The sequence below is a fragment of the Lolium perenne genome, chromosome 7 (genome assembly GCF_019359855.2).
Source record: "Lolium perenne isolate Kyuss_39 chromosome 7, Kyuss_2.0, whole genome shotgun sequence".
Taxonomy (NCBI): domain Eukaryota; kingdom Viridiplantae; phylum Streptophyta; class Magnoliopsida; order Poales; family Poaceae; genus Lolium; species Lolium perenne.
Window position 1 is genome coordinate 30745933 of NC_067250.2, and position 72089 is coordinate 30818021.

The 72089-nt window shown below is 43.4% G+C and overlaps 3 protein-coding genes across 4 annotated transcripts; 2 read left to right on the forward strand and 1 right to left on the reverse strand.

Annotated features, from left to right (window-relative positions):
* Window positions 1-31705: 31705 nt before the first annotated feature.
* On the forward strand, window positions 31706-36890 carry LOC127317942 (two-component response regulator ORR22). 2 transcript variants are annotated; one of them, XM_051348544.2, is made up of 7 exons: window positions 31706-32589; window positions 33031-33183; window positions 33302-33730; window positions 33838-33914; window positions 35277-35848; window positions 35969-36347; window positions 36552-36890. In XM_051348544.2, the coding sequence occupies exons 1-7, from the start codon at window positions 32430-32432 to the stop codon at window positions 36621-36623; spliced, it is 1842 nt and encodes a 613-aa protein (XP_051204504.1). In that variant the 5' UTR covers window positions 31706-32429; the 3' UTR covers window positions 36624-36890. The 2 variants fall into 2 exon arrangements, with proteins under 2 accessions (XP_051204504.1, XP_051204503.1); XM_051348543.2 differs by having other exon boundaries at window positions 31707-32589; window positions 35277-36347.
* Window positions 36891-52151: 15261 nt separating this feature from the next.
* LOC127317941 (exocyst complex component EXO70B2) lies at window positions 52152-53865 on the forward strand. The gene has a single exon (XM_051348541.1). The coding sequence runs from the start codon at window positions 52213-52215 to the stop codon at window positions 53695-53697; it is 1485 nt and encodes a 494-aa protein (XP_051204501.1). The 5' UTR covers window positions 52152-52212; the 3' UTR covers window positions 53698-53865.
* An 829-nt stretch (window positions 53866-54694) lies between these two features.
* On the reverse strand, window positions 54695-57396 carry LOC127317940 (uncharacterized). Its single transcript, XM_051348540.2, has 8 exons — window positions 57092-57396; window positions 56299-56379; window positions 56178-56212; window positions 55951-56059; window positions 55484-55572; window positions 55297-55405; window positions 55061-55198; window positions 54695-54952 (listed from the first exon to the last, which is right to left on the reverse strand). The coding sequence occupies exons 1-8, from the start codon at window positions 57329-57331 to the stop codon at window positions 54896-54898; spliced, it is 858 nt and encodes a 285-aa protein (XP_051204500.1). The 5' UTR covers window positions 57332-57396; the 3' UTR covers window positions 54695-54895.
* Between the last annotated feature and the right edge of the window lie 14693 nt (window positions 57397-72089).

The following is a 72089-nucleotide window of genomic DNA, read 5'->3' on the forward strand; positions in this document are numbered from 1 at the left end:
AAAAACAAAGGGGTTTAGGTTCAATATTTCATGTGACACACGCACTATCACTAACAGTAACAAATATACATGAACAGAGATTAACAGTAATTAATCTAGATAGCCAGTAAAACAAGACTAACACGATAGTATTTTCTCAAAAATACTAATTCTACAATTTTAGGAATTAGCTAGAGTCTGCAGTACACATATAAGAAGTTTAATATGTCAAAAATTGTACGAAAATCCAAAAAATACAAGACCAGTGGCATCTGAAAGATAATTTAAAACTGGTTCTAAAGCAATTTGATTCATTCAAAACGGATGTACCAATCAAAAGTTATTCTCAAAAAGGCTCACAGATACAAATCAAATTTTAAAAGAGAATTCAAAATTTCAAACGATTTAATTTGGGCGGGAAGGATTTTGGGCTGTGCCTAATACGCAGAGATGGGCCGGCCTAGGGGAATTTTCCAGTTGGCGCGGGAGAAAAAGAAAAAGAAAAGAAGAAAAGGGGGCGGACCCGTGGTGGGCCAGGCCATGCATGGCCAGCGTGGCCTTCATGGGCCATGCGGCCGTTGGATGGAGATCTGGCGGCCTGTGGCCGCCGTCAACTCCACGTCTGTGTCACGCTCGCCGGCAGAGAGAAGCAGTGAGGGGCACCACGGCTTACCGGCGGCTGGCGGGAGCTTGGCGGCGTGTGGCCGAGGTGGCGGAGTGGCGGCGATGTGCAGAGAGGGCTTGGCGGCGTCCAGGCACTGCTCCTCCTCCTCGCTCGGCGTCGCCTTTTCCACGGACGTCCCCGGCGTGGCGGTGGCGTCGGTGTTCCTCGGTGTTCCTTGGTGAGGGAGGGAGAGAGAGGGGCAGGTCAGAGGCTGTAGAGGCAGGTGAGGCAATGGGAAAGGAAGGGAGAGGCAGCGACGTCGTGACGAGCTCTACCTGCTCGTCACCAGCACGGTGACCATGGAGTGGCGAAGGTGGCGTGCAGCAGCAGCTCGAGCAACGGCTCGAGCAGCCCTGCGACAGTGTCTAGAGAGGTGGAGTGTGTGGGGGGGTGTTGAAAGGGGGAGGCAATGGTGCTGGAGGAGTTTTTATAGGCGGGGAAGAGAGATAGCCGAATCGGCCGTGGCCAATGGCGACGCGAGCGGTGACCACGTGTGGCAGACAAGGCGGTGGCGTGGGCGATGAAGCATTGAGGGAGGCGTCCGAGGCGCTGGTGCGTGAAGACGAGGTGGTGGCATGGTGACCAAGGCATCCACGCGTGTTAGGTCGCGTGGGAGCGTGCCAGGCGTGCGCGCGTGCGATGCCCTGACTAGGGTTTTGGAGGGAGGGGACGGCATGGTGGCGTTGGGCCGTGGGAGAGGGAGAGGGTAGGGGTGTTGGGGTTGGGCCGGGGTGGTGGAGAGAAGAAAGGTGGTTTGGCTCGGCCCAAACCAGAGAGAAAAGAGAGGGAGATAAGAAAGAAGAAAAAGAGAGAGGGAAGTGTCCCCTCTCATGGTTCTCACTGTGGAAAAAGAGAGAAAAAGAAAGAGAGGGAAAAAGAGAGGCAGAGATTAAAGAGAGAGGGCAAATGTAAAAGGGTTCCATGTGCCAAAAATTTGGAAAAAGTGCAAGGCACAAGAGTTAGAGGGAAAGAGAGGGAAAGATGGTGTGATGGTGGTGGTGATGGTGTCACACTTGGTGGTGGTGTCTCCACCAGAAATAAGAGAGGGGAGTGTTCCCCCTCATCTTGGAGAATTTTGGCAACTGGGGTTAGGGTTCACTAGGGTTTGCTTCATGTGTTGAAGAATTTTTGGAAGAGGGAAAATATCAAAAAAGAGGGAGACATTAGGGTTCAAGAAGGTCCCAAAATTTTGGTACTTAGGGTTTAAGATGGAAAACTACACACAAGGTGAATTCTACACACTACCATAAGCAAGAATCTACCCTATGCACACTCGTAGTAACAAGAACAAAAAGTTATTGTTGGCTCCAATTTTTCAAGAATAGAAAATATGCATGTTATGAAAAGTGGGTTGTGACATTGCGGCCCAAAGGGGCGACACAGCGGAAACCCGTAGCTCGATCGACGCTCGGAGACGGTCGATGAGTGATGGTGACGGGCGAGGCGAATCTGCGCGGACGACGTTGAAGTGGATCATCAGCCTGCTGGTGTAGAGAAGAACAACCAACTGAACGATGCACCTAGCACATACGTGCATGAAGGCATCAAGCAGGGAGGCGGGCGGACGAGCTCATTTTCCCCTTCCCCTCTCTCAGGGCATCTCCAATTGGGCGACACATTTTGGATGCCTAAATTGTTCGTTTGCGTCGCCTGGCAGACGCGAAAATGACCGCGAGGCGCAAATTGTCCGTTTGCTTCGGGGGTACCCTAGCGGTCCGACGCATTTTGGACACCCCAATGTTTTGTTTTTCTTCTTCTTCTTTTCCTTCTTTCAAGAACCCTCTAATTTCTACACCGGAAGAGCATGGAGAACAAACGCGAAAACAATTTGTACTGATCATGCCATGCTTTCTCGAATCGAACAAGTTCAAACATATTTAACATACAAACTAGAGAACAAATGTGAAAACAAACAAATTATAAACTAATTCTTGGCCTTCTTGTTAGAAGGCCCCGCCTCGTCGTCCTCATGGACGCGCATCCTGCTTGTCACCTCCTCCTCCGAAGAGGTACTGTCGGACGATGCGTCTGACGAGCTTAAGTTCAAGTCGGACGACTGGTCAGTGGAGTCTTCTTAGTAGTCGGTGAACGGTCGACGATGCTCCGCCTGCGCCCGCACCCTCGCCCGGGCCCTTGCATCCTTCCTTGCCGCCGCCGTGTCGTCCGCCGCCTCCAACGCCTCCAGTCGTGCCCACTTGGCGTGGGAGTCCTCCTCCTCCTGGCCGTCGAGGCCAACAATGCCTCCCTCCTCCTCGACCTCCCTCGGCGGGGAGCTAGGGTTGCTGGGCGTCGCAGCTCTATCCTACCAACACCGCCATCCCGACGGCTTCCCCTTACTGTCCATGTCCAACGGCAATGACAAGCTGCTCATGGTGGCTAGCCGGTGTTGGAGAATATGAAGAAGAATGGCAGCCGGTTGGACGTGTCCCCAACACACCCAATACACTCAAGGAGGTAGGGGTCAAAGATATCCCTCTCAAGCAATCCTGCAATTAAGATACAAGAAGTCTCTTGTGTCCCCAACACACCCAATACACTTGTCAGATATATAGGTGCAATAGTTCACCGAAGAGATAGTAAAATGCATGTGATATGGATGAATATGAGTGGTAATAATAATCTAAAATAAATATGGCAGCAAGTAAACATACAGTAAAACAGTAAATAAACAGTGATTCGATGTTTGAAAACAAGGCCTAGGGATCATACTTTCACTAGTGGACACTCTCAACAATGTTATCATAAAGAAATATAAATAGAAGCACTTCACTATGCTATTCTGAACTACTCTCCGGTTGGATAACGAACACTAATTTACCGCTTAGGGCTGCAAAGGCAAACCTTAAAGATGTATACCCAAGTACTAATTAACACCCCACGCTGTCACTTTGAGCATTCATAGGAGGTACTAACACACCACAATTTCATAGAGACATCCAACTCAAATCATAATTCAGTGAACAACTATTTTGTGAAATATAGCCTAAGAGACCCACACGGTGCACACACTGTCACCTTTACACACGTGGGACAAGGAGTCTCCGGAGATCACATAAGTAAAATCCACTTGAATAGCATAACGACATCTAGATTACAAAGCTCATGATCACATAAAGATCACACCATGGGAGAGAGAGATAAACTACATAGCTACCGGTAGAGCCCTCAGCCCCGGGGGAGAACTACTCCCTCCTCATCATGGGAGTCAGCAACGACCATGGAAATGGCGGTGGAGTCCATGGAGATGGCTCCGGTGGCAATTCCACATCCCGGCAGGGTATTGGAACAGAGACTTCTGTCCCCCGGATCTTGTCTGCGACGGTGCCGGAGCTACAGAACTTTTCGTGGATGGAGACTGATTGATTTAGGGTTTTTGCGATGGGAGATTTATATCGGCGGAAGGGCGAGGTTGGTGGAGGCCTGGTGGCCCCAGACCACCCCTAGGCGTTGGCCAAGGCCAGGCTGCACCTAGGGATGGTCTGGCCACCCTGTGGCCCTCCTCCGTCTCTTCTCTGGACTCCGTCTTCGCTCCGGGAAAAATAGGAACTTTGGCTTTTGTTTCATCCAATTCCGACAATATTTCCTGTACAACTTTTCTGAAATACAAAACAACAGAAAACAGGGAATTGGCACTGTGGCATCTTGTCAATAGATTAGTTCCGGAAAATGCATAAAAGTGCCACGAAGGTAAACAAAACATGTAGCAATTGGTGTAAAACAAGCATGGAGCATCAAAAATTATAGATACGTTTGTGACGTATCAAGCATCCCCAAGCTTAACTCTTGCTCGTCCTCGAGTAGGTAAGTGATAACAAAAATAATTTTTGAGGTGACATGTAGCCAACACAATCTTGATCAAGTTATTGTAAAAGCATTGTAAGCTGGGATCAAAGTACTATAAACATAGGTATGATAGATATAATTCTAACAATAGAACTTAGCAACTATGTTATAACATGAGAAGTAACTCAAACAAAGAATCATGAATAATTATGAATTGGAAGTAACTGTTTGTTTATGAGCATAGATAAAACATAGAAAAGTGGTATTCAGCTTGTCCTTTATGGAATATCAAAACATAAATGCTAGGACACCTTCAAAATTCAGAGGGTGATTAGATACAAATAATTTGAGAACAAGAAATATCATAATCATGAATCAATCAATAATAAATTTTAGGACTATGCACATTATACTCAGAATGACAACTATTCTCTCTTAATTGGTCATTAAGTAAGAAGATGAAGAATCAAAATACAAGTAAAAGAAAGGCCCTGCACAGAGGGAAGCAAGATTACTCATGTGCTAGAGCTTTTTATTTTGAGTGCAATAGCAGTGTTGAAAATATATATTTTGAGAGGTATGCATGCCTATGTCAATGAATGACATCAAACAATATATCATCCTTTCATATAGTGACCTCAAGAACGGCTCCTATGTAGTTCTCCATTGCACACTATTATTTAGGATCTCTCCAGTACATATTGTGGAACATTATTTGTTTATGTTATATTTTATTTGCGATGGGCACCCAGTTGCCTTGCTATTTTTGCAATATTAAAGACTTAGCACATTATTCATTCTTAGTCAAGGTATGAAGTCATGAAAAGACAATAAACCATTCAATACTTTCTCTTGAGCTAAAACAAAACACAAAACATGTAGTAGTTCAAAGGTTTAAAGGTAGCATACAAGCAATTCACTTTGGAGTGGTGGTGAAATACCATATATAGGTAGGTATGGTGGACACAATTGAAAACTTTGATTTTTGGTAGTTGGATGCACGAGTAGATCTCATACTCAGTATAAGCGAAGGCTAGCAAAACACTAGGAGCGACCAACTAAGAGAGCAATGGCCATAATCATGCATAGCGACAAAACATTATTAATCAAAGCATAAAGTGATATTACTAAATGATCATAGAGGCTTTAGGTGACTGGTTTATAGTGATAACATGGTGTAAGCATTGCCAAGTCGACCCAATAATGGCATTAAAGGAGAATACCACAATAATTATGCTTTTTACGATGGAAACAACACATGATTCTTTCAATGACACATTATGCACTCTCAGCTATTTGAGACAAGTCATGCTACAACAATAAATACCAAGCATATACTAAGAATAACATCTAACATTACATGCCAAAGTCTATGCCACAGTCTAAACACGCTTTCTTTTGCATCACTATAATCATGAAACTTTTTACTCATCTCCAACACCAATCAACTTATTTGAAATAGCTCTCAGAGATGAAAACAATATGTACCAGAGAGCTAATCATACATACATAAATAAAACTAACAAGCTCCGAACAAAATAATAATAGAAAACCAAGAGCTAAACGCAGTACTAGCAAAAGAGAACACTCGCAAAACAATAAGAGTGAAAACTAGAGTGTTCTATGCAATGAAAATGGAGCGTGCCTCTCTCCCACACAAGAATGCTAGGATCCTACCATATTCTACAGCAAACAAAACTAAAATAAACTAAAAACAAAAAATAAAGACGCTCCAAGAACAACACATAGCATACGAAGCAATAAAAATATAGCCTATTGAAAGATGACCTGATGCTTTGTTGATGAAGAAGGGGATGCCTTGGGCATCCCCAAGCTTTGACGCTTGTACCTCTTGGATATTTCTTGGGGTGCAGGGGCATCTTCAAGCTTGAGCTTTTATGCATCTTCATCTCATCACATCATTATTCTCTCCCTACACTTGAAAACTTCCTTCATACAAAACTTCACACAATTTTTTATTAGCAACATTAGTACTATCAAAATAAAAAAATCCACTTGGGTTCAGTTTTAACATATATCAAACATCTATTAAAGAATTAGCTACTGTAGCAACTCTTCAGAAAGCTCTTTGATCAAAATAACTCAAAAAGAAAGAGATTTAAGAAGCAAATGTAAATAGTGCAGGAATCTATCAAAAAAAGAACAGCAGGTAAAGCTCGATTTTTTCGAAACTCTTATGTTGCTCATATAGAAAAGTGGTCAACTAACGAAAGTTAGATAATAACCTGGGGCATGTTCATTAAAAATGACAGCTCAAAATTCCTCTTTGGCTATGTTTACGAATTTTTATGGTAACAGGACCGAATCTGTTTCTGGACAGCAACTTCCCCAAATATTACTTTCTCTCTATTAGAGGATATTCTTTGCACAGAAACGAAATAATAATGATAAGGAAAGGTTATTACAGAGGTAATAACTTCCAAGACTCAACATAAAAAAATTACAGAAATAAAACTATGGGTTGTCTCCCATAAGCGCTTCTCTTTAACGCCTTTCAGCTGTGTTCAGTAGTTTGAGAAGATGCTCACATAAGAAATATAAATTGAAGTAAAATAGATCATCAAGAATCAACTATAAAACAAATTTAAGTCTAACCCACTTCCTATGCATAGGAATCTTGTAAGAAAATAAATTAAAGAAGCACATAGTAACAAGCACAGGGAAGCAAAACAAGTGCAACTTCAAAATTATCAGCATATAGAGAGGTGTTTTAGTAACATGAAATCTTCTACAACCATAGTTTCCTCTCTCATAATAACTTTAGTAGCATCATGAATAAACTCAGCAATATAATATAATTATCACATAAAACATTATTATCATGAGCCACATGCATAAAATTATTACTTCCCACATAAGCATAGTCATTCTTATTAATTGTAGTGGGAGCAAATTCAACAAATAGCTATCATTATTATTCTCATCACCATAATCATCAAATATAGGAGGCATATTGTAACCATAATTAACTTTCTCCTCAATAGTAGGTGGACTGAAAATACATAATCATAATTGTAATAATCATATATTGGAGGCATAGTATCATCATAGCAAATTTACTCATCTGTGCTTGGGGGACTAAAAATATCATGCTCATCAAAACCAGCTTCCCCAAACTTAGAATTTTCCATAGCATTAGCAGTAATGGTGTAAAAAATCAAAGAATTCATACTAATAACATTGCCATTAGCATGCAAGTAAAGTTCCATAGGTTTTTTAATTTTTCTTCCAACACCTCATGTCCTAGCTCAAGATAAATACTATAAAGCTCTCTAATTTTATTGTTGTTTTCCATGAAACCTAACTAGTGAAAATAAAAACAAGAACAAAAAGATATAATTGCAGAATCTAAAGGAAATAACTTTGAGCACTCACCAGCAACTAAAAAACTTAATAGCCAAAGGATGTGAGTACCTTTTACCTTACCTCCCCGACAACGGCGCCAGAAAAGAGCTTGATGTCTATGCACGCTTCTATTCTTGTAGATAGTGTTGGGCCTCCAAGTGCACAGGTTTTGTAGAACAACAACAAGTTTCCCTTAAGTGGATCACCCAAGGTTTATCGAGCTCAGGGAGGTAGAGGTCAAAGATATCCCTCTCAAGCAATCCTGCAATTAAGATACAATAAGTCTTTTGTGTCCCCAACACACCCAATACACTTGTCAGATGTATAGGTGCACTAGTTCGGTGAAGAGATAGTAAAATGCAAGTGATATGGATGAATATGAGTGGTAATAACAATCTGAAATAAATATGGCAGCAAGTAAACATGCAGTAAAACAGTAAATAAACGGTGATTTGATGTTTGGAAACAAGGCCCAGGGATCATACTTTCACTAGTCGACACTCTCAACAATGTTATCATAAAGGAATATTAATATAAGCACTTCAGTATGCTATTCTGAACTACTCTCTGGTTGGATAACGAACACTAATTCACCGCGTAGGGCTACAAAAACAAACCTTAAAGGTGTATTTTCAAAGTACTAATGAACACCCCACGCTGTCACTTTGAGCATTCATAGGAGGTACTAACACACCACAATTTCATAGAGACATCCAACTCAAATCATCATTCAGTGAACAAGTATTCTGTGAAATATAGCCTAAAAGACCCACACTGTGCACACACTGTCACATTTACACACGTGGGACAAGGAGTCTCCACAGATCACATAAGTAAAATCCACTTGAGTAGCATAACGAAATCTAGATTACAAAGCTCATGATCACATAAAGATCACACCATTGGAGAGAGAGATAAACCACATAGTTACCGGTAGAGCCCTCAACCTCGGGGGAGAACTACTCCCTCCTCATCATGGGAGTGAGAAACAGCGATGGAGATGGCTCCGGGGGCAATTTCCCGTCCCGGCAGGGTGCCGGAAGGGATACTTCTATCCCCCGGATATTGTCTACGATGGCGGTGGAGCTACGGAACTTTTCGTGGATGGAGGCTGATTGATTTAGGGTTTTTGCGATGGGAGCTTTATATAGGCGGAAGGGCGAGGTGGCTCCAGACCACCCCTAGGAGCGTGTCAGGGCTAGGCCGCACCTAGGCATGGTCTGGCCACCATATGGCCCTCCTTCGTTTCTTCTCTGGACTCCGTCTTCGCTCAGGAAAAAATAGGAACTTCGGATTTTGTTTCGTCCACTTCCGAGAATATTTCTTGTACAACTTTTCTGAAATACAAAATATCAGAAAATAGGGAACTTGCAGTGTGGCATCTTGTCAATAGGTTAGTTCTGGAAAATGCATACAAGTGCCACGAAGGTAAACAAAATATATAGCAATTGGTGTAAAACAAGCATGTCGTTTCCTCGCCACAGCCTCGCCGGGCGGGCGATGATGGAGATGGCGACGCGGCCCCGGATTCTGGCGATGATGGGGGCGGCGTGGTCCTCTCCTCCTTCCTCGCCTCAGCATCGCCGGGCGGGTGGGGATGGGGGCGGATCTCATTCTCCCCTCCTCAAGGTATGGGACCACGACACCAAGGGCGGCGGCCCTGGATGGTGATGGAGGTGATGGCGTCGACCTGGTGGTAGGTGGCGGGCGTCAGGTGCCGCTGACCGTGGCACCGCGGTGGTGGTTTTCTCTCTCGCCGGGGGATATTGGCTAGTTGTGTAGCTAGCAGTGGCGGATCTTGCGATCCGTCGCCTAGCTCCCGATGGCGAGGCGCAGCTGCCGGTGAAAGCCGGCCCAGACTTCGGTCATGGCGGATGATGGCGACGCGTTTTGTCGTTACCTTGTTGAAGGCATTGTCTATGCAATCTGCGTTCTTCGCCTGGGCTGCTCCAGGGGAAACCCTAGACCCGGGTCTCCCGGATCGGACGATGGTGGCGCGCAAGACCGTTCTCCCTGTTGGGGGTATCGTTTTTTTGGAGCAGACAACGGATGGCGGTGGTGTTGAGGTGGAGCGGTGTGCTTTTGCTGTGTCGGCGTCGTCGAGTCGCCGCGGCATGGTGCAGTGGCGTCCCGGGACGGATGCAGTGTGATGGACACCCGCAGGATGGTGGAGTCGTCTAGCGCCGTGGCGGCATCGATGGCAGGCCTGGCATGGTCAATGCGATGATCTATTTCGAAGATGGAGTCGAGGAAGACGGCGGTAGCAACTTCTATGACGTGTGCCTTGGCGTATGCTGAGAGTCTGCTTGACTGGATGTGCTTCTCATCTGCTATTGGGTGGCCTGGGAAGGCATTTTGTTTCTGGATGATATGAGTTGGTGAATTGTCACCCCCTTCATCCCGCTGTAGGTTTAGCGAGGTGGCTTCGAGTTTGATCTTTTGTATTGCTCTTATAAGGTTGTGAATAATCTAATAGAAAAATCCGTGTGCATCCTTTGGATGCAGAAGCTGAGGCGATATTTCCTCCATTTCGAAAAAAAGCATGGAGCATCAAAAATTATAGATACGTTTACGACGTATCACCAGGCGGGCCCGTGGGGGAAGCGAGCGGATGCTCGGCGCGACCGTGCAACGTCCGCGGAGACGCAAACGTGCCGCATATTTGCGTCGCGTTTATGTCGCTGCGGACGCCCCGGACACGATGCATCGCCCCGCTGGAGCAGCGTGCAGGCACATTTCCGGTCCACGCGGACGCAAATGGTCGCACAACATCCATTTGCGTCTTTGGAGATGCCCTCACCTCTCTATAATACATGAGCGGGTTCTCCGCCGTTTCTGGCCGGGCCAAGGCCCTCTGGCTGAGGCTTCATGCCGACCACTGTAGGATGTATACTCATAGGTTTGGGCTTTATGCCAGTGTACGGAGTAGTGCATAGAGACCAGATCTTGTGCAACCTGTGGTGGCTTCTCTCCGACGATCTCCGATGGGCAGAGCTGCTGGTTTGCGTCACGGTCGCAGTCATATCTGTCAATAAGGTCAAGAGTCGCTACATAGCGATCTCAGCCGATGTCTTTCTGTGTCTTCTCCTTCTGGCCGACCATGGAGGCAAGGAGAAGGAGAGAGGCAGTGACGACTCTGGTCGATCTGCTAGGCGGTGGGGGTCTTCGGCTGCTCTGGCGCATCTCCGCGGTGTAGAACAGTCACCTGCAGAGCTCCCTGATACGCGTACAGCACGCGACCGTTGGGAACCCCAAGAGGAAGGTGTGATGCGTACAGCGGCAAGTTTTCCCTCAGTATGAAACCAAGGTTTATTGAACCAGTAGGAGCCAAGAAGCACGTTGAAGGTTGATGGCGGCGAGATGTAGTGCGGCGCAACACCAGGGATTCCGGCGCCAACGTGGAACCTGCACAACACAACCAAAGTACTTTGCCCCAACGAAACAGCGAGGTTGTCAATCTCACCGGCTTGCTGTAACAAAGGATTAGATGTATAGTGTGGATGATGATTGTTTGCAGAGAACAGTAGAACAATTGCAGTAGATTGTATTTCAGATGTAAAGAATAGGACCGGGGTCCACAGTTCACTAGAGGTGTCTCTCCCATAAGATAAATAGCATGTTGGGTGAACAAATTACAGTTGGGCAATTGACAAATAGAGAGGGCATGACCATGCACATACATGATATGATAAGTATAGTGAGATTTAATTGGGCATTGCGACAAAGTACATAGACCGCTATCCAGCATGCATCTATGCCTAAAAAGTCCACCTTCAGGTTATCATCCGAACCCCTTCCAGTATTAAGTTGCTAACAACAGACAATTGCATTAAGTATGGTGCGTAATGTAATCAATAACTACATCCTTGGACATAGCATCAATGTTTTATCCCTAGTGGCAACAACACATCCATAATCTTAGAGGTTTCTCTCACTCCCCCAGATTCACGGAGACATGAACCCACTATCGAGCATAAATACTCCCTCTTGGAGTTACTAGCATCAACTTGACCAGAGCCTCTACTAATAACGGAGAGCATGCAAGATCATAAACAACACATAGATATAAATTGATAATCAACATAACATAGTATTCTCTATTCATCGGATCCCAACAAACACAACATATAGCATTACAGATAGATGATCTTGATCATGTTCGGCAGCTCACAAGATCCGACAATGAAGCACATAAGGAGAGGACAACCATCTAGCTACTGTTATGGACCCATAGTCCAGGGGTAGACTACTCACTCATCACTCCGGAGGCGACCATGGCGGCGTAGAGTCCTCCGGGAGATGAATCCCCTCTCCGGCAGGGTGCCGGAGGCGATCTCCTGAATCCCCCGAGATGGGATTGGCGGCGGCGGCGTCTCTGGAAGGTTTTCCGTATCGTGGCTCTCGGTACTGGGGGTTTCGCGATGAAGGATATTTGTAGGCGGAAGGGCAGGTCAGGGGGCCACACGAGGGGCCCAGATGACAGGGCCGCGCGGCCAAGACCTGGGCCGCGCCGCCCTGTGGTCTGGCCACCTCGTGGCCCCACTTCGTTAGCTCTCCGGTCTTCTGGAAGCTTCGTGTGAAAATAGGCCCCTGGGCGTTGATTTCGTCCAATTCCGAGAATATTTCCTTACTAGGATTTCTGAAACCAAAAACAGCAGAAAACAAAGAATCGGCTCTTCGGCATCTCGTTAATAGGTTAGTTCCAGAAAATGCATAAATATGACATAAAGTATGCATAAAACATGTAGATATCATCAATAATGTGGCATGGAACATAAGAAATTATCGATACGTCGGAGACGTATCACTCCCCGACAAGCTTCCATGGAGGAAGGAGCCAGTGTTTCCTCTAATGGTGAGCCCATGTTTCAATAGCCCAGCCACCTTCTTCGTGGTGCTGCTGCTCCTCCCCTCCTCTTGGCCGGCCTTGGTGGTGACGAAGAGGGTGCGTGTAACATCCAAAGTTTTCAAACTAAATGAAGAAAAAGATTTCAGTTGCTCAAAATTGAGAACCAACAAAAACTTTTATTAAATCTTGTGCTATGCATAGTGCTCATACTCAATTCTTGTGCAATTTCCATGATGATTGTGGTATGCTTATCAAATGTGCTAAAACCCTAACCATGATCCTTTGAGATCAAAAAGGGAAGAAAATAAGAAAATACGAAATTGCAAAAACCCTCACATATGTGGGAATATGGCCAATTGCAAATTTGAGCCTAAGCCCTACTCCTTTGTTTGAAATGATGAAACCCAATCCTAAACTCAAATAATACATAAGAGCACAATAGCACACCTTTTGGGTTCAAAGAAAGTCAAAGAAAAAGAAATAGAGAAAATACAAATAATCACACACATGTGCTTATGGCCATTTTGCCAAACCTTAACCTAGGCCAATTTGGCTTGTGCCATTGGTGGGAGAATGTTAATAAATATTTAAGAAACACTTTGGAATCAAAGAAACTCAAATCAAATTCAAATACAAAAACTACTCACATGAGATAATGGTCAAATCTGCCACTTATCTCATGATGCCCACTTTGAGCTCCTGGATTAAGAGTTTGCTAAACTAAAACCTCCCAACTCTTTGCACCTCATCCAAGACCTCATCAAGGGTGAACAAATTTGGTAAAAAACACCCCTGCAAATTCTTTCCCAATTTCAAATTATCATCAAGCCAAGTGGCAACATTGAAACAAAAACTAGATCATACACATTTTGAAATTTCACAAACCAACTCAACTTTGCACACCACCACCACCATTATGCTCCAAACATTATTCAAATCAACTCCACCAAAATTCATTGCAAAATTTGAAATTTCATCTCTTGCGGCCATTTGGTCGAACACCTGGTGTGCACCATTTCTGCCAACTCCCAACACCCCTTTAACCAACAAATTTTTGCCTAAACCATCCATATTAGGTACCCTTGCTGCATGAAAAGCACCAGAGACAAAGGGTGGTACACAAAATCATCACCATTTGAACCATGCCGAGCATGACATGGCACACACCATGCCATTCCCCTCTCTAATCAATTCCACCGTGCACCACCTTGTCAAACACTTCCCTCTCACTCTCCTGGACACACCAGTACTCGCAATTGACAAAGAGGAGCATCACGCGCGCCAGCACGAGGACGCCCAGTGACGTCCACGACGCGCCAGACTGCGCCGCGACATACACTGGACGCGTCAGAGCGTCATCGCTGCACGTCACACCCGTCCTCCATCTGCTCCCTCCTCTCGCCCATGCACTCGCCGTTGACCCAGCTACGCGCTAGACACGCCCATTGGCCCGCGGGAACCCTGTAGATGACGACACCCTCGCCGACGTCCGCCGCGGTACCGAGAGCTCCAGTCACGCTCCCGCCCTTGTCACGGCCTCGTTTTCACCGCAATCAAGCATGGCATGATCGCACTGACCTCGCCTACCCGCCCGCGTCATCGCCCAGCTCGCCGCGCCCCTGTAGACGCGTCGCCATGATCGGCCCTCTCCACAGAGCCGCGGCACCTCCAACCGCTATAAAAGGAGGCCCTCCCCCTCAATTCATTCATACCGCCAGCATCCCCTCCTCTCACTCGAGCTCCTCGACCACTCTCCACTCCGCATTAGCCACCGTAGCCATCCAATTTCGCCGCCGGAGCCCGTGAAGCCGCCACAGACGGAGAAGAAGATTGGCGCCATCCCCGGAGCTGCCGCTTGTACCTGGAGCTTCGCCTCGACCACAACGTCGCCGCACACCTCTCTGACGACCGCCGGAGCACCGGTGAGCTCCCCGACCCTCCACCTGCGCCGCCAGTACGCTCGCCTCTCGCCGTCGACGACGATGGCTGTGAGCCGTGGGATCATGATCTAATCGTGCGTCCCTCGTTAGCCCATACCGATTCGGTCGTTATGACCCATTGACGTGTGGGACCCATAGTCAGATAGCCCGCTGCGTGCGAGACGCGCTAGCTTGGCCGGCCCAACCCGTTTAACCCCTCCTGGCCCATTTTCTTTCCCCGCGTGGCCTGTTAATTCAAATTTGGTTTAATTCATTTAATTCAAATTCAATACTGATGCCTTATTCAAAATTTAATAGAATAAAATATACTAAACCAAATTTCATGGATTTTATATATTTAGAAAGCTTATGAAATTCTCTAAATAATTACACTAGTCCCAACTCTAGATGCAATGTAGAATTAATGTAATAAAAATAAGAAGGCAGGGCCTTTTCAAACTTCAAACAATTATTAAAAATCAACCATAAATGATTTTGAGTTGATTCCAACTGTCAAAAATCACAATTCATATTGTCTATCTGAATATGTAAAAAATATGACATAGTTACTTCATATGATCATGGTCTAGAATATGTAATGGCTATATGGCTATTTCTAGTCCATTTAAATTGTCAAAACTATTTACTAAATCATATGAGAGGTATTCCCTCATTTAAATCTTTGTCTCAAGTAACTCAACATGAGGTAGTGACCTTGGTCTATATAATCTCATATTGAAGTATTTGGTGATATTAAATTATAACTATAGTAGTATTAAATTGTATGAGGTGTGATACCTCATTTAAATCATTTTCCCAAATGATAATTATGAATTGTTGACCTTGGTAAACATGGGTTCATACATTATTTATTTGAGGAGATTAAATCTTAACAAGATTCAGTGAGAGGAAATTATTTCTCCAAAGAACTAAATGGAAACCCTAATCAATATTTGTAATGAGAGGAAATTATTTTTATTAAAAAGAAAACAAAGTCAACCAACATGTTAATAATGTGGTGATGCTAGAATAGCTTGTGTGAACCATTTATGTTCTTAGATTAGCCCTTAAGAATTGTTTGGTGATTGTATACCTCGTATCCGTGTATAGACGCTAGTACCGAGGAATACCAGGAGGAGGAGGTCTACTTCCAGGAAGAAGAAGACCACTTTGATCAATACACCACTCAAGGCAAGCTAATATTCTTGCAAGCCACCCTAAGGCAAAGCTCTACAAGAGCAAGGCCCCATTACATATTACTTTATGCTTAATGATCCTATCCCAAGTTTTTACCTTACAAGTTTTTGACTTTGGTTTATCAAAGATTATTTTTGAGTCATGATTCACTTGGTCTAGCTATGGAGTAGTACAAGAGCATCACACTTAGCTTAGAAAGCTATGAGCTAGTTAGCACCCCTCATGACTAGTTGCTAGTGCTAAAACTAAAAGTGACTACTCTAGATGGGAACATGTGAAAACCAATGACTTTGAAAACCTTGGAATTATGAGTCATTCTATTGAAAGATTTTGAAGGTGAATGTGACTTATGAATGACATGGTGAACTTTACAAAAACTGATGGTTGGGTTCGGATGCGATACCATTCCAATTACTTAGTACCCCCACAATACCTGATTATGGGTAGGGCTTAACTGGAAGTTTATGTGTCTTAGTATGGGTTCCCTCTAAACAAGCGTCATAGGGGTTATGCTGAGGCTGCCTCCGTTGAAAGTGAAATGATGTGAAATGACGTGAAATGAGGTGAATGTCCGGCCTAAGCCCTGTGCAGTTCCCGGGCTGACGGTTTGTCTTCACTGGGAGGCCAAGCTCATGGGGAGAGGAGCCTATACTAAGATATGTAAGTGAAAGGTTATGGTTGATAATCCGCATACTGAGTATGATTATTCAGGGCTATCCCTGACGGATGTAATCAAAAGTTGTGGCACAAGTGTACAACCTCTGCAGAGTGTAGAACTATTTGAATAGCCGTGTCCACGGTTATGGACGGTTGGAAAGGTCATACTATTCCGTCATCAGAACTTTTCAAAAATGTTACATGTGACTGGTGACTTGTGACTTGAACTTGAAAGGTGAATTTGAATTGATCACAACAGAGTTGTGGGAATGACACTAATGTTCCCACTTGAGTAAGTTAGGCAAATGAAGAGTCTTTTATTACTAAAGTGCTTATGAAATAAAACTGGCTTTATGCAAATGAACCTAGAGCTTAGCACCCCCTTACCATAGTTGATAGTACTTACATTAGTATTAGTTTGCGAGTACTTTAAAGTACTCATGGCTTTGTCCCTGGCTATTCAAATGGCCAGACAATGAAGAGGAGTACCAGAACCAAGAAGATGGACAGCATGATGTCTATGATAACTAGGACTACTCCTGACGTCAACAGCTGCCTGTGGAATAGATGGAACGCAACCGCTACTTCGCTTCCGCTATGTGTTTTGTAATTGGATCTCTAGATCCACTATGTTGTACTAAGACTGGATCATGTGATCCTTTGATGTAAGACAATTAGGTATTGTAATGAATGATATTCTGTGATATCAATCTATTATGTCTCGCAAAAACAATATTCCTGGGATTGCGATGTATGGCATAATAGGCATCTGGACTTAAAAATCCGGGTGTTGACAGTGCGGATGGCTGCGTCGTTACCAGCGTCTGCAGGTGGTGGTCCAGTGGATTTTTGGAGTCTGTGATCCTGGCAGAAGTTCCCAAGCAGCGGCGTTCTTCAGCCGCCGCTATCTTCGGCCACAAGGGTGGCCCTGTTGCACTCGGCCAACAGTGCACGAGCTTCTTCTTCCTCCTTTGGGTGAGGATCTTCATCGACCTCGGTGTGGCGTCCATCGCTGCGGCTTCCCCAAGTGGTCTTGTCCCCGGCGGAGGCAACGGCGACCGCACTGGAGTGTCAAGCTTCATCGGCGTCGTCTAAGGACTCGATCGCATTTTCGAGTTTTGTTGTGGGGTATTTGTTGTAAAACTTAAGGATTGTAATTTCCTTTTTCTTTTTTGTCCTTCCTAAATTTGTAACCCCCCCTCCCCCGCCGCCGCCGATATATTACAGACTCTAGGGCCTTCTAGGCCTTTCTGTTCAAAAAACAAATAGGGAGGCGGATGGGCCATCTAGCAAGTCCATTTGGGCGCGCAGCCGACGTGAACGCCAAGCATGCCCATCGTGATGTCAGTGAAGCCGTGGAGAGCGGAACAAGTCGGTCAATGTTGCGGTCGACAGCGGTAGGGCGACAAAAAATCAATCTATGATCAGCCAAAAAGTAAGAGAAAAATCAATCTACGAATGGATAAAAAAATCGAAAATCAACTTTGCGCTACAGATGCGCGGTCCCCGGTGGAGAGCATAGAGATCGGTCTCCCCGGGGGCAGCGCGGAGAAGCGTGTTTAGAGACTAGGTTGAGGAACGAAACCCTCTGATACCACGTAGAACGATAGATAGGAGGAGAAAATAGCGGAATATGGTGGTTGTATTATTGAGCCTCATGGGGCGAGTATATATAGTGATATAACACTTGGAGGCAAAGAAGATTCTCCTAGAGATAAGGTAGGAGACGGATTGTAAATCCTAAACTACAAAATACATGCACACAGAATATTCTCTAACACAACCCTTTTTTATTTCTGGGATCCTAGTGAAGAAATAATCGGTGTGCGCGAGCCGTGGTAACATGCCAAAATCCTATCACTACTTATGTAGATACATAAAAAAAATGATGCAAAATGCACTCATCAACAACCCCAAGCTTAGACTCTTGCTCATCCCTACTCATATAGCAACTTCAAAGAACAGAGTCATCTTGTTCATGAAGTGTGTGTTGATAAAATAAACGAGGAAACTGTATTCTATAATGACTTTAAAAGATATAGAACTATCATTTCGTTCTATAGTGCACAAATCAAATGATCTAGGAGCCTTCACACTTGAAAAAGTATTTATTGTGCAAATAATAATCAAGAACATAATATTTTTTTTCGATAAAGGGAATATATTAAAGTTTAACTGAATGAGCGTGATAAGGCGATCTCAAACATTTTTTGAAATTCACACATCTATTTTGAATTCAGAACCCTGGATGTCTCTATTAGTCTTTCTCGCAGCTGCGGGCATGTCTACTTGGTCACGACACAATTATTTTGACTCTTATTTTTCTATCTTCTTAAGAGCTATGCAAGGAACTATACATGCTTGGATTTATTGTATGAGAAGACATAAAAGAGATCTATGACGAATGTACGGCTTCAAAGATGAGTATGAAGCAATTCACTGTGTGTGATTTGAGTATCTACCTCAAATTCTTACTCATTCTAATTGTTTTGATTCGACTTGTACTTATTTTTCGTTTGATTCATGTTCTTTCTTTCATTTTATTTGTTTGATAATCAAGCTCAGAGTCTATCCCATGACATTAATCATACTACACATGTCCAAATAAACTTAATGGTGAGGAAGAACCTAAAATCATCATCAAAGTACAAGTGAAGTAGTACTCAACCTAGTTCAAACATCTAATCAAACAATCAGAAATTGTGTTCTTCATATATAATAATGGCTTGTAGCCGAAAGGATAAGAATCATCCGCTCTCAAAGAGATAATGATGGTGCAATTTCATCATGCAATACTCGAAAGTAAACATGCTAAAGCATTAAAATTACAAGGTCTTAGTAATCTTCCAAACTTGGAATCAAGCTAGTTAGGATCAGATAATTCCCCGTGAGTACCTAGTTTTCCTTAGGCAGATGTGAACTTCCTTCTTCTTCATTTTCCTTCCACATGCATTCTTGAGCAATACATGCAAAATGAGAAGAAAGCCCGATTGTTGTGGCTTACTACTTCTGCACAATATTCAATTTTTCCTTATTTTCTGCTGCCATCTCAATAACAAATTCGGGGAGGGTTTTCCATCATATTGATGTCATCGACCTTGTTCTCAAGGTCTTTGCTCATCATCCAATATGCATCTAACCCTTCTCCAAATAGTATTAACAAAAGCATTAGAAAAATTCTCGAGTTTGGTGATCTTTTCCTTAATCTCATTTGGTTTCACCTTCTTATGTTCGGGTGGAGATGGTGCCGGAAGATGTTTTGGAGAAGATCATTTGAGATCATATCTATATGTGTTTCGAGAATAACCCTTCTTATCTTCAATATTAATGTGCCTCAAACATCTCAAGGCTGTGGGAACATGTCTTCCGAGTTTGGTAATGGAGTCACCTTGATTGGTTTCGGGCTTCACTGTTCCTCCTCCTTGATCTTCAAAGGTTTGATCTCCCTTCCTATCTCGGTGGTTTTCTTCATCTAGATCTGCTTGACGTAGAAAGGTTGCACCATCATGGTGATTGGATCTAGTGGAGAACTAAGACCCCTTGTAAAAGCTGGGTTAGGATACCATCCCCAATTCTCGGGAGGATCAGGTGAAAGAGGAAAATGAGATTAGAAAAAGCGATTAAAGAATCATGTTTTGAAAAGGGCGATTTGGGTCTTTAAAGACCATCGGTATGGGTGGTGGTGCCCGTACCACGCGTCTGTACTGTGGTGTTACCGACCAATTTTTTTTAGAAACAACGAATATAAGCAAGATTGAAAGAAAACTTAACGATCTGTGGTACGGGTAAGTGCCATCATACCGATCACTCGTACCAAAATTAAAATGGCAAAGTCGAACCATCTGTATGTTTAACCAGAAGTGGTACGGTCAAGGTCAACCGTACGACACGACCGTAGTGTTTGCTCAAATGAAAAGTGAAAAAGGGCGAAATGTAATAGAGTTTTTAATGAGCAGTGGTACGGTCAAGGTCCAACGATACAGCCTGACCGTAACAACTACTTGATCGAAAAGTAAAGAAATTGAAAAGCAACACATGTTTTAATGGGTGGTGGTACCGTCATGGCAATTGTACAGTGCGCCCGTACCAACAAAAAACATGTGCCAAATTTGAGAGAAAATATAGGGGGGAAACGAAATGACAGAGAAACCACGTGTTAAGGCGAATAAATGTGATGCGAAGAAACCAAGTAAAACCAAGTGACTAGTGAAACCAATACCTTAGCTCAATCACTTCTTCAGCCGAGATGGTTAGGATTATCTCAACAAAGTTTAGTTCGTCGGCCAGATAGTGCTTCACACATTATCCATTTACAATCCATGATGCACATTTCTTTCCTCTCAACTTCACATATCTAGAGCTGTAGGATTCTTCCACTGCATATGGTCCTTCCCATTTCGACTTTAGTTTCCCTGCAAACCATCTAAACAAGAGTTGCACAATAAAACTTGATCACCTTCTTTAAATTCCTTTTTTGAATTCTTCTATCATTCCACATTTTAACATGTTCTTTAGAAATGCTAGCACTTTTAGAAGATTCATTCGTAAGGTCCCCTAAGATCATCTAAAGCATATAGTGTGCTGAGAGAGAAATCCTTGACCAGAGGTTAAAAGAAGAACATGATGAGAGTCAAAGATTGCTGGAAGCAGAGCGAACTTCAAAAAGACATGATGGAAAATTTTACAAAATTGAGCCGACAGCTGGCAAACCAACAGGCGAATGTAGTCATATTATGGATAACTTGTAAGATTTATGTTCCTTACTTGAACTGCTGAAAGTGCACTTGTATTTGCAGTCTCCTAAAAGGAGTCGTGACAAATAAAATATTACTCCGGACTTGCAAAATATTGTTGTATTGACCCCTAGTCCTAGTACAGGTGCGAAGTAAATATGATTTCTTCAAATGTGCTTGTGAACGCTGCAAAGAATAATCACCAGTTTCGAGCACTGGTAAGTCGGATCATTGCTTTGTCTTCATGTTGACCTTGATTTCATACTTCCATGGATTTCATAATGTGCATATATATTCCTAGTTGCTTGCACTACTGTATGTTGACAATGAAAATTACAATTGGGCTGGAATAATTTAACGGCGTATGTTTTGTTTAACTAGAGACAATGAGGATTGTTTTGATTTCTTCATTGTAGGAACAAAAAAAATGTACTGCACTCTAGACCACGGTTAAATGGACTGCACTCTAGAACACAAAAAATTTAGTCTTAGTACTTAATTAGGATGGCACATTTATGTTGAATGATTGCTAAATTATATTTGAGTTTCATTTGATGGAAAATTTGCTATTCGAATTATGATTTGATTTTATGAATCTACAGATTATACGCATGGTTTGAATCATGTAAGTCAATGGAGGTATTTTTTTTATTTGCAGAAAAGGGTAGTGCCACGCTAAAGCAATGTGTGCGTCGATTCGATGTCGCCACGCCTACCTATTTAGTTGCAATAGGTTCTTACAACCTGCATTAAGGCCGCTGTGATAGGTAATTTGCGCGACAAATAAAGGGCTTGTTGCAACAGAGATTTGCCACCAAAAGTTTACCCGTGGAGATACCTATTTGTTGCTATAAAATATATTTTTGGTTGAAACAACCCGTTGCAATGAAATGTGATCTTTTTCGTAACAAGTTGTCTCTATAAAAATGTTGCCCGTGGAGGTATCTACTTGGCGCAACAATACAAGTTTAGTTGGGATAGGCAGTTGTGACGAGACGTGAATTTTTTTGCAACCGCTTTTACCCACGCAAATTTCACTCATGGAGATACTTAGTTGGGGCCAAAAAAACAATATTTTGTTGAGATAGAGCCCACTGAAATTACTATCTACCACCACGAATAATATTTGGTTGAGGTAGGCTATGGCGACACAAAATGCATGTTGTGGAAAAAGCATCTAGCAACAAGCATATTGCCCATTGCGATTACCGTTTGTCCCCACGAAAAGGAGAATGTTGCAAAACAACTATTGCAACAAAGGCGAAGTGAGTGTCTATGCGACAAACAACGAATGGCAACAACTTTGAGGTTGCTGCAATAGCCCAAATTTATTGCAATATCGTAGGTCATTGCAACAAGCATGCGTGTTACTATGAAACCATTTTTTTTTTGGCGATAGCCTAATACCACGCCAGCTAGCGCAACAACTTGCAATGAAACCGGTTTTGTGGCGAATGACACCTATTCCCACAATTCCATTTGTATTACGACAATTTTTATTGTTGCAAAAGTTCAAAAACTTTGTAGTAACCCCCGAGCCCCAAATTGAGTGCAACCTATCAAACGCGCCCGAGATGGCTCGAGGTGATCTATTCTCTTTCATAGTGCCTAGCGGGAAAACGACCCCCCTGTTGCTCTCGCCAGGGCGGCATTCTCGCGGCTCCCTCTGGTCCTAGGCAGCGGATCGGGGCTGGGTCTGGCGTGGGGCGCTGCGACTCGACGAGTGGTGGTGGGCTCCTCCGGCAACGTACCAGGCCGGTGGCGGCGGGTTGGGGCGGGCTGGATGGGGGAACCCTAGGTCCTCTCCTCCGTGTCTTCTCCGCAGTGTCGGTGGCCGGCGGTGGAGGGCTGGCTGTTGGGCTATGGCGTTGCCCAGGCGTGTGCAGTGTCTTCGGACTTCGATCTGCTCTTGGTGTCTCGGGCCGGCAACCTTGACCAACCTGGGATGGTCGGCGTCGTGGGGGGCCAACCTGAATAAAAGTGGCAGATCTAGGGTTTCTCTTGTACGAAGATGAAGACCTTTCTGAGGCATGCTTTTCTTGATCTGGCCGGAGTGTTGAGTTCCGAAAGGCGCCGGCGGCAAATATAACGGTGCTTCTATTGCCTGGACTTTGCTGGATCGGGTAGTATTCGGTCGTGCGCACCCCATGTTTTTATTCCGACCGTTTGGTTCTGGAGGGAGCAGCGCGAAACTCTGTTCTGTGTTGACATCAAATGACATTTTGGTCCATGGTGAAGTCAGAAAAAGAGAATATCATGAAGGCCAGATTGGAGGACTAGCTAGGGAGGGGGGGGGGGGGGGGGTTCAAGTCTTTGTCCTGTTGAGGGGCTTGCTTGGTGTTCTGGGCTTCGCAACTGTGGTATGAAAGTGGAGGCGGAAGCACATGTGAATTTCAGAGTTTTACCTTTCAGGGTGAAAACCTAAGATCTGGCCTTAATTGGTTGTGCATGGATATGACCTTGTTGAATATATTGCTTTGAGAGCGGAGACTATCTTCAGGGTGAAAACCTAAGATCTTTGATAGAGCGACGATGACGCTGGTGCACCCTTTCCTTCTTGGAGGCGTCGCTTTTGGAGTGTCTATATTTCAGGTGTTGTCTTGGTGGTGGATGTGTCGTTGTTGCTAGGGCTGGGATAGACTTTTATTTTTTAGTTTTTTTACTTGTGTGCATCCGTACTTCTATTAGGGTATTGCGTTGTTGCAGAGACCGTGTGTAATTGATATCTTTTGATATTAGTATATTTCTTTTATCGAAAAAAAAACATGTTGAACAGTACGCAGTCATTGTCGAGATCCGACATATGGTTGGATGGTTAGGACTTCGGAGAGTAGTTTTACCCTTAATTCACTGTGGATCAGGACCCTGAGTTTGATACTATATGTATCTCGTTAAATTCGGATATTCCTACAGAGGGAGAGATGACATTCCCGTCAATACAAGGCATCAGCAGTGAGGTTCTCAACCTTCATCCTAAACTTCAGTCTTTGGTAGATGTTGTGTGACTGTGTGCAAGTAGAGGTAGTGGGCGTCTTCGGTCATATAATTGGTGTTTCTCAATACAAAAATGTTGGAACAAAGACAAATTTATGATAAACCAATTTAGAATGGCACTTCATACTATAATTTAGGAAGAACTAAGAAAAATGGTGGTATGATTCGAAAGGTACACAAGCTGAGCCATCGTTTGAAAGTCTCTCATAAAAATGTGTGACGGCTCAACACATGAGTGATACGGATGGTATTATACTGAACGTTTCGAAATGGTCATTGACATTTGACAGATATACAAAACACTTGGAAATGTTCACACGCACACCATAGCAAGATCGTCCGGTGTGTGTACACATAACAAAAATCTACAAACACTTGATCGATTAGTATCTCACTGTAGTACTGTACCATCGGTTACAGCAATTGCCTGGTAGTAGTAACTAAAACACTAATGAACACCTGCCCCTGGTCAGCGTCGTAGAGCTAGGATAGCGTTGCAGGCGCGCGCGCACGTACGAACTGTGGAGTTTAAACAGTAGACCGTGGCATATGCATTAGCAAATTAGCATCTATACGAATAGTTTAGTTAGGGCCATTAAGTTCGGCAGGAAGTATAGGGTTACCAATTAAGTTCTGGACTAGCTCGTGCACCCGGCGCGTACCACACGGTACTCTGCAGCATATACCGAGCTTAATTATGGTTCCCTAGGTAGCTGCAACTAGATTTCCGTCTTAATTAGCCAGATCAATAGAGATCCGAGCGAGAGGTATAGTACTCCCTCCGTCTTAGTTTGTAAGTCATAATTTTTGAAATATCTTGGTCCAAGGTACTATCTGATTGGGTCTCATTTTCTCTCTCTCATTGGTGCATGCAGCCCCTTTCTATCTCTCATTGGTGCATGCATTCTCTTTCTCTCCCTCATTGGTGCATGCAACCTCTTTCTCTCACTCATTAAATAAAATTATGCCTTAGAGGTGGAGGTTATGGGACAAATAGTTTTTGGGAATATGACTTACACTCTAGGATGGAGGGAGTACATTGATCCGATCTCATCTCCGCATTGAGCAGGGCGTTAATAAAGCTGTGAGGGGATCAGTCTTTATGTATCTGGCGCTGATCAGGCTTTATCTCTGATCAAAATTGATCATCTGCAATTATCCTCGGCTCCGTGTTCCTTGACAACTAGGTCGAATGTGTTATCCGATCAAGTCAAACAGCTGTGTCGTTTGCAAAGGACGACGAACGGTTCAAAAATGAACTCGCCTGATCAGCGCCAGATACATAAAAGCCTGATCCCATCCCAGCTTCAGTAACTCCCTGCTCACTGCGGAGAGATCGGATCGACGTACCTCCCGCTAGGATCTCCCCGTAGGCTGGCCTTGCGTGCCCCTAGAGGCCTAGACATCGATCGATCGATCTGCGTAATTAAGAAGAAAATCTCGTTGCAGCTAGCCAGGGAACCACAATGAAGCTCGGTACATGCTGCATTTGGTTGTTGGTACATGTTTCTATTCTCGTCAGGTTGGTGAACACCGGAGCAGCGGCTCTGAGTGGATGATAGTTGTGTGTCGAGGCTACAGCCTCAGAAACCATGGTGTGCAACAGTTTGTTGGACAGAGCAGTTAGTGGCCATGGCTTGGACGGCAATTTTGCATCGCTATCGCAGCGAAGTTTTTTTGTCGGCTCGGTGGACACGTCTCAGAGGGGGCGAACTGCATATGTTGAGGCGATGGCCTCGGGCGTGATGTGAAGGTCGTGGTCTATGGGTAGTTGCCATGTGCAGCTTGGGCTGCGGATAGCTAGGTCGTGTGGCGTTGCAACTCGAGATGGAATTCGGAGCAGTGGTGTAACATCCCAAATTTTAAAACAAAGAGAAAATGAATTTTCCTATTTTCCAAAATTTGGAACCAACAAAAACTTTAATTGAATTATAGGTTGTGCATAGTACCCATGCTTATATGTTGTGATATTTCCATGATGCTTATATGAAGTACATTGAAATATTTCTAAACCCTAAACCTTGCTCTTTTTCACCATCCAAGATAAAACAAAGAAAAGAAATTAAAAATAAATAAAAGGAAGAGCTCATATGAGCTTATGGCTATTCTTGCAAATAATCAACTATGCCATGCTCTACCTTGTTAATATGGTTTGAAAAAACTCAACAAACCCAACCTATCACTTACCAACTAAATCAAAGGTGAAACAAAAAGAAAATAAAAATATACATAGAGGCATATGTGGCATATAGCAATAATGGCAAATCTTGATCTATGCCCTCGTACTTTACCCAAATGGTTTGAAACCATTACTAAATCCAATCTAACCCTAAATGGACCCTAAACCATGCCCAAGTGAATCAAGTGAAACAAAATAGAAGAAAAAGAAAATAAGAATATCACCTCCTATGTGCTTATGGCCATTTTTGTAAATCTTTAATCTAGGCCATTTCGAATAGTGCCAATGGTTGGGAAACATCAATGAACCAATAACAAACACTTGTGAATCAAAGAAATCCAAATCAAATCAAATGAAAAATCAAAATCAAGTGACATATGATAATGGTCAAAACTGCCATTTATATCATGACATCAACTTTGAGCCTCTGTATTAAGAGATTCTTAAACCAAACAATCCCAACTCTTTGCACCTCATCCAAGACCTCATCAAGTTAAACAACTTTGGGACAGAACACCCTTGCAAATTCTTTCTAGATTTCAAAATACCATCAAGCAAAGTAGCAACATTCAAACACATATAAGATTATGCCACATTTGGATTTTTGCAAATCAATTCAATTTTGCACACCACCACCACCATTGTGTGTCAAACATTATTTGAACCATCTCCACCAAAGATCTTTGCAAAATTCAAAACTTTCTCTCTAGCGGCCAATTCATCAAACACATGGCATGCACCAAATCTGCCAACTACACACACCCTTTTATCCAGCATGTCTTTGCCTAAACCCTCCAGCTTTGGTCATCATTAGTACTCTCCTGCACCCCTTGCATCATGCCAAGCACCAGAGACAAGGTTCTGAGCATGACCTCATGCATGGCAAGACCATGTCGTGGGCATGCCACCCCTCATCATGCCACTTCCCTCTCCCATCCACTCCAGCTCACCTCACCATGTCAGCCACCTCTCGCTCTCCCTCCTGAACACGATGGTACTAGCCCTGGGCAGAGACGAGCACGACACCGATCAGAACGGGATGTGCCCCGACATGCCAGGACATGCCAGAGCGCGCACCGGCACGTCTCTGGACACGACGGTGCACGCCATCGCCTGGACACCGCTGACCTCCTCGCATCATCTCCTCTCGCCCACGCGTGCCCCTCTGACCCAGCTACCTCCCAGACATAGCCATTGGTCCGCGCATGCGCTGTCGCCGTCGCCATGATCGCCGTCCTCCATTGTAGTACCGCCAGTACACGACGTTGCCCGAGCTACTCCGTCCACCCCCGTCCTCGCCATGACGCGCAAAAGGACTGCCAGGCCACGCTGAACCGTCCTGCGCCCTCGCCCACTCACCTCAGCCCCTGTAGCGCCATCACCAGCATCGCCGTGCCCGTGCGCCTCGGCCACCCCTCGCCACTATAAAAGGAGCCTCCCCCGAGCTATCTGAGCACACCAGTCACCTCCGCTCTCCCTTCTGAGCCTCATCGACCCCTTCGTCCTTAACATTAGCCACCACACCGCCCCAATTTCACCACTGGAGGCCGCCGGAGACGCTGAAGACCGATCCGTCGAGTTTGTCCACCTCAGGAGCCGCCGCGACCCTCCCTCGACTCGCCGTCGTCGCCTCGGTCGTTTGCCCGCCTCGCTGACCCCGCTAGACCGTGGTAAGGCCTCTCCCTGGACCCCCATGGCCGCCGGTAGGGTTCAGACCGCGCCGGAGCTCGTCGCCGACGAGGACGAACCACGGCCGTCCGATCTTCTTTAAATCCACGGCCCCCATTCACGCGTACCGCTTCAGCGTTATAACGCACTGACGTGCGGGTCCCTCGCTGTCAGTTGGCCTGCTATGCACTGGAGCACATTTGGGCCGGCCCAAGTTCGTTTCCCGCGCAGGCCCAGCGATTCAAATTTGAATAATTCGATTTAATTCCAATTCCTTAGAGATGCTATGTTCAAAATTAAATAGAATCAACTCTACTGAACCAAATTTGATGAATTTTATATGGTTGGAAAGCTTAGGAAATTCTCTAAACAACTACACTGGTCTCAAGTCTCAACCCTAGATTCATTGTAGAACTTGTGTAGTAAAAATAACAAGGCAGGGCCTTTTCAAACTTCCAACATTTATTAAAAATTAACCATAAATGATTTTGAGTTGATTCCCACTCTCAAAAATCACATTTCCTATTGTCTATCTGAATATGTAAAAATATGACATGGTTGCTTCATGTGATCATGGGCTAGAATAAATAATGGCTATGTGGCTATTTTTAGTACATTTAAATTATCCAAAATTATTTATTAAATAGTATGAGAGGTATCCTCTCATTTAAATCTTTGTCTCAAGTAATTCAACATGAGGTAATGACCTTGGTCTATATAATCTCATATGGTATTATTTGGTGATATTAAATTATTACTAAGGTAGTGTTAAATTACATGAGGTGTAATACCTCATTTAAATCATTTTCACAAATGATAAATATGAAATGTTGACCTTGGTCAAAATGTGCTCATACTTTATTATTTGAGGAGATTAACTCTTAATAAGATTCAATAAGAGGAAATTACTTCTCAAAGAAAATAAATAGAAACCCTAAGAAGTATTTCAATGAGAAGAAATTACTTTTCTTAAAAAGAAAACAAAGTCAACCACCATGTTAATAAGAATGTGATGCTAGAATAGCTTGTGTGAACCACTTGTGTGTTTAGTCTAGCCCTTAAGATTTGTTTTGTGATTGTATACCTCGTATTCGTTTATAGACGCTAGTATCGAGGAATACCAGGAGGAGGAGGTCTACTTTGAAGAAGAAGAAGAAGAGAACTTTGACCACTGTACCACTCAAGACAAGCTATACTCTTGCAAGTTACCCAAATGCAAAGATCTACTAGAGCAAGGCACCATTACTTATTACTTTGTGTTTAATGATCCCAACCTAAGTTTTTACCTTACAAGTTTTTGACTTTGGTTTATCAAAGTTTATTTTTGATTCATGATTCACTTGGTCTAGATATGGAGTACTACAAGAGTATCACACTTAGCCTAGAAAGCTACAAGTGAATTAGTACCCCTCATGACTAGTGGCTAGTGCTAAAACTAAAAGTGACTACTCTAGATGGGAACATGTGAAAACCAATGAATTTGAAAACCTTGGAATGATGAGTCATTCTATTGAAAGATTTTGAAGGTGAATATGACTTGTGAATGACATGGTGAACTTTACAAGAACTGATGGTTGGGTTCGGATGCGATACCATTCCAATTTTAGAGTACCCCCATAATACCTGATTATGGGTAGGGCTTAACTGGAAGTTTATGTATTTTAGTATGGGTTCCCTCTAAACAAGCGTCATAGGGGTTATGCCGAGGCTGCCTCCGTTGAAAGTGAAATTATGTGAAATGACGTGAAATGAGGTGAATGTCCAGCCCAAGCCCTGTGCAGTTCCCAGGTTGACAGTTTGTCTTCACTGGGAGGCCAAGCTCATAGGGAGAGGTGCCTATGCTAGGATATGTAAGTGAAAGGTTATGGTTGATGATCCGCATACTGAGTATGATTATTCAGGGCTATCCCTGACGGATGTAATCCAAAGTTGTGTCACAAGTGTACAACCTCTGCAGAGTGTAAACCTATTCAAATAGCCGTGTCCACGATTCCGGACGATTGGAAGGGTCATACTGTTCCGTCATCAGACCAATTTCAAAAATGTGACATGTGAAGGGTGACTTGTGATTTGAACTTGAAAGGTGAATTTGAATTGATCACAACAGAGTTGTGGGAATGACACTAATGTTCCCACTTGAGTAAGTTAGTCAAATGAAGAGTCTTTTATTACTGAAGTGCTTATGAAATAAAACTGGCTTTATGCAAATGAACCTAGAGCTTAGCACCCCCTTACCATAGTTGATAGTACTTACATTAGTATTAGTTTGCGAGTACTTTAAAGTACTCATGACTTTGTCCCTGGCTATTCAAATGGCCATACTATGAAGAGGAGTACCAGAACCAAGATGATGGACAGCAGGACGTCTATGTTAACTAGGACTACTCATGACGTCAACAGTTGCCTGTGGAACAGATGGACCACGACCGCTACTTCGCTTCCGCTATGTGTTTTGTATTGGATCCTTAGATCCACTTTGTTGTATTAAGATTGGATCATGTGATTCTTTGATGTAAGACAATTATGAGTTGTAATGAATGATGTTCTGTGATATCAATCTATTATATCTCGCAAAAACAATATTCTTGGGATTGCGATGTATGACATAATAGGCATCTGGACTTAAAAATCCGGGTGTTGACAAGTGGCCCCAAGAATAGTGTAACATAAGTGTTTGACCTTGTGTTGTGTGGACGACAAGGTTACTCTCGATGTTGATCGTCGGTGTGTCTCCTTTTGGCGCGTGTAGTCTTGTGGAGCCTGGAGCACCGGCGTCTTCATCTCTGTCAAGCGCAGTTTTTGGATCTTGAGTGGGTTTGGCCCCATGGTATTATTGGTGTTCTTTTAGCCCATACCCTTGTATGGTTTTAGAGGTTTTCACTAATAAATTTGACACCTTCCTGGATAAGGGCAAACCTTTTTTTACAGGAGATAGAGAATCGCCTCTCTCCCAAGCTCGGCCATCCACGAGGTCCTACCCACAGACGATGATGCTCGACGTGTCGCCTACACCCGCGATGCAGCTCTGCCAGTAGGAAGAAGGGGAGAACAAAAACAAAACAAAACAAAAAGAGAAAAGAAAACTCATTGACATGTGAGTCCTATGTGTCAATTAAACCGCAGAGAAAACGGAGGCAACATAAGTGAAATTGGGGTCAAATTCTAAAAGTTGTTTAGCGGCCCATTTTAAGGGCTACTGCTGGAGATGCTCCCACATTTTAGACCACAGTTTAAATTTATGTAGCAAAATTTATGTTGTTAGTTAAACAAAATGTAGTGTGTAAGTACAAAAGTATTTCCCAATGTAGGGATGTAGAAAATAATAGAGCCAAGCAGATGACACCTTATTTATGCATCAATGTTAATAATATACAAATATGGAGAAAAAATGGTACAACATTTCTGTCCAACACCAATAGTAACATATATTCTTCATCTCTTGCAGCACCCTTTTAGATTTTAGCGTTCAGTTTTTCACCCGATAGTAAATGTAAAAACAGCGTGGTGTAAATCAGAAGGGAAATTTTTTTTTTTTTTAAGGGAATGATAAAGGGGTGAAAAAAGAGCAAGCTTCCCCAACTGCCTTGGAAGATTGTGCGCTGTAGGTCCCACAGCTCCTCTTTGTAATCTTGCGCCATATGCAGGAGCCTTGTCACCATGCGTTGCCGCTCTGACCCCCTATAAATTCAGCCACCAAGAGTCCAAAACTTTGCTTTCCATCGCCATCTCGCTCTGCTCGCCTCCCTGCCTCTTCAACCTCCCCAAACAACGCCCGTCTCGAGTGCGCTGCGGTTGTGGTTTTTGGCTTCTTCTCCATCATCTTCTCCCGGCTTGGGGCTTGGTTGCTTGGTGTGGCTGAGCTGAGCTGAGCTGAGCTGAGCTGAGCACAGGGTCTTGCTTGGTTGCTTAGTCACCTGGAGTGTCACTATCTGTCTCTGCTTTTTTCCCCCCAAACTTCTCTGTGCGTGTGTGTGTGTCCTTTGCTTTTCCTTTTAGGCTTTTGCTTTCCCAACCTCTTCTCGGCTTCAATAATGAAGGTGGAGCAGTAGTAGACTAGTGGGTTCGTTCGTTTGTTCTTGAAGGCTTCTCCTCCCGTCTCGTCTCGTCTCCACTGCTGTTCCAAAATCCAAATCCACCTGCTGCTTTCTTTCCTTTTGCTGATCATTTATTCTTCCCGGGGTAATTTCGTCTACAGGCAGTGGGTAGCGCTTTCCCTTCTGTCTTCAGGTGGTGTTGATGCAGAGTGCTTGAGGAAAGTATCCTCTCTTGCTCTTGGCCGCCATTAGGTTCTCAGTCAGGATTGACTCGATTGTGCCCAAATAGGCTCCGTTTTCTGGTTGGGAATTGGGTCAACTGGGAGCTGTTGTCTTAGGGGTAGGTTTCTTTCTTCCAGTTGAGCTGATTGGAAGGTGTTCGGGAGCTGTGAACTGGGTCAATTGGGATGCTTCTGGACGCCATGATGATGGAGCCGAGGAAGGGATTGATGGGGAGGGAGAGGGAGAGGGATCAATTCCCCGTCGGCATGCGGGTCCTCGCCGTCGACGATGACAGGGTGTGCCTCAAGGTTCTTGAGGGCCTCCTTCGCCGCTGCCAGTACCATGGTCAGTACTCACCTGCTTGCACTTCATTGTGTGTTTTGTTTAAGAAACTTCATTATTTTCTTATTACATAGGTCATACTACCTGCAGCAAGTTAAGTGTGTTTTCTGTTGTCAATCTCCTGCTGTTATTTATGTTTTGTCCGGACAGTTTGTTCTCATATTAGCATTGTACTACTATATAGTGCACTACATTGGTACTGAGTAAAGACTGTTGCTTAAATGCTTCTGTAGTTGCAAGAGTTTCCACATGCAGAGTAACAATTCTGTCATGGTCTGACATGTACATTACAAGCACACATTTTACAGATGTTTTCCGATACTCCTGAATTCTATAGTTCACTTCAGAAAATGTTGGATGTCTTATGATGAATGCAATATTTACTAATTGTCTATCATGTGCTTTCAACAATTGCAATAAACTCGCCTTCTGCCTCCTTGACAGTCACAACAACCAACCAGGCTATTACTGCACTCAAGCTGTTAAGGGAGAACAAGGACATGTTTGACCTGGTTATCAGCGACGTCCATATGCCTGATATGGACGGCTTCAAGCTCCTCGAGCTCGTTGGGCTTGAAATGGACCTCCCTGTCATCAGTAAGTCGACTACTTCCTATTTTGCCCACTGCTAATTATTGGTAGTATTTATTGTAGATTAATGTTGTTTCCATGTTTCAAATATGGATGCTAATGAAGTACCATTCAACTCATGCAGTGTTATCGGTGAATGGCGAAACAAAAACTGTACTGAAGGGGATAACTCACGGTGCCTGTGACTATCTCCTAAAACCCGTTCGCATCGAAGAGCTTCGGAACGTGTGGCAGCATGTGGTGCGGAGGAAGTTCAGTAACCGTGAAACCAATAATCTTGATTTCTCCAAGGAATACAGCAAGCATCCCACCACAGATTCGTACCATGGGCTCAGCCAGGTTGCCTCTGGGTCCTCTGACCAGGGTGGTAGCAGAGCAAGCAAGAAGAGGAAAGAACCGCATAGAGAAGAGGAAGACGAAGACGAAGGCGACGACAACGACAACGATGCTCAAGACAACGATGAGCCCTCGGGGTCCAAGAAGCCAAGAGTTGTGTGGTCAGTGGAGCTGCATCGGAAATTTGTTGCGGCGGTCAACCATCTCGGAATTGATAGTAAGAAAACACTCCCCCCACGCTGCCTTTTGCTTTCTGTTAAATGTGTTTGCAGGTTGCAGCAACTCATTTATGCCGTGTCCTTTTCTCTTACTGTTTTGATGCAGAAGCTGTACCGAAAAGAATACTTGAGCTTATGAACGTGGAGAAGCTCACTAGGGAAAATGTTGCGAGCCATCTGCAGGTACGGCAGCATGTCATTTACTTCCGCCATTAACTCTTTGAATGCTTTTTCTTCATTCAGTGATGCGAAGAAAGTTATTTTTATACAGAATTTTTTTTTCGATAAAGGAGCTTAGCCCCAGCCTCTGCATCAATAGATGGACACGGCTTGCTTTGTTAATTAAAGTATCAAGTCACAGAATTTTTATACAGAATTGTGACTAATATTATCTGCAACTGTATCCTCATTGTCGTGAAGAGAGCGTCGACTCCTCGGGTCCCATTATTTTCAAATTTTGAAGAAAAAACCATATTTTGAAGGGTCAGAAAATTTTGAAACAAAATCCATATATAGAACTATCAAACAAATTTCAACAAGAGATGATTTCATTTGTTGGCTGTGAAGAAAAATATGGGTCTACAATACCGAACAGTACATCTTATATAGAACAACATTTTAGTTTTTTATGTAGCCCTTAAACTAATATATTATCAAATAATTACAGGTACTTAGTTAAGGTGTGTATGTACTTGGTGTAAAAAACATATTTTTAAAAAACCTTAAACGTTGGGTTTTTGCTTTTCTTTAAACCCTGGGCCCGAGGAGCCGAGGCTCAACTACGATATCCGTATTGTCCTGGGTCAAATTAAAGAGCGTTGCAGGGTTGCAGAGCAGAGCTTAATTTGGTATTCATGGTCTGCTGTTTTTTTTAGTAAATACTGTGTTATTATGACACGTTCGTAGTGCCCTTGGAAAATGAGTTAAATAATGAAATATTTGAGTTCCATCATTTCACGCTCCAATTTATTTGATGTTGCATATGTTCAGTTGGTGTGGAGCAAAATTATGAAAGAAAACATTCTGCTCAATCATACTCAACTTTTCAGAACCTGAAATGGATATATCTAACGTAAATGGATGTTTTCTTATTTTATTACTCCATCCATGTAGACTAGTAGATTAAATTTGAGTAAGTCAAATTAGTATGTGGTTAGTTGCAAGTTTACTTTATAATTTCTTATTTGGCTACATAGTTTTACTTCTACAAACCGGCTAGAAGTCCTGAGCACCTTGTTAGAAGTTTTTTTTCGAGAAAATGGAACATCTTTGTGTCTTCAATACACTGACAGATAAAAAAATTATTTTCAAGCCTACGTTAAATGTAAAATCCCCACATTCTCTATATCATGTGGAGCTTTCATGTAACAGTTCAGCACGAATAAATCACCATGCCAAACAAGGAAGCGGTTATCTTACGACTGGATATCTTGTTTTTGGGACTTTTTATAATTATATATCCCATGCATTGAATATTTGAAATTGTTATTTGCCGAGTACATACTTGCCTCCATGCCTAATTAATTGTCTTTACACACCATGCAGAAGTACAGGCTATACCTCAGACGGCTAAGTGTTGTGGCATCACAGCAAGCTAGCATTGCTGCTGTTTTTGGAGGTAGAGATCCCTTTTTGCACATGGGAGCATTTGAAGGGCTTCCTAGTTATCAACCTTTTGCCTCTTCTGCTGGTATTCCATCTTTCAATCCACATGGACTGCTAAGTGGTGTTGGTACAGCAGCATTTGGGCTTCAGGACCTTGCTCCTTCCAAGGCAATTCAGTGTGCTAGCAGCAATGGTGCAGTAAGCCATTGCATTGGCGATACAAACAAATTCCACATTGCAAATTTACAAGAAAACCAACAAGCCAATTTGGCCCAAGGCTTGACCGCTCCCCTTGGGCAGCCCCAGCTCCAACAGAAGTGGATCCATCAAGAAACCAGTGATCTGTCTTCTTTCTTTTCTGGTAGTGCTCTGGCTAACACAATGTCGGGCACTCTCCAAAGAGTTACAAGCAGTTCACTTCCACCAGTAGAGCTTTTGGAGTGCACACAGATCAAAGTTGGAGCCCATTCATCAATAAGAATACCACCTGCAAGTTCAGGACTGCTTGAAAGGTCTGTTGGGCTTTCCCCTAATTTGCAGGATTCTAGTATATCCCAGCAGTGTGCTATTCCAATTGATGATCGATTTTCTGTTAACAAGTTACCATTACACATCCCGTTTGTTGATGTCAGCACGACAAAACTGGATGCTAGCTTTGTGGCTCCAGAACAAGATATGGACCAAAAGGGGAAGTTTCCAGAAAGAGTGACAGTTCTCCCTTCTGAGAGCCTTATAGCAGCTGACCGGAGCAAATGTGGAACTCGTTCTTCTGGCAGTACAATGCTGCTCCTTTCTGATACCGAGAGACATTCAAAATACTTAAAGTTTGGAGTTGCAAGCAATTCTAGACATGGAATAGATGAAATGGTTAATGGAAGTTTTAACTACAATGGTGGTGCCAGTGTGCCTGAACAGAATGATGTGTATGATTTCGGAAACTCAAAGCTGCATGGTGGATTTAATTCTAGTAGCTGCAATTTTGATGGCCTTCTCAATTCCATAATAAAAGTGGTAAGAACATCAGTTCTATTACTCTTATTTCTTATATTTAAGATTCTATGATTTGCATTTTTTCGATATGGGAGCGTAGCCCCGGCCTCTGCATCAATAGATGCACACAGCCAAATCATTGGCACTGATCAAAGCATAGTTACCTATATCTAAAATTGCAATCATGATATTTCTGAAGCCTTAATTATTCTGATTTCATCGCAGGAGAATGATGATGTGCCGTTCGCGGATAACGACCTGGGGTGTGAACTTTTTCCACTTGGTGCCTGCATATGACAGCTGGGGAGTATTATTTAGGCTAGTCCTCCACAGACAAGAGGAGACTGTACAGTTATGCTTAGGAGTATTTATCAGCTAGGCTTGTGTACACTAGATATTTCTGAATTCTGATAGCTAGCTATGGATTCAATGGCTTGTACTATTCTGTACTTTCTCCTATAAAGTAGCCATTGAAAGTGATTATGCTCAGATCATCACCAAGAAGCGAAATATATTTCTGTAACCTCAGCCCCATATCTAATGAAACATGTGCCAGATTTCCTATAGTGTAACATGTTTACTGAAAGGTAGTACCAGTGCCAGCAACATGATAACCTCTACTGCATGTTGCACTAATATTTTTATCAGAATTGAATTTATGGAAACGCAAATTAGCAAGATAATTGTTCTTGAAGTTCCATATCACATACATAGATCAAGAGCAAACCGGACCCGAGTTTGCTACACCAACAAATTACAAGAAAATGTTACCTCACAATCCAAGAAAATCACATCATAGGGCAATTCCACTCAACCATCACGATTCTCGAAACACCAACACTTGCATTCTCCAAAGCCCTTTTGAACATGGTCACAGCGTTGGACCCATCCCTCTCCCTGGTTGCGCCAAGAGTGGTCAGCATCTTCTTCTGTATGGTGTGTAGCACCGATCGGCGGCGCCGTCAAAGTCGCTGACACCGCCGCCCTACAACGATGACACCGACGTCGGCCTGGACGGCGAGGCGCCTGCGGCTGCGCGTGCCTTCTCTAGGGTTGGGGCGAGGAGCTCGGCGCTTGGCAAAACCGTCATCCCGACGCTCTCCATCCATGTCTGCAGGATCCGCCGTGTCTCGTCGTTGTGCACGTGGAGGACGCAGTGCTGCCCTTGAAGCAGCAGGGTTCCCTGAACAGTGAAGGCGCCGTCCTCCCTTGCTCGATGTCCTCTTCGGACTTTGACGTCTCGCTGATCTTGAGGATGATGTTGAAGCAGAAACATGTAACCACTTCCCATGGCTCTTTGTCCTTTATTTATACCTGTCTCTCCTCCCATCAAATGAACCTATGAATCCCTCAAAAAAACAAGCCTATGAAAACTAGAACAGCAGACATGTTCCTGTATCCAGCCAATACCCTCGGTGCAACATCGGCAGGATACATGAACATGTCTGCCAATATTTGATGTTCAAGAATTCCTAGCTTTGTTTTTTAGGGGATCATAGGTCCGTTTGATAGGAGGAAAGATCAGTATAAATAAAGGACAAAGAGCCATTGGTAAGCGGGTACGCTTTTCGGCTTCAACATCATCCTCAAGATCAGCAAGACGCCAGAAACCGAAGAGGACACCGAAGGGAGGATGGCTTTCTCATTGTTGAGGGAAACCTGTTGCTTCAAGGGCGGGCACTGCATCCTCCACATTCACGGAGACGAGACCCGGCGGATCCCGCAGACATGGATGGAGAGCATTGGGATGAAGGTTTGGCCGAGCGCCGAGCTTCTCGCCCCGGCCCTAGAGAAGGCACGCGCAGGCGCCTCGCTGACCAGGCTGGCGTCGGTCTCATTTTCGCAGGGAGGTGGTGTTAGTGACTTCGACGGCACCACCGATCGGGGCTACAGATCATCCAAAAGAAGATGTTGACCACTCCCAGCGCAACTGTGGAGAGGGATGGGTCCAAGGCTATGGCCATGTTCAGAAGGGGGCTCTTTTACGGTAGGGACGGAGGAGAGTCCAAAAGGCCAAATCCAAGTGCTTAGATTGACTCATACTAGTCGGGTAGATGAGTAGTATTATTCCACCAAAGTGTAAAATTGTTATATTTCTGCCCACCGAAGGGTAATTTCGAGAGTTTTAAAAGAAAAAGAAGGGTATTCACTGGAATTGAGGAACGATGGGCGGCGGCAACCTGGCCATCCGCTCCACCAGCAGGCTCCCGCCCCTGCGGCCTTTTTCCGTGCCGAGCACCGCCGATGGAGGCAGCATAGCGCCGACCTGCCGGTGAGGACCCGCCGCTTGCACACAGCCGCGGGATACCTCATTGGCTACATCATTGGCTACATAAAGATCTCTTACACCAAGCACCAGAGATTTTGCACATTTTTAGTTACATCATTGGCTACATAAAGATCTCTTACAATTTTTTAATGCGATTTTTTATTTTTTAAATAAAGGGATCACTGGAACACGGGAGCTAGAAATCTCCGCTCCAAAATATTGTGCAATTTGCTGCGATGCAAGGAAAATCATCAAGTTCTTCAAGAATCTACTAGTGTTGCCGCGGCGATCCGGTATGGATGCGTGAGTGGAGTATGTTGCGGCCTAGCATGCAACCTCTCCTTGAATCCAAGGTTCCACCTTCATAATCACAGACTCTGAACATCACGTGCAATCCAACTCACCTCTCTTAGGAAATTCAGATCATGCCTCATTTTGTTTAGATATGTTTTGTTTTGCAATGCATAATTAAGTTTTGTAAGATTTCTTCTAGACTCACCTTTCTTTTAAAACAACAATTTATTTTAACTCTAAAAAAATGTTTAATTACTCTCACCAATTTTGATCTCCAGTAGTAATATTTGAGCATGCATATTATTCTGTTCGTAATGGTGAACATGTATGATGTATACAAACATTTTTTGGGTATATATCATATGTTTTTATAGGCCCGTTCAGAAAGCCGACAATTATGAACACACCCAAAATAACATATAAACACATACGGCCAAATTAATTAAACTATGTAATACCTCATATGTTGTTGCAGGAATGTGTTGGTAAAAAAATATAATAATTACATAAAAATACTAAAATGATAATTTGTATATATGATATAAAAATATAATGTCTTATTAAATACCTGGAGCTTTGTCGCAAATGAATCCCAAGACGAAGTTGGTAGTAAGTACAAATGCTGTCACACAATGCCAAATTACAAACGATAGATAGCATGACCATGGTAATATTTGGTTGAATGTATGGTCACCAATCTACTTATTATAGGAAAATTGGAGAACTACATTCAAATCAAAAGATGTATCTCTAGAAAATAAGATGTTACTCTAAATCATGAAATAGGCGCAATTGCCTCAAACTGAGCAAGATACTTTTTCATTCCTTTCTAAGGCTTAGTTATTTTATAATTTTTGGCCACACCGAGAGAACTCGCAACTAGCGAAAGTGTAAAATTAATCTAGAATCACTCGGGGTGCTTGTGATAGTTTTAACATGCATGAAAAAGAGGGGCAGGCCACTTACAAAGGATTAGAAAATTCCAAGCCCAAGGCTGGTGCCGCCATGCCCTTCCTTCACCTAAATATAGTTCTCAAACATCAATTCCCTCTTCTTTGTAGGTATCCCACACCAGTAACAACCAAGTAAACTCAGCCGAGTTGGGGTCATTCTAAAGTGGCCTCCGAGTATTTTGTGTGGCTTCGTTCTCCCTTGCATGACACTTAACAATGATCCCAACTCAGTTAAATTTTATTTTGAGGTGGCTGATACTAGCGTTGGGATACCCAAGGAGAAGAGGTAGTACGTGTTTGAGAACCTCAAGGGGGTGCTCATCCTGGAGAGTCCTAGGGATGGGGAGGTTGTCCCATGCCCGGAGCACAACATGGCCTTGATCATGAAATTCATGTCGTTGACGAGCAATTTGTCGAGAATTTTCTTGAACCACTTGAAGTCACCGACGACGATATCGCATCGGAAAACAGAGAAGTCATAGGGTCGCATACCACCTCGACGTATTTGTTCATGCCAATGAAGTTTGCCAAATCTGTGGACTCCTCAAGGACGTATGTAGTGTTGAATTTTAGCTCCTCCATCTGCAACTTTCCGGACTCCACCTTGCACATGTCTATTATCGTGTTGAGTATATATGCATGTGCAAACATACATGTTACAAAAATGGATAATAAATCAGTATACGCTCGACAGAAAAACTTATCGCTTCTATTTCCAAAAACACACATAACCAAGATAAATAGTAAATGTGAGCCACACAATAGATAAAAGACTAAAGATATGGTGTGACAACCGGTTATATGTGGCCACCTATTTTTTTGTAGGGCCATCTATTTCAACTACCTTCAACCTTAATATATTTAGAAACTAAAATTTAATTCCTTACCAATCTGATATTTGTTTTGATGCAATCATGTGCATTTTTCATATTAACAAGAACAAAATAAATGTGTAAATTTTTACTCTTTAGACCTAAAATTTTAAAAGAGTTATTTTTGTAACTTTACCTTTTATGGCGTGAAAAATATGTAGTGATAGATTACATTAACAAAATAAAAAAGTACAAATTATATCAACTAAATAAAGTAGAAGTTAATACAAAGCATTTATGTATATACGCATTGACGGACCAGGAACTATGGTTTGGTCATGCAAAAGAAACTCACACAAAAAAGCTTCGAAACAGCAACCCATTAATGTCTAGAATCACTCAGGGTGCTTGTGATAGTTTTAACATGCATGAAAAAGAGGGGCAGGCCACTTACAAAGGATTAGAAAATTCCAAGCCCGAAGTTGGTGCCGCTGTGCCCTTCCTTCACCTGAATATAGTTCTCAAACACCAATTCCCTCTTCTCCGTGGGTATCCCACACAAGTATCAACAACCATGAAGTAAGCTCATTCGAGTTGGGATCATTCTGAAGTGGCCTGTGAGTATTTTGTGTGGCTTCGTCCTCCCTTGCATGACATTGAATTCGATTGATGCGGTTCTAGCTCGTTTTAAAGAGCTTATAGATCTAGTTTTTCTTGACCCCTCTTGACGTTGCTGGTCATCCCAAGTCGTATTAGCTATCGAAAGCCGTACTTACTTGACATTCCTACCTGCCATAAGGCATCCCTACAGAAAGCACCACAGGCACAGTAACCGGAAGATGGTCTTTTGTCAGTCTCCCTGTAGTCAAGACATAGGGAGTATTATGACATGTTTCACTGACATCAGCATTTTTGTCCTTGAGCTGGTCAACTATATCCTCCGAAGTGAAGACTCATTTATTAGCCTTTCTTCATCATCTTAAAAGTAGCATCGTAACATGGAAGAAACCCCTGAGTAATATCGGAATCCCTCTAACGATTTCAATGAGGAAATATAAATTTGGAACTCGAATTTGTATTTGAGTTCTTATGAGGAGTGAGGTAGATTCGCATTGTTGAAGAAAGCGAAGAAACAATGATCCCAACGCAGTTAAATTTTATTTTGAGGTGGTGGATACTGGTGTTGGGATACCCAAGGAGAAGAGGTAGTAGGTGTTTTAGAACCTCAAGGGGGTGCTCATCATGGAGAGTCCTTGGGATGGGGAGGTTGGCCCACGCCCGGAGCACAACATGACCTTGATCATGAAGTTCATGGCGTTGACTAGCAAGTTGTCGATAGTTTTCTTGAACCTCTTGAAGTCACCGAAGACACCATCGCATCGGAAAATAGAGAAGTAATAGGGTCGTAGACCACCTCGACATCTCTGTTCATGTCGATGATGTTTACCAAATCCGTAGACTCCTCAAGCATGTATGTAGGTGTTGAATTGAGCTCCACTTTGCTCATGTCTAGTATCGTGTTGAGTATATCCGCATATGCAAACATACATGTTACAAAAATGGATGATAAATCAGCATATGCTCGATAGAAGAACTTATCACTTCTATATCCAAAAACACACATAACCAAGATAAAGAGTAAATGTGAGCCACACAATAAACAAAAGACTAAAGATATGGTGTGACTACCGGTTATATGTGGCAACCTATTTTTTTGTAGGGCCATCTGTTTCAAATAACTTCCATGTTAATATATTTAGAAACTAAAATTTAATTCATTACCAATCTGATATTTGTTTTGATTCAATCATGTGCATTTTTCATATTAAAAAGAACAAAATAAATATGTACATTTTTACTCTTTTAGACCTCAAATTGTAAAAGAGTTATTTGTGTAACTTTAACTTTAATGGCGTGATAGTGATATATTACATTAGCAAAATTAAAAAGTACAAATTATATCAACTAAATAAAGTAGAAGGTAATACATATATAAGATTTATGTATATATGCATTGACGGACCCAAGAACTATGATTTGGTCATGCAAAAGAAACTCACACAAAAAAAGCTTCGAAAGAGGAACCCATTAATGTCTAGAATCACTCGGGGTTCTTGTGATAGTTTTAACATGCATGAAAAAGAGGTGCAGGCCACTTACAAAGGATTACAAAATTCCAAGCCCGAGGCTGGTGCCTCCATGCCCTTCCTTCGCCTGAATATAGTTCTCAAACATCAATTCCCTCTTATCAGTGGGTATCCCACACCAGTATCAACAGCCATGAAGTAAACTCACTCGAGTTGGGATCATTCTAAAGTGGCATGCGAGTATTTTGTATGGCTTCGTCCTCCCTTGGATGACACTTAACAATGATCCCAGCTCAGTTAAATTTTATTTTGAGGTGGCTGATACTGGTGTTGGGATACCCAAGGAGAAGAGGTAGTAGGTGTTTGAGAACCTCAAGGGGTGCTCATCATGGAGAGTCCTAGGGATGGGGAGGTTGTCCCACGGCCCGGAGCACAACATGGCCTTGATCATGAAGTTCATGGCATTGACTAGAAAGTGGTCGAGAATTTTCTTGAACCTCTTGAAGTCACCGAAGACACCATCGCATCGGAAAATAGAGAAGTCATAGGATCGTAGACCACCTCGATGTCTCTGTTCATGCCGACGACGTTTGCCAAATCCGTAGACTCCTCAAGGACGTATGTTGTGTTGAATTGAGTTCCTCCATCTGCAACTTTCCGGACTCCACCTTGCTCATGTCTAGTATCGTATCAGTCTATGCTCGATAGAAGAACTCATCGCTTCTATATCCAAAAACACACATAACCAAGATAAAGAGTAAATGTGAGCCACACAATAGACAAAAGACTAAAGATATGGTGTGACTACCGGTTATATGTGGCCACCTATTTTTTTGTAGGGCATCTATTTCAACTAACTTCAACGTTAATATATTTAGAAACTAAAATTTAATTCTTTACCAATCTGATATTTGTTTTGATGCAATCATGTGCATTTTTCATATTAACAAGAAGAAAATAAATGTGTAAAGTTTTACTCTTTTAGACCTAAAATTGTAAAACAGTTATTTGTGTAACTTTTCCTTTAATGGCGTGAAAAATATATATGTAGTGATAGATTACATTAGCAAAATTAAAAGGTACAAATTATATCAACTAAATAAAGTAGAAGGTAATACATAGAATTTATGTATATATACATTGACGGACCAAGGAGCTATGGTTTGGTCACGCAAAAGAAACTCACACACAAAAATTTCGAAAGAGGAACCCATTAATGTCTAGAATCACACGGGGTGCTTGTGATAGTTTTAACATGCATGAAAAAGAGGGGCATGCCACTTACAAAGATTAGAAAATTCCAAGCCCGAGGCTGGTGCCTCCATGCCCTTCCTTCACCTGAATATAGTTCTCACACACCAATTCCCTCTTCTCCGTGGGTATCCCACACCAGTATCAACAACCATGAAGTAAACTCAGCCGAGTTGGGATCCTCTAAAGTGGCCTGCGAGTATTTTGTGTGGCTTCGTCCTCCCTTGCATGACACTTAACAATGATCCAACTCAGTTAAATTTTATTTTTAGGTGGCTGATACTGGTGTTGGGATACCAAAGGAGAAGAGGTAGTAGTTGTTTGATAACCTCAAGGGGGTGCTCATCATGGAGAGTCCTATGGTTGGGGAGCTGAGGTTGGCCCACACCTGGAGCACAATATGGCCTTGATCATTAAGTTCATGGCGTTGGCTAGCAAGTTCTCGAGAATTTTCTTGAACCTCTTGAAGTCACCGGCGACACCATCACATCGGAAAATAGAGAAGTCATAGGGTCGCAAACCACCTTGACGTCTCTTGTTCATGCCAAGGATGTTTGCCAAATCCTTAGACTCTGCAAGCTCATATGTAGTGTTGAGTGGAGCTCCTCTAACTGTAACTTTCCGGATTCCACCTTGCTCATGTCTAGTATCATATTGAGTATATCTGTAGGTGCAAACATACATGTTACAAAAATGGATGATAAATTAGTATATGCTCGATAGAAGAACTTATTGCTTCTATATCCGAAAACACACATAACCAAGATAAAGAGTAAATGTGAGCCACACAATAGACGTAAGACTAAAGATATGGTGTGACTACCGGTTATATGTCACCACCTATTTTTTTGTAGAGCGATGCTATACACACGACAAACCTTGTACGATAATTGCGTACGATCAGACTCATCATAGCATCAGTCAGTATGTGGGCCAGATGAAGGAAATCCCACCGTGAGTCTAGTCGTATACATCTCGTACAGATCTTTATCGTATGCAAGGCATTTCCGTTTTTTGTAAGACAATCTATTTCATCTACCTTCAACATTAATATATTTATAAACTAAAATTTAATTCTATACCAATATGATTTTTTGTTGATGCAATCATATGCATTTTTCATATTAACAAGAACAAAATAAATGTGTAATTTTTTACTCTTTTAGATCTAAAATTTTAAAATAATTAATTTGTGTAACTCTACCTTTTATGGCGTGAAAAATATGTAGTGATAGATTACATTAGAAAAATTAAAAAGTACAAATTATATCAACTAAATAATGTAGCAGGTAATACATAGCATTAATATATATATGCATTGATGAACCCAGGAACTATGGTTTTGGTCAGGCAAAAGAAACTCAAACAAAAAAAAGCTTCCAAAGAGCAACCCAGTAATGCGCGCAAAAGCTTAATTTATTGGAAGACACATTTTCCCCCTCCCCTGCTCTTGCTCGACTACAGTAACATTGAGAGTCGCCTCCCATTGACCGGGCCGTCGACGGCCGCTCTGCCGGAATAGCTGGCTGGAGTGTGTCTTTGAAAGGCCCCAGCGTAGTTTCGGAGTTTTAGTGGTGTTGTTGGTGGTTTGCCGGAGTTTGGGCGGATGCCCTATAGTGAAGGTGGCGCCATGGATCTCCGCCGGATCCGTGGTGTAGGCACGTTGGCGCTGCTGCTCTGGCTCCTCTGGTCAAAGAAGAGCAGGAGAAGAGGCGGAACCATCATCTTCCATAAAGTAGCGGCGGTGCATCTCCGATGCCTGTGTAGAAACCAAGATCTCGAAGCTCTCCTGGTCAGCCATGGTGGAGAGGGGGGGGGGGGGGACGAAGACCTCCTGGTGATTCATGCATCTCTTCTCCTAGCCGGCCTTGGTGGCGAGGGGGAGAATGGACGCGGTGCATCTCTCTGCGCTCCGATGACAAGATCCAGGTTAGTGGATGGTAACCATCGATTGGGGATAAACCTCTCCTCTGCTTCTCTACCTCACCACGGTGGTGAGAAGGAGGTGGATCTTGAAGCCGATGCCTCCTGAGATGGTGCCGTCCTTTGCCTGCGAGGTGCTATTCTTCCGAGCTCAACCATGCAGCTGGCAATCACGTGGTTGCAACAAGGCCGTCAGGGCGGCGAATCTTCAACCTCTGATGCGAAGGCCCTGCTTCGACTCCGTCATGGGTGCTCGAAGCGACCATACTGCAAAGTGATTCGTTCCCCGCAGCATGGTGGTGGAGCGCGGCCAAGAGTCTTCGTCGGAAGAGGGCTCCCGAGCAGCAGGCTCTCGTTCCTCGGCGGCGACGCCTGGAGGACGTTGGCGACGTGTGACAGAGACACCCGTGTACTTGCTTGCTTTGTTCTAGTTTGTTATAGGGTGTTTTTTGTAAAGTGTGAGCCTCTTTCTTCAAATACTAGGTTCTTGGAGCGAGTATTGCAGGGGGTTTACTGCAAAATTGTATACTTGTCACTTTAATAGAAGTATCTCCGGGTTCTTCTAGACCCCTCCTTGTGTTAAAAAAAATTCAATTTACTTAGTGGAGGCATGCATGGACGTGAATTTTTGGCTCCTCGGTGCACCGGCACCGGATTTCAGCAACAAAATCAAAAAAATACTAAAATTGATTTAAAAAATATAGCATAAATCATGTGTGTGGAGTATGTATGTAAGCATGTGCATGTCAAGTCTCAACTTAAAATATAAAAGTATGTAGTCTACAGAAAAATAATAAACTGTACTATTTATAGTACGTATACTATTTACAGTATTTCATTTTCACTTTTTTGTGTGGATCACATACGGCCGTATTTTCTACTTAAAATTTTCACAGGTAAGTGTCAAGATAAGATTTACGTGAGGGAATTATTTCAACTTTTTTGAAATATTCAAATAACGTTTTTAATTTTTTGAAATCAGATGCGCTGGTACCCAGGTTCACCACCTTATTTTCGGTGGAGGCACCTGCTATACGGACAATAAGAAGAGCATTAATGTGTTCTCTTTCTGCATTGGAGATGAAAAAAGTTACTGCAATAGAGTAGTATATTAGCAACAAAAATGTTTTGCATACCACTTTCTACATCCAATACTTATCCGACACAAAGAAATCAAACATCACTGAACACATAAATTTGGTTCCACAAATGACAACAGCTGACATCGAGTACAATCTTACCCACGATTGAGCCAAAATACTTGTACTCAGCCTGCCCCAAGCCAAACCTGGAGATGGAAAATAGTTGAACACACAAAAAAATCCGGAAACACACATCACACAATTGATACAAATTTCTTAGATGGCAAGACAGGGAACTAGACAGGAGTAAATTTTTAAATCATAAAGTTTCAAAAAAATATTGTAAATCATATGGTGGGGGAGGAGGGTAAAAGCGGAGTAAGGAGCAACGATGTGGGGCAACAAAGAAGTCAGCCAATATTAGGGTATGTTTTTTCTTCATAGGAGAAATGCGGCCCTTCATACATAGTGGATACATATGAATACATCCAAAATAAGATGTAAACATGTACGACCAAATTAATTCAACCAATTGATATCCTACAAGTTGCTGCGGGAATGTGTATGTTAGAAATCTCTTAAGAATTACATAAACAAATGCTAAAAATAGAATATGCAAATAAGAGCTGCAAAGAGAATAGCTTGTTAAAACCTTGTGTTTTGGCACAATGAAAACACGGAGGGCGTCATAACGATGGGTAAGACTTCGTCCTCATGGTGGCGCCCGTTCTCTTCTCCGACGGTGATCAGGACAATTCGGCCGCATAGGGAAAGGCAGGTAGTGCGTCTAGATTGGGGATCGGATTTGGATATTATGGAGGGGAATTTGTGGGGAGCGTCGTTGGATGGAAGGAGGCATGGGTGGAAGGTGATCTAGATCTAGGATTGGTGATCTAGATCTGGGATTGGTGGTGGCGGCTGGGAGGAAGACGAGAGACGCTGCTAGGGTTAGTTTATATAAGAAGGGAATCGAGGGTGATCTCTTTTGGCAGGCCTCACACAACAAAGATTTAGAGGGAAGAAAGCGACGGGGCCTTCTATGTTTTGATGGGCCATACCAATTTCTCTATGGATGGGAGCAAAGATGTCGCATGTAATCTTCATCCGCTTATATGGGTTGATGGGCCTGAAGCAGACCCATCACAAAATGGTAGAGTCCATTAAAATTTGTGCCATATGTGATGTTCCTTGAGACTGTCTCGGGAAAATTACTATGAGTCAACATGTTTATTTTAGTGTGTTATATTTGAAGAGTGACAAGGAAAAAATGTATACGTCTGTAGATAAGATTTCTCGAATGTTTCAACAATTTTTTCAACCCACGTCTCACCAAAGCATTATGCCATCCAATAGCTAGCCCGTGAGGACACGCGTAGCCATCAGGACTAAGCCCCCTAAGCCCCCTGAGCCTTTCGCACACACCCATGCGTGTACTACTTCCAGAATGCTAGCCCCCGCTCCTGCCCAAGTCTTTATCGCATTTGATATGCAACAACTTCTATAGTCTTGCAATGGGTTGTCTATCCACTACAAAAGAGAATATTCGGTAAACATAAGGATGGAATTTCTCCACATGACATTCCACAGTTAGGTGTCACTTGTTAGTTTAGTTTAAAATATTATGATAAGCTAATTCCCTATATTAATGCTCTAGTGATCGTTCTTGTTTTCCTTGTGTTTTTCGAAGCACATTGTGACCATTCTGAAATTTGTACGGGTGGACAATACAAGCAAATCTCGATGAGAGCGGGTGAGCACGGCTTCTCCCATGTTGTGGAGCCCAACATGGATCGCGGCCAGCCCTCTAGGTCGTGGCTGTACGAGGGTCCATGCCATGAGATCATGTGGTGGGTCATATACGCGCAGAAGAATGGCCCTCATATACAAACCTCGTATGCACGAATCCGCCCCTATGCTATGCCTCCACACACACAAGCTACCGGTGCCTAACACATGCGCCTTGGAATGCCTGCGCGTTGCATGGTTTTCTGTCATTTCTCCCCATGCCGCATAGCTTTGTGACATGCCTCGCGCATCATTCCTAACGAGTGCATTTTCCATCATGTTTTACCTTATGTTTTGGCATTAGTAGTGTTTTCATATTTTACGGCGCTGAGATGCACCTACTCTTCTTGTTCCACCGAGATCTCAGAAATAAAGAGATTGGTGCTCAAATCAATTAAAACAATTATTTTTTATACAAATATGCTGATTAGAGGTATTAAACATTTTCCATACAACCACCCACGCACCTGGGGATCAAGCCAATGAAGAAATTTATGAAGTCGCATTAACAAAAGAGCTAACGACCAACAGTACGTCGGGAAGGTACCATGAGGAGCAGCCAGAGGGGCCAAAAGTCATTGAGTTGAAAGATATCAACAAAAGCCTTAATACGATGCAAATGTGCATCCCTTGAGGCACGGTATGTTCTGAGAGGTTTTTAACGCGTAGCGTGTAGTTTTTCTCTCTATACCATCAATTTGTAAGTTCCAGCCATCCCCCGGCAGGAAACTCCCAACCTCGACCATTTAACATATTTCAAACAAATTCGACATAAAATTTAACAAGTTCGGCGAGCAAGAGTCCGAAAATTGCTGAAACAAATTCGGCGATAATCAGTACAATGTTTAACAAGTGCTGAAACAAATGAAGCACACAATTTCACAATTTTTGAAACAAATTATGATAGACTAGTTGGCGTCGACGTTGGCGTTACCTCGGAGCGTCCATATGTGCTCCATCAGATCATCTTGCAGCTGCTGATGCATTGTAGAGTCTCGAATCTCCTGGGGCATAGCAATGAAGGCGGCCCATGATGGAGGCACCTGGTGATTAGGCTGTGCAAGAGGACCCTCTCTCTCATATGGTGCTTGCTGCTCAGCTAGAGGAACCGGATGTTTTCGCTCATTTTCAATAATCATATTGTGTAAGAACACACAACAATTAATCACCTCCCACATCTGATCTTTGGACCAAGTCATAGCAGGGAATCGGACGACAGCAAATCTCTGCTGGAGGACACCAAATGCACGCTCGACGTCTTTTCGGCAAGCTTCTTGTTTCTTGACAAACTCGCAAAGTTTGGGGGTGCTAGGTTTCGAGATAGTCTTCACAAATATTGACCACTTTGGATAGATACCGTCTGCAAGGTAGTATCCTTTGTTGTAGTGCCGACCATTGACATAGTTCACCGGGGGAGCATGACCCTCAACAAGCTTGGAAAAGATTGGAGAGCAGTTTAGGACGTTGATGTCATTGTTGGATCCAGGCATACCAAAGAAAGAGTGCCAAATCCAGAGATCATGGGTAGTCACTGCTTCAAGTATCACAGTGCAGCCGTTTTTGTGACCCTTGTACATTCCCTGCTACGCAAACGGACAGTTCTTCCATTTCCAATGCATGAAGTCAATGCTTCCAAGCATCCCTGGAAAACCCCTAGCTTCATTTGTTGCAAGGATCCTCTGAGTGTCTTCGACAGTGGGTGATCTCAAGTAAAAGTCCCCGAACACTGCTATGACGGCCTTGCAGAACCGGTAGAAACAATCAAGGGCGGTGGACTCCACCATCCGAAGATAGTCATTTGCACCATCACCGGGAGCTCCATAAGCCAGCATCCTCATAGCCACTGTGCACTTCTGCAGTGACGAAAATCCAACCAAGCCAGTGCAATCCGCTTTGCATCTGAAGTAGGGGTCGAAGTCTCGGATGGCATACACAATTTGCAGAAATAGCTTTGTGCTCATCCTGAAACGACGCCTGAAAATAGTGTCACCGTGCAATGGATTGTCGGCGAAGTAGTCGGCGTACAACATGCAGTAGCCCTCCATTCGCTGTCTCGGCTTGCACTTCAGGCGACCTGGTGCCGACCCACCACGTCGACCAGTTGGCACTCCGGCGTACAGGCTTGATAAGCAACCGAGGATCAGCATGTGCTCCTCGTCTTGGGCCATCTCTTCTCGCATAAGCTCGACGAACATCTGTTCCTCCTCTTCGTCCGAGTCCATGGCCGGCGAGGCAAATGGACTAACACCTGACGGGCGTGGTCGAGGCAACCCGAGCCGCAAACGATGAGGAGTAGGCCGTCGTCGGAAAACAGGCCGGCGGATGAGCAGCCAGATAGGCCGTCATCGAAAGACGGCGGAATATAGGCAGGTGGGGGAGGAGGGGCGGCGGAATCTGGGCAACAAGCCGGTGGGGTGGTGACGGCGGCGAGAGAGATACGAGGGGTGGGAGAGATTTTGAGTGGGGTTCGTGTGTCCAGTCGCCGACAGAGCAGGCCCTTCCCCGCTTTTCACTCGTCCGGAGTCCCCGAGCGTTCCTCGGGGGACCGGGGTTGGCGTGGGCTCGTCGGATGGATTTTGGGCCAAATCCGGACGAAAACGAGGAACCGGGAGCACGACTGGGCTAAATTACGCCGTCCGGATGGAAAAAACGTCGATTAGGAGCCTCGTCGTGGAGAAGTGGGGATGCTCTAAGATGAGGCTAATGCTCAGATCTCAGAAGAAAAAATTACTGCTCAAAAGGTGAATGCGACGGCACCTCGGCCATTTTCACCTCTTCTTCCACCTCCCTGGCCCAAATCATTCTGCACGCGTCATTGACGATAGCTTCGAGACTCCGTTGACCGACCGGCAACCGCCATGCAAGCGCGCCACGAAACCACTGTAGTCCATTTCGGTGCCGACGGCTGCCATGGCTCCAGCTCCAGCAGCGGAGGCAAGAACTGTGAGGGAAACATGAGGTAAGTGGGCAACTTTTCATTGGCAACCAAAACTTTGGCCATCAACCAAACAAGAGCCAATATCTTATAGGTTGCCATAATTTTGGCAGGGCACGTTTGGGCACCAACCAAACATGCCCTGAGGAAAACATGAGGTAAGTGGGCAACCTTTCATTGGCAACCAAAATTTTGGCCATCAATCAAACAAGAGCCAATATCTTATAGGTTGCCATAATTTTGGCAGGGCACGCTTGGGCACCAACCAAACATGCCCATAGTACTTCCTGGTCATAGTACTTCAGACTTCAGAGGCTAAGATGAAGGAGATGAAGGCTACTGCTCAGATATGGAAAAGAAAAATCTACTGCTCAAAAGGTGAATGGGACGGCGCCTCCGCAATTTTCACCTCTCCTTCCACCTCCCTGGCCCAAATCATTCTGCACGCGTCATTCACGATAGCTTCGAGACTCCGTTGACCGAGCGGCAGCCGCCATGCAAGCGCACCACGAAACCACTGTAGTCCATTTCGACGCCGACGGCTGCCATGGCTCCAGCTCCAGCAGCGGAGGCAGTAGCCCGTACTCCCTCTCCGGCCCTTCCCTCGACAGCGACGACGGCTCCACCAGCACCGACGAGTACTGCCCGGACGATCCACTCGAGTTCCGGCGCCACGTCTCTATTTTCTCCCCATCCGTGCTGGCCGAGGTTGATCCCAGCAGCTTCCGGCCGATCTCTCAGTCCCTCTCCTGCGTCCTGGCCGACGTCGACAAACACCTGCAGCGCATGGTCCTCCTCCTCCCAGCCTTCTCAGCTTCCGCTGCTTCCACGGCGCGCACGGACGCGCTGCAAAAATGGCTCGCCGGCTTCAACGTCGGCTGGGTGCTCGACATGGACGACAACGGGAGCCTCCCGCGGAGGGAGGTCGGGAGGAGGGTCAGTGAGTGGGCGCATGCGCTAGGCACCATGGATCGTGTCTTCCGCCACCGACACCGGGAGGTTCGCAGCCCGGTCAACGAAGCAGCCGTGGCGGAGCTGGCCGCGCTGGGCTGGCTCGCGGGGGAGAGCGCCGGCGCGATGCTGAGGCTGGCCGGCTCCGTGGTGGCGCTCGGGAGCTCCCCGTCGAAGCTGCTCGCGGCGCTCGACATGCACGCCCATGTCTCGGAGACCTACCCGGGACTCGCGAGGACGTTCTCATGGCCGTCCTCCCACCCAGTCTCGGTCGCGTCCGACGCAGCGCTCGCCGGCCTGCTGGACGCGTCCCGGCGGTGTGTGTGCGACCTCAGCGCGTTCATCCGCGCGCCCCAGTACCCGTGGCGGATGCCGCAGGGCGGCGAGGTGCACCCCTGCGTCGGCTTCTGGATGGGCTACTTCCGAGGCATGTTGCGCAACCGCGTCTCCCTCTACTTCGTCCTTGCCGGAGCTCATCTCGACGAGGAGCAAACGACGCCACTCCCGCCCGACGAGGGCAGCCTGGTGATGGAGCTCATCTCGTGCCTGGAGGCTGTGCTCGAGGACAAGTCCGGTGCGCTGGCATTTCCGGGGCTGAGCCAGATCTTCATGCTCAACAACACGAGCGCCTTGGTGCGCCGCGCCGTCCGCTCCGACCTCAGCATGTTCCTGCCGCCCGGCTGGGTCCTCGCCCGCGAGGAGCGCATGGATGGCTACCTCAAAGGTTACCTCGAGGTTTCATGGGCGCCCGTGGTGGCGCGCCTTGCCGGGAAGCCGGGAGCCTTGACTGTTCTCCGGCGAAGGAACCCGCTGAGCCCATTTTACTCGGCGTTTGAGAACGTGTGCAGCATGCATAGAGGTTGGAAGGTGCCCAGCCCGGCGCTCCGGTCCATCCTCCGGAGCACCGTGTCGGAGAGTGTTCTGCCGGCATACCGCCGGTATGTGGACGATCACCCGGAGGTTGAGATATCCGCAGGGCGCAGCGTGGAGGAGCTGGAGCATCAGTTGTCAGAGTTGTTCGAAGGATAGAAGACCAAATCTGCCCTTGCGCTGCTTTCTCTGTAACTAAAATTTTGAACCTGATACTCCTGCCACATATCCATTTGTTACCGGATTCAGAGTTTTTCATGTATATGTTATACAACTATGTAACTATTCGATCTTGAAGCAAAAATACTAGTGAATGATAGACGGAAAGTTGCGTTGCAATGCTGATGTAACTGATATTCTGAACTAGACACCAGCTCTGTGGCACATAACCATTTGGGATCGATTCAGAATTTTCCACATACCATACAGGTAATCAGTTTTGCTGCATAAATACTGGTGAATCAATGCTGACACGCAAAATCCTAAATCCCAAAGTCCATAGAAACATCCAGTCTATATAGGGGTGGAAAATGGGTGGTGGATGCAGGTCGGATAGTGGAAACTCCTAAATCCTGTATCCGTTTTCATATTTTCAAAACAAATATTGATGCGAATACGTTAGTTGAATAGGGTGGATCAAATGTTTTTTCAATTCCGCATGGATACGAATATAAAGAGTAATAGACTTGTCTCTTATAATGAGTCAACTATAGAACAATATAAAGATAAATATGATACAATACATAATAGTTCAAGTTCAATCACACATACAAAAAAACCACTTTGCTAGTTATTTTAGGTTGGGTGATTGGTATATCAGGCTATAATTAATATCTAAATTAGCGAACATAATTTTATTCAGATACGGATATGTCCATTTCCATATCCAAATTTGCTTCAAAATTAAATACCACATTCGTAATTGTATATGCAAAACAAATCCAGACATTTACCACAACCATTTCCATGCTTGTCCGGATTCAGATATTTCCATATTCATTTTCAAGTTTTCAAATAAAAATGTCGAATAATCCAGATTATCAACTACTAGTTTCCACCCCTAAGTGTATCATGTTGACATTTGAGAGAGAGAAACTAATACACTGTCGAAAATGGCAAAGACAATTTACTAATCAAATAGTTGTGCAAAACATACTGAAACAAACAAATGAATACTGAGCGACCAGCATATTACGGACGAAAATATTATATGTCATCGGGAGGATGGGAGTACAAAAAATGGCAGAAGCCTTCTTTTGGCAATGCAAAACATACTGAAACAAACAAATGAATACTGAGTGACCAATGCGCTGAAAACAGAGTGAAATGGGGGCCTTTACATGGCTCCCCTTCCCTGCTAGTGTACTAAAGATCTTTGAACAACCTCGCCTTCTAAGTTAATCAACAGGGATTCCTGATAAGTTCACAACACAAAAAAATAAAAAGTTACATGCAATATTGGTGTTTCAAACTGATATTCAGAGAAAGAGGAGCAAGTGTAAGAATATAACCATAAACTCACCATCTCTAGAGGGCTGACTCTGTGCAAGAAGAAACCATCTAAATTATTGTGATCACCACGGCTGGGGTTTTGAATATACAACATTGAATTCTCTTCATGGAACTGTCCACAAGAACCACCTGTGCTAACATATGCATTCTGCACACAGAAGCAGCCAAGAATAACCAATATAATGTCGAGTTTTCATCAAGAAACAGAATAGAAATTACGGCATTTCCCAGAAAAGAAGGAATTACCACTGCATATGTTTGAAAAATATTCCGAAGTGGCTCGTATAATTTTACTATTTTTGTGGTGTGCACCTCATTGCAGTCAACTAATGCATCATATCCAACAACTATTTTCCTGGCTTAAAAATAATATTAGGCATTACGATCTTAGTACCAACATGTGTGCATACATGTTCATATGGAATCTTCATACCAGTTACTGCTGCTCAGTGCTAGTGTTTGTTCCAACCATGTAATTTGTTCCCTGCTAGAATTGCTCACTTTTCCATGATGTAGAAGTTCCTTTAACCAAATGACAAGATCAATCAAAAATAATGCAAAAAGTCAGTATATTCCACAATATCCAGCAAAGACTCCATGTAAAACAATCATATGCAAAATTAAATTGCGACCATATTGCACTAAAAAATGTTCATTTTACAGATCCCTGAACTTGAATGAAGACAAGGAGGAAAAAAATGAAGGAGTTGTTGGCTTCTTGTTCAACGTGCCTCTGAAATAATCAGTGCAAAGGGGGCTAACCTCAGCCATTCAGAAAGTATTAATAGATGTCCTCAAGCAATGATGGAATTATTTTAATCATTATTGATGATGTGCTGTTTGTCAGATAGGCTGCCTGCCAGGATAAATTCAGAACTGTTCACCAATAAAAGGTAATACCTGAAGAGGCCCTGTGTCAACACCAATAATTTCCAGAATTTGATCATATGGCATCTTCACTTTCTTCAAGAAGTTATCTACTATCTGCCCATGTGATGTGGTGGAATACCTGAAGTAGAGGCAGTTTTACATGTCGTATAATTTACACGCATCGGAGAGCAAAACCATACAAGTTATACTACGCCGTGCAAATCCAGTGAGTGATGAGACAGGAACAACTAGCATACCAGGGGATATTCAGAGCTTGGAAGTACAGGGAACCCTGAACGACAAAAAAAAACACAACTTAGGGTTTTATTCAGTTTGGAAATTAAACGATATTATTATTAGCACAATTAGAGTACTTACGTTTTGCCAAAGCGTGTCCTCGCCAAATCGAGCAACATCCAACACGAACTTGACTCCATAAACCTTTGCTATGCTTTCCATCTTCATAAAAAATGTAGTTTCATTAGGAAAAAGTGAAGCTCATATTATGAATCTGCTACAAATTTTTCAAGACTGGAAAAAAAAAGTGATACTCAACCAACAGCATAGCATTAGACATTCCTAGGACACGCCAACCATATTACATAAAAAAAAGAACGGTGTCACACTGTCACTTCGTTTGAGATCAAGAACACAATGCCGAGAAAGGGTCAATTTAAAATCAGACTAGCTCGTCGATTAGTTATGTGTGAACACTGAACACATATTGACTAATTCACAGTCACTGTCACGAGCAAGGTTAATAGCCATAAGAGGGCACATGTGTGCCTGACTGGGACGAACATGTGGCACGTTCTGTCATCCCAAGTAAGTCCAATGCAGCCAATAGACTACCATTTGTATACTAGTCTTAGATCTGCAAATGCGTAGATCACATGATTGGGCAGAATCAGGATGATTAAACTGACGGATAATTTATTATTCTCCGTTAGTGCGAACTGCATCCAGGCAAAATTACCAAAACCTAGCAGTTTTCCATGACAGACAGAGCCTAGATTTATGAAGTTTTCGTGAATCCATGGCGCCGCACCAAGAAGCAACGGGGGCGAAGCCATCCAAGTTTTCCCAACAACACAGGAGCAACCAACCAAGCGACGCGGAAACAACGCGGTGGAAGAGATCGAACTTGGAGATTGTACGGAGACGCACGCACCTGCCTCAGGAGGCGAGCCTGGTCAGCGGGTGGCAGCGCGCCACCCGCGACGGTGATGAAGGATACGCCGCCGCCGGCGGGCCCGCCGCTGCCCAGCGCGTCCCCGCCCCGCGGCCGGAGCTGCGGCTCCCCGAGGCTGAAGGCCGCGTAGAGCGCGAGGCAGAGCGCGGCCTGCACGGCCACCGTGCGACGCCACGGCGGTCGCCGACCCTGGAGCTCGGAGGATGCTTCCAATTCCATGGCGGTGGGCGCGGCCTCGTTAATGCTCGCCTGTTGCGACCCAGCGGTGGGCGCAGACTACCGTTAAGATCACGCGCACGTCCTTTTATCCTCACAGATTAAGAGGAAGTGATTGATGGGCTCCTTTCACGTCTTCCCGCTATTGCTTCCCCATCTCGGCTTCCGGCAAGATTTCCAGAGTGTTTACATTTTATTTTTAGCAGAAAGCAACAACACAGAACTGAAATGTCACCGTTTGCTAAATAACAAATCCAATCATTTGCATCTAGCTTTGCATTTGTATCAATTCTTAAATGTGACGAAAATGAATCAGTTTTTTTGCCACAATCTTGTAATCTGAACAGCATGGATAAAATTTGCCACAATCTTGTAAGCAACAGGCATAACTCACGGAATATATCAAACAAATAAATGTAAATTTGCAACGAGTAACCTTTATATTGGATCTTTCGTGATTAAAAGAAGTGCCTTGTAATACAGCCTAAAATTAAGTACAACAACAATATAGTTGTAAGACAAACTAGACATGGGAACATTCCCACCTGAAAGAGGTGAGGAAACTCAAGGAGTTACCACATATCAAGTGACAACTACAAGGATAAGGATTAAGAGCACCAAACATGCGTAGTTTGGAATTAAACATGCTCCCATCAAGCATAATTCAACAAGATATGTGCCAGAATTATTGAAGGTTGCTGCTTTTGGACATTGAAGTGGTTTCCGGACACAACTGCGACTATATGTACTACATTGTATAAACCGTACACTATTATGAAAATAGATTTCAGTATAGTATTTGGATACGTCTAGCGGGCGGTCGCGTGCTCGTTTGTAGTGTCCAGCATACCCTCTATATTAGGAAAGTTTTATCCCCTTCGATAAAAACGGAAAGATTCCACAATTAATTAGCTGGTTGGCAGGCGCTGGCAAGCTTGCAACGAGTAGGCCAGCTAGATATTGTAGATCTATTTCAAAAAGCTATAACTTTTAAACCGTGTATCGGAATTATGATTCGTTTTCACATTTAGAATCATGGACAAGATCTTCAAAACTAGATCTTGCTTGCATATATTTTGACAAAAAAAATTAAGAAGCAACTTTGGTGCCCTACAAAGCAACCAAGGTGAGCAACTAAGCAATTTTGGTACGCGGCGAAAAAATTTATGTCGGGCACTGTCAACACTAGAGTTACACACTAAGGTACCAAAGTTATTATGTCGGACACCAAGAATGAGCCGCAAGCACCAAAGTTGCTCTGTCCGGCAGCAAAGTTGATCCGTCGGGTTCCGAAGTTGCTCTGATGGGCAGCAAAGTTGCTCTGTCTGTTTTCAAAGTTGCTCCGTCTAGTTCCGGTGGCTTCATAATAGTGGTACCGGTGGCTGCTCCCCCTCTTTGGCTGCTTCGGCATAGGTGGCTGCTCCCCGAAATCATGAGCACCAAATTTGTTCTAACATGCACCATAATTGCACCGTTAGGCATCAAAGTTGGGCTATTAGGCACCAGAATTGCACTATTAGGCACCGAAATTGCTCTTTTAGGCACCAGAATTGCGCCGGCAAGCAACAAAGTTGTTCTGACACCCAGCGTTGCTCTTTAGGGCACCACTAGTTGCGCTGTAAGGCAACAAAATTGTCCAGTCATGCACCAAAGTTGCTATGTCGGAAACCAGAATGGCGTCGTCATGCACCAAAGAACAAAAGTTGCTCGGTCGCACATGATAGTTCCTGTGTTGGCACCAAAATTGTGTCCCCAAGCACCAAAGTTGCTCTGTTGGCATCAAAGTTGGTCAGGCACCAAAGTTGCTCCGTCACACATTGAAATTCTTCCGATGGACACCAAAATTGTTGTCGGGCACCAAAGTTGTGCTTTCGTGTAACAAAAAGTGTACATGTTTGTTGCACACAAAAGTTGCTTTGCAGCACACCAAAGTTGTTTTGCTACACAACAAAGTTGCTATGTCGCGCATCAAAGTTGCTCATTAAAAAAATTCGTCAAAACATATGAAATATGGTCTAGTTTTGAAGCTCTCGTCGTGAGGATTCTAGAAGTGAAAACGAATTGTAATTTCGCTGCACGATTTAAAAGTTACAGCTTTTTGAAAAACAACACGTGATATCAGCTAGACTACAGTTGAACGCATGGAGCTGTTTCTGTAGTGCGCCCGCCCTGAACTTTGATTTGGCACGCGCCCGCCGGGGAGAATTCAGGATAGTATTTATGGAGACATCAGATATTGGTAGGTAAAGTTCTAAATTTGGCTGCACAAATCCCAAGATAATACCTTTGTGACTGGAGGGAGTGGCACGTCGGTGGGCTCGGGCTCCAGGCGCACCTTGGTGTGCTCCTTGTTGAGGAACACTTGGCCGTCGACTCGCTCAGGCTCGTAGTTGATGGGACAGAGTTGCGCTCTGGTGGCGCAGCTGGCTCGTCGTCGTCGCCATCCTTGGCTAGGTGGGCTTCTTCTCGCTTCTTCTTGCGACAGTCCCGGGCTTAGTGCCCGAGCTTTCCACAGTAGCGGCACTTGTGCCTCCATGCCCTTCCTTCACCTGAATATAGTTCTCAAACACCAATTCCCTCTTCTCCGTGGGTATCCTACACCAGTATCAACAACCATGAAGTAAACTCAACCGAGTTGGGATCATTCTAAAGTGGCATGCGAGTATTTTGCGCGGCTTCCTCCTCCCTTGCATGACACTTAAGAATGATCCCAACTTAGTTAAATTTTATTTTAAGGTGGCCGATACAGGTGTTGGGATCCCAAAGGAGAAGAGGTAGTAGGTGTTTGAGAACCTCAAGGGGGTGCTTATCATGGCGAGTCCTAGGGATGGGGAGGTTGGCTCATGCCCGGAGCACAACATGGCCTTGATCATGAAGTTGATGGCGTTGATGAGCAAGTTGTCGAGAATTTTCTTGAACCTCTTGTAGTTACCGACGACGACATCGCATCGAAAAACAGAAAAGTCATAGGGTCGCAGACCACCTCGACATATCTGTTCATGCCGACGATGTTTGCCAAATCCATGGACTCCTCAAGCACCGTATGTCGTGTTGAATTGTACCTCCTCCAACTACAACTTTCCGGACTCCACCTTGCTCATGTCTAGTATCGTGTTGAGTATATCTACATGTGCAAACACATATGTTACAAAAATGGATGATAAATCAGGATATGTTCGACAGAAGAACTTATCGCTTCTATATCCAAATACACAAATAACCAAGATAAATAGTAAATGTGAGCCACAAAATAGACAAAACACTAAAGATATGTTGTGACTACCGGTTATATGTGGGCACCTATTTTTTTTGTAGGGCCATCTATTTCAACTACCTTCAATGTTAATATATTTAGAAACTAAAATTTAATTCTTTACCTATATAAAAAAATTGATGTAATCATGCACATTTTTCATATTAACAAGAATGAATAAATGTGTAAATTTTTACTCCTTTGGCCCTAAAACTGCAAACAAGTTATTTATGTAACTTCACCTTTTATGGCGTGAAAAATACGTAGTGATAGATTACATTAGCAAAATTACAAAGTACAAAGTATATCAACTAAATAAAGTAGCAGGTAATACATAACATTTATGTATATATGCAGTGACGGACCCAGGAACTATGGTTTGGTCAGGAAAAGGAAACTCACACAAAAAAAAAACTTCAAAAGAGCAACCCATTAATGTGCGAAGAAGCTTAATTTACCTAGTGGAGGCACCTGCTATATGTGACAATAAGAAGAGCATTAATTTTTCTCCTTCTGCAATGGAGATGAGATAATAAAAAAGTATAAAAAAATTACCGCCATAGAGTAGTATATTACAAACAAAAATCTTTTGGATACCACTTTATACATCCAATACTTATACAACACGAAGAAAGAAAACATCACTGAACACATAAATTTGGTTCCAGCAATAGCGACGTCGAGTACAATCTTACCCATGATTGGGGGAAAATACTTGTACTCAGCCCGCCCCAAGCCAAACCTGAAGATGAAAAATAGTTGAACATAGAAAAAGTCCAGAAACACACATCACACAATTGTTACAAATTTCTTAAATGGTAAGACAAAGAACTAGACAGATATAAATTTGTAAATCATGAAGTTTCAAAAAAAAATTGTAAATCATCGGGTTGAGGAGGAGGGTAAAAGCGGAGTAAGGAGCAACGATGTGGGTCAACGGAGAAGTCGGCCAATATTAGGGTATGTTTTTTCTTCATAGGAGAAATGCGGCCCTTCATACATAGTTGATAATTATGAATGCATCCAAAATAAGATGGTAACCTGTACGACCAAATTAATTCAACCAGTTGATATCCCACAAGTTGATGCGGGAATTTGTATGTCAGAAATCGCTAAAGAATTACATCAAAAAATGCTAAAAATAGAATATGAAAATAAGAGCTGCAAAGAGAATTGCTTGTTAAATACCTTGTGTTTTGGCACAATGAATTCCTAATATCTAATTTTGGGTAAGTACAGATGCTATAACATGGTATCATATTACGCGTCGCACAAACACGGAGGGCATCATAACGATGTGTAAGACTGCATCCACAAGGTGGCTCCCCTTCTCTTCTCCGATGGCGATCCGGCCGATTCGGCCGCATAGGGAAAGGCAGCTAGTGCGTTTGGATGTGGGATCGGATTTGGATATTATGGAGGGGAATTTGTGGGGAGCATCGTTGGATGGAAGGAGGCATGGGTGGAAGGTGATCTAGATCTGGGATTGGTGGCGGCGGCTGGGAGGAAGACGAGAGGCGCTGCTAGGGTTAGTTTATATAAGAAGGGAATCGAGGGTGATCTCTTTTTGGCAGGCCTCACACAACTAACATTTAGAGGGAAGAAAGCGACGCGGACTGCTATGTTTGATGGGCCATACCAATTTCTCTACGGATGGGAACAAAGATGTCGCATGGGATCTTCATCCGCTTATATGGGTTGATGGGCCTGAAGCAGATCCATTTGTGCCATATGTGATGTTCCTTGAGAGTGTCTCGGGAAAATTACTATGGGTCAACATGTTTCTTATAGTGTGTTATAGTTGAAGAGTGACGAGGGAAAATGTATACTTCTGAAGTATAGCTACAAAATAACAGAGTAGATAAGATTTCTCGAATGTTTCAGCAATTTTTTGAATCCAGGTCTCACCAAAGCATTATGCAATCCAATGGTCAGCCTTTGAGGACACACGTAGCCATCGGGACAAAGCCCCCTGAGCCTTTTGCTCGCACCCATGTACTATTTCGAGTTGCTGAACTCTAACCCCCGCCCCTGCCCAAATTTTTATCATATTTTATATGCAAAAACTTCGGTAGTCTTGCAGAGGGTTGTCTATCGAGTACAAAAAATAATATATGTGGTAAGCTGAAATATGTAAAATGCATACATGAACTTTGTAGTTTATTGTAAAACAATTATTATATTGCAACTTTATAATATTTGAAAAAGTGCACAAGTTCTTGTTTTATACTTTGGTGTGTAGGAAATAAGAAAATATGGAAGGAAAATGGGAAATATGGAGTTTAGTGAAATGTGTCCCTGCAGTACTTTTTTCCAAGATGATCACGGTAGGCTCCGAAGACAACGTCAAATGAAAAGTTTCAATTGATAAAGTTGTGGTGAATTTTATGCACTTGCTTTTAGACATAAAAGTCATCCCAATCGGAGTTCGGATGCATCCGTGGTCGCCATATTACTGAAGGGTACAGAGTTAGTTTCGGGGCCCGAAAATATGTGACGTGATTGACTCAAACTCCTTCCATTTTTGGGGATTTCGGCCAAGGCAAGACTTGATTGACTCATAAAGAAAACAGAGGGGAGTTGTAGGAAGGTTTTGGAGGTGTCCAATAGCCCTTGGATCAAAGGGGTGTCCATCATGACCAAGATTTCACCTCCACTTCTATATATTGCGAGGAAACCCTACTTTTGGCGGCATCCATCCATAGCCATGAAATTTCCCTCCCTTGGCAGCCGCCAAGGAGGGCTAGAACCTCCTGCACACCAGCACCAATTCCAAGGAAGAAGAAGGGGCAAGGGGCCGCTTCCCGAAAGGGCAACCACCGCCCCTCCAGGCGTCGCTGCCTCCCGTGGCCTCCGCCACGGGGATTTTCATCACCATCTCCTCAACGAGCTGCACCTCCTCATCAAAACCCTAAGCACCATCTTCATCTACCCCTTTTTAATCTCTTGGCAAACATGATGTGTAATACAATCTATCATTTTTCCATGATCTATTGTGCTTCTATGTCTTTGTTTGAGTAGTGACTTGTTATTGGCAATTCTGAGATAATTTATTGATGGTTGCATATAAGTATTTATTATCTTCTATGATGATCTCTTGTACTAATATATGAGTGCACACATATGTTGGGGAACACATGAGGTTGTTACTGTTGCATGATAATAGAAGGAGGCGCAGCTGAAGCTTGACAGAAACCATGTCCCAATTCTTAGATTCATGTTTTATTAATTCATGGTTAATCAACGGGGGTAACTATAGGGACCTTTAAACTTACAGCGGTGGTTGGAATTTATGTCTTAACAATTCTCTTGTTTGTTCTTAATAGGCCTTGGGAACAATCACTAGTGGTGCAATTGCTCATATCAATGGTTGCACCTATCTATGGCTTCTCTCTAGAAGAAACACTAGAAAATACTATACTAAGCTTCACTAATTGTGACAACCACACAAATGAAATAGCAGTTTGCGAAGAAACTTACTCCCTTGAGTTACTTCATCTTGTACACTTCACATCACTTAACTTGCATTAGTTTTATTGTTGCATTTTATTTTCAGCAGTTATAGTTTATAGTAAAAATCACTTCACACACCCACACACCATATTTCCTAGCTTTACATAGAACGCCGTATAAGTGGGTTATATGGCTCTAAAGAATAAATAGTTTACCTTCAACTCCTCGTGGGTTCGACACTTAAATACTTATTGAATTGTACTGCAGTGATTCCCTGCACTTGGGGGTTATCATGAGCATAAGGATGAAATTTCCCCACCTGACATTCCACAAAGTTAGGTGTCACTTGTTAGTTTAGTTTAAAATGTCATGATAAGCTAATTCCCTATATTATTGTTGTAGTTTTCTTTCTTGTTTTCCTTGTGTTTTTCTAAGCACATTGAGACCATTCTGAAATTGGTACGGGTGGACAACATGAGTGATGGTTGTGAAATACGCCAAATTTTCTCGCATTTAAACCCTTAGCTAAGTCAAGCAATTGACTAAGTTTACCTCTCAAGGTGCTACTAATGCCTAATCAATGCAAAGATGTGCAATCTCTTCTATTTTTGGATGTTGTGCAGGAAATCGCGTCATAATGACAAATGGACCAACAATTACTGAAGAAAATCGTGTCAGGAGCATGGAAAAGTTGACTACGCTTGGAAAGGTGGTTCCAGTAGCTTTAACAGGCATCGGTACGGGCAAGCCCCACCCATACCGTGCGCCCGTACCATCCGTGTTGGAGATATGCCCAAGAGGCAATAATAAATTAGTTATTGTTATATCTTAGTGTTCATGATAAAGGTTTACATCCCATGCTATAATTGTATTAACCGAAACATTGATACATGTGTGTTATGTAAACAACAAGGAGTCCCTAGTAAGCCTCTTATATAACTAGCTTGTTGATTAATGGATGATCATGGTTTCGTGATCATGAACATTGGATGTTATTAATAACAAGGTTATGTCATTAGGTGAATGATATAATGGACACACACCCAAATAAGCATAGCATAAGATCAAGTCATTAAGTTCAATTTGCTATAAGCTTTCGATACATAGTTGCCTAAGTCCTTCGACCATGAGATCATGTAAATCAGTTACACCGGAAGGGTACTTTGATTACATCAAACGCCATTGCGTAAATGGGTGGTTATAAAGATGGGATTAAGTATTCGGAAAGTGTGAGTTGAAGCATATGGATCAATAGTGGGATTTGTCCATCCTGATGACGGATAGATATACTCTGGGCCCTCTCGGTGGAATGTCGTCTGATTAGCTTGCAAGCATATGATTGGATCATAAGAGATGACATACCACGGTACGAGTAAAGAGTACTTGTCGGTAACGAGGATGAACAAGGTATGGAGATACCGATGATCGAACCTCGGACAAGTAAAATATCGCGTGACAAAGGGAATTGGCATCGTATGTAAATGGTTCAATCGATCACTAAGTCATCGTTGAATATGTGGGAGCCATTATGGATCTCCAGATCCCGCTATTGGTTATTGCTCGGAGAGGAGTCTCGACCATGTCTGCATAGTTCGCGAACCGTAGGGTGACGCGCTTAAGGTTCGATGTCGCATAAGTAGATTTGAATATGGTATGGAGACGAAGTTTGTTCGGAGTCTCGGATGAGATCCAGGATGTCACGAGGAGGTCCGGAATAGTCCGGAGAATAACATTCATATAAGGGAAGTTGATTTCTGGGTTTCGGAAAAGTTCGGGATTTTTCCGGTGGAAGACTGGAAGGTTCTAGAAGGTTCCGGAGGGGTCCCCTGATACGCGTACAGCACGCGTCCGTTGGGAACCCCAAGAGGAAGGTGTGATGCGTACAGCGGCAAGTTTTCCCTCAGTATGAAACCAAGGTTTATCGAACCAGTAGGAGCCAAGAAGCACGTTGAAGGTTGATGGCGGCGGGATGTAGTGCGGCGCAACACCAGAGATTCCGGCGCCAACGTGGAACCTGCACAACACAACCAAAGTACTTTGCCCCAACGAAACAGCGAGGTTGTCAATCTCACCGGCTTGCTGTAACAAAGGATTAGATGTATAGTGTGGATGATGATTGTTTGCAGAGAACAGTAGAACAGTATTGCAGTAGATTGTATTTCAGTATAGAGAATTGGACCGGGGTCCATAGTTCACTAGAGGTGTCTCTCCCATAAGATAAATAGCATGTTGGGTGAACAAATTACAGTTGGGCAATTGACAAATAAAGAGGGCATGACCATGCACATACATATTATGATGAGTATAGTGAGATTTAATTGGGCATTACGACAAAGTACATAGACCGCTATCCAGCATGCATCTATGCCTAAAAAGTCCACCTTCAGGTTATCATCCGAACCCCCTCCAGTATTAAGTTGCTAACAACAGACAATTGCATTAAGTATTGCGCGTAATGTAATTAGTAACTACGTCCTCGAACATAGCACCAATGTTTTATCCCTAGTGGCAACAAAGACATCCATAATCTTAAGAGATTTCTCACTTCCCGTGCATTCACTGAGACATGAACCCACTATCGAGCATAAATACTCCCTCTTGGAGTTACAAGCATCTACTTGGCCAGAGCATCTACTAGTAACGGAGAGCATGCAAGATCATAAACAACACATAGACATAACTTTGATAATCAACATAACAAGTATTCTCTATTCATCGGATCCCAACAAACGCAACATATAGAATTACAGATAGATGATCTTGATCATGTTATGCAGCTCACAAGACCCGACAATGAAGCACAATGGGGAGAAGACAACCATCTAGCTACTGCTATGGACCCATAGTCCAGGGGTAGACTACTCACACATCACTCCGGAGGCGACCATGGTGGCGTAGAGTCCTCCGGGAGATGATTCCCCTCTCCGGCAGGTGCCGGAGGCGATCTCTGAATCCCCGAGATGGGATTGGCGGCGCGGCGGCGTCTCGCAAGGTTTTCCGTATCGTGGCTCTCGGCATCGGGGGTTTCGCGACGGAGGCTTTAAGTAGGCGGAAGGGCAGGTCGGGGGGGCCACACGAGGGCCCCACACCACAGCCTGCCGGCGCGGCCAAGGGGCAGGCCGCGCCGCCCTAGGGTTTGGCCACCTCGTGGCCCCACTTCGTCTCCTCTTCCGTCTTCTGGAAGCTTCGTGGCAAAATAGGACCCTGGGCGTTGATTTCGTCCAATTCCGAGAATATTTCGTTACTAGGATTTCTGAAACCAAAAACAGCGTAAAACAAAGAATCGGCACTTCGGCATCTTGTTAATAGGTTAGTTCCAGAAAATGCACGAATATGACATAAAGTGTGCATAAAACATGTAGATAACATCAATAATGTGGCATGGAACACAAGAAATTATCGATACGTCGGAGACGTATCAGCATCCCCAAGCTTAGTTCTGCTCGTCCCGAGCGGTGTAAAACGATAACAAAGATAATTTCTGGAGTGACATGCCATCATAACCTTGATCATACTATTTGTAAAGCATATGTAGTGAATGCAGCGATCAAAACAATGTATATGACATGAGTAAACAAGTGAATCATATAGCAAAGACTTTTCATGAATTGTACTTCAAGACAAGCATCAATAAGTCTTGCATAAGAGTTAACTCATAAAGCAATAATTCAAAGTAAAGGCATTGAAGCAACACAAAGGAAGATTAAGTTTCAGCGGTTGCTTTCAACTTGTAACATGTATATCTCATGGATATTGTCAACATAGAGTAATATAATAAGTGCAATATGCAAGTATGTAGGAATCAATGCACAGTTCACACAAGTGTTTGCTTCTTGAGGTGGAGAGAAATAGGTGAACTGACTCAACAATGAAAGTAAAAGAATGGTCCTCCATAGAGGAAAAGCATCGATTGCTATATTTGTGCTAGAGCTTTGATTTTGAAAACATGAAACAATTTTGTCAACGGTAGTAATAGAGCATATGTATCATGTAAATTATATCTTACAAGTTGCAAGCCTCATGCATAGTGTACTAATAGTGCCCGCACCTTGTCCTAATTAGCTTGGACTACCGGATCATCGCAATACACATGTTTTAACCAAGTGTCACAATGGGGTACCTCTATGCCGCCTGTACAAAGGTCTAAGGAGAAAGCTCGCATTGGATTTCTCGCTATTGATTATTCTCAACTTAGACATCCATACCGGGACAACATAGATAACAGATAATGGACTCCTCTTTTATGCATAAGCATGTGACAACAATTAATAATTTTCTCATATGAGATTGAGGATATTGTCCAAAACTGAAACTTCCACCATGGATCATGGCTTTAGTTAGCGGCCCAATGTTCTTCTCTAACAATATGCATGCTTAACCATAAGGTGGTAGATCTCTCTTACTTCAGACAAGACGAACATGCATAGCAACTCACATGATATTCAACAAAGAGTAGTTGATGGCGTCCCCAGTGAACATGGTTATCGCACAACAAGCAACTTAATAAGAGATAAAGTGCATAAGTAAATATTCAATACCACAATAGTTTTTAAGCTATTTGTCCCATGAGCTATATATTGCAAAGGTGAATGATGGAATTTTAAAGGTAGCACTCAAGCAATTTACTTTGGAATGGCGGAGAAATACCATGTAGTAGGTAGGTATGGTGGACACAAATGGCATAGTGGTTGGCTCAAGGATTTTGGATGCATGAGAAGTATTCCCTCTCGATACAAGGTTTAGGCTAGCAAGGCTATTTGAAACAAACACAAGGATGAACCGGTGCAGCAAAATTCACATAAAAGATATATTGAAAACATTATAAGACTCTACACCGTCTTCCTTGTTGTTCAAACTCAATACTAGAAATTATCTAGACCTTAGAGAGACCAAATATGCAAACCAAATTTTAGCATGCTCTATGTATTTCTTCATTAATGGGTGCAAAGTATATGATGCAAGAGCTTAAACATGAGCACAACAATTGCCAAGTATCACATTACCCAAGACATTTTAGCAATTTACTACATGTATCATTTTCCAATTCCAACCATATAACAAATTAACGAAGGAGAAACTTCGCCATGAATACTATGAGTAAAGCCTAAGGACATACTTGTCCATATGCTACAGCGGAGCGTGTCTCTCTCCCATAAAGTGAATGCTAGGATCCATTTTATTCAAACAAAACAAAAAAACAAAAACAAACCGACGCTCCAAGAAAAGCACATAAGATGTGATGGAATAAAAATATAGTTTCAGGGGAGGAACCTGATAATGTTGTCGATGAAGAAGGGGATGCATTGGGCATCCCCAAGCTTAGACGCTTGAGTCTTCTTAGAATATGCAGGGGTGAACCACCGGGGCATCCCCAAGCTTAGAGCTTTCACTCTCCTTGATCATGTTGCATCATACTCCTCTCTTGATCCTTGAAAACTTCCTCCACACCAAACTCGAAACAACTCATTAGAGGGTTAGTGCACAATAAAAATTAACATGTTCAGAGGTGACATAATCATTCTTAACACTTCTGGACATTGCATAAAGCTACTGGACATTAATGGATCAAAGAAATTCATCCAACATAGCAAAAGAGGCAATGCGAAATAAAAGGCAGAATCTGTCAAAACAGAACAGTTCGTATTGACGAATTTTAAAATGGCACCAGACTTGCTCAAATGAAAATGCTCAAATTGAATGAAAGTTGCGTACATATCTGAGGATCACTCACGTAAATTGGCATAATTTTCTGAGTTACCTACAGAGAATTTTGCCCAGATTCGTGACAGCAAAGAAATCTGTTTCTGCGCAGTAATCCAAATCTAGTATGAACTTTACTATCAAAGACTTTACTTGGCACAACAAAACACTAAACTAAGATAAGGAGAGGTTGCTACAGTAGTAAACAACTTCCAAGACACAAAATAAAAACAAAGTACTGTAGTAAAAACATGGGTTGTCTCCCATAAGCGCTTTTCTTTAACGCCTTTCAGCTAGGCGCAGAAAGTGTGTATCAAGTGTTATCGAAGGGTGGTACTTCTACAGCGGGGTGTGGATTTTTCTCAACCAAGCATAGTATATTGGATACATAAGTTTTAGCGTCTCCCTTTTCATTAGTCTTGGGCTTGCTACTCTCATCAAACAAATTTTCGGGAACAAGCCAAGCATAGTTATTTTCTAGTGCATCATTCATAGCTAGGAGTTTACATGGTATTGGTGCTTCGATCTCCCCTCCATCATCAATATTATTAGTGTATCTTATTCTATCCATGTCCATCTTTTCAAGGAGACTAACAAAATTAGTATGAGAACCAAGCATATTAAATTTAGCAAAGACCTTTCTAGCTTCTCTTGCTAGACCACCAAATTCTCTAAGAAGGGTTTCTAAAACAAAATCTTTCTTTTCCCCCTCTTCCATATCACCAAGTGTAAGGAACATGTGTTGGATTATAGGATTGAGATTAACAAATTTAGTTTCCAACAGGCGAACTAAATGTGCAGTAGCAATTTCATAAGTGGGAGCAAGGTCTACCAAGTGTCTATCTTCAAAATCTTCAATGGTACTAACATGATTGAAAAATTCTTCTATATTATTTCTCCCAACTATAGACCCACATCCTACCGGTATGTCTTTTGTGGTAAAATTAAAAGGAAGCATGATGAATCAAGTAAAGTAAATGCAAGTAACTAATTTTTTTTGTGTTTTTGATATAGTGCAACAAACAAAGTAGTAAATAAAACTAAGCAAGACAAAAACAAAGTAAAGAGATTGGGAAGTGGAGACTCCCCTTGCAGCGTGTCTTGATCTCCCCGGCAACGGCGCCAGAAAAAGAGCTTGATACGCGTACAGCACGCGTCCGTTGGGAACCCCAAGAGGAAGGTGTGATGCGTACAGCGGCAAGTTTTCCCTCAGTATGAAACCAAGGTTTATCGAACCAGTAGGAGCCAAGAAGCACGTTGAAGGTTGATGGCGGCGGGATGTAGTGCGGCGCAACACCAGAGATTCCGGCGCCAACGTGGAACCTGCACAACACAACCAAAGTACTTTGCCCCAACGAAACAGCGAGGTTGTCAATCTCACCGGCTTGCTGTAACAAAGGATTAGATGTATAGTGTGGATGATGATTGTTTGCAGAGAACAGTAGAACAAGATTACAAGAGATTGTATTTCAGTATAGAGAATTGGACCGGGGTCCACAGTTCACTAGAGGTGTCTCTCCCATAAGATAAATAGCATGTTGGGTGAACAAATTACAGTTGGGCAATTGACAAATAAAGAGGGCATGACCATGCACATACATATTATGATGAGTATAGTGAGATTTAATTGGGCATTACGACAAAGTACATAGACCGCTATCCAAAGATGCATCTATGCCTAAAAAGTCCACCTTCGTGTTATCATCCGAACCCCCTCCGTATAAAGTTGCTAACAACAGACAATTGCATTAAGTAGAGCGCGTAATGTACTTAGGAACTACGTCCTCGAACAGAGCACCAATGTTTTATCCCTAGTGGTAACAGCACATCCATAATCTTAGAGATTTCTGTCACTTCCCCAGATTCACGGAGACATGAACCCACTATCGAGCATAAATACTCCCTCTTGGAGTTACAAGCATCTACTTGGCCAGAGCATCTACTAGTAACGGAGAGCATGCAAGATCATAAACAACACATAGACATAACTTTGATAATCAACATAACAAGTATTCTCTATTCATCGGATCCCAACAAACGCAACATATAGAATTACAGATAGATGATCTTGATCATGTTATGCAGCTCACAAGACCCGACAATGAAGCACAATGGGGAGAAGACAACCATCTAGCTACTGCTATGGACCCATAGTCCAGGGGTAGACTACTCACACATCACTCCGGAGGCGACCATGGCGGCGTAGAGTCCTCCGGGAGATGATTCCCCTCTCCGGCAGGGTGCCGGAGGCGATCTCCTGAATCCCCCGAGATGGGATTGGCGGCGGCGGTGTCTCGAAGGTTTTCCATATCGTGGCTCTCGGTGACTGGGGTTTCGCGACGGAGGCTTTAAGTA

What these genes read in the sequence shown, in the direction of transcription:
- LOC127317942 (XM_051348543.2), top strand. Translation starts at nt 32,430, where the DNA reads ATGCTTCTGGACGCCATGATGATGGAGCCGAGGAAGGGATTGATGGGG. An exon ending in TCGCCGCTGCCAGTACCATG is followed by an intron (nt 32,590 to 33,030) that starts GTCAGTACTCAC and finishes CCTCCTTGACAG; the next exon opens with TCACAACAACCAACCAGGCT. An exon ending in TCAATTCCATAATAAAAGTG is followed by an intron (nt 36,348 to 36,551) that starts GTAAGAACATCA and finishes ATTTCATCGCAG; the next exon opens with GAGAATGATGATGTGCCGTT.
- LOC127317941 (XM_051348541.1), top strand. Translation starts at nt 52,213, where the DNA reads ATGCAAGCGCACCACGAAACCACTGTAGTCCATTTCGACGCCGACGGC.
- LOC127317940 (XM_051348540.2), bottom strand. Translation starts at nt 57,331, where the DNA reads ATGGAATTGGAAGCATCCTCCGAGCTCCAGGGTCGGCGACCGCCGTGG. An exon ending in CAAGCTCTGAATATCCCCTG is followed by an intron (nt 56,060 to 56,177) that starts GTATGCTAGTTG and finishes CCTCTACTTCAG; the next exon opens with GTATTCCACCACATCACATG. An exon ending in TTGACACAGGGCCTCTTCAG is followed by an intron (nt 55,573 to 55,950) that starts GTATTACCTTTT and finishes ATTTGGTTAAAG; the next exon opens with GAACTTCTACATCATGGAAA.